Below are 72,089 nucleotides of genomic sequence, written 5' to 3' on the forward strand. Positions count from 1 at the left end.
GTCGCCAGAAATTCTTGATATCAAAATGGGGTCCTGATCCAAGAATGGTTGAGAACCAAGTGCACGGTCTAGTCATGACATCACATGACATAACTTAATACTTAAGCCTGCCTGTAACTCAAGTTTTCGACACATTTTTGTATTAAAATATCTAACTTTTATAGATGAAGCATGTCAATGATGTCACATTTTATTGACAGCTCTGATTTATATTGTGATATAAATGACGTTTCATTCAATCAGTTTTTTTATGGCTTCTTCATTTGGATTATCTCACTTTTTTTCCACCTGCACTGGAACTGGTTATATTTGAGATACTATAACTTGTCTAATGGTGACATGGGGGGAAAAGTTTGAATCTCACAACTATTATTTACATCAATGGTTCCAAACCTTTTACAGGTCGTGACCCTGTTTTTATATCACACATTTCTAGCGACCCCAGAGACATTTTTTCTGAAGAATTCGTTTTTTTGTGTTACAAATACAGAATAGCCATGCAGGATTAGTGCACAAAGTGACAAGATGCACCGGCTCAGATATTTTTTATGCTGCATTTTAGCTGAACTACAGTTATATTTGAGAAAGTGAAAGTATAAAACACTTTTGTTCGAGATTGTGTATGGTAAAGGATAATATTTAAATAATAAGAAGAATATAACAATACAATTTTCGTCAGTAATTTTAGACCCTCACAGGGTCACGACCTCAAGGTTGAAAAACACTGATTTACTGTACATGGTTAAAGGTAAAAATACTTCATCCATTCATACTGATATATATATATATATATACATATATGTTTTAAGTTTGGATTTCTTTTTTTTACTTTACTACAATTTTTTGTTCAATATTTTCATTTGTTTTTATTTAGATTTTTGTGTACTTTGTTTATATATTATTTTTACTCATATATCAAAGTGTAATTGTGCATTTTGTCTCATGATTTTAGAAGTGTTTATTTATTAGCCCTTATTCTAAATTGTATGTTTATTGAATTTTGAAATATACAAGCCCTTTGCATGGGCTTTGTTCCCTCCATTGCACCTTTAATGTTGTTTTTTTTTTTATGTGCTAAATAAATAAATGAAATGAATGACCAATAATAAAGAACATTGATATTAAACATACAAATGTGAGTGTTTGGTGTGTTTGTTTTCAAATGACTGTAGTAAGGCCATGAATGTGTGAGTGTGACTCAAACTGAAAAACTGATTTCACCGCTGCTTTTTCATTCATGCTTTGTTGGTTCAGCTCCTGAGAAACACACCCTGAAAGGTTTTTCCAGCCACACAAAGCATGGTCTTTGGTACATGCACGCCACTACATCTGGGCACACACTCCTCTTCCTGATGCAGGAGTCCTGGTTGGACTGGACTGCACCAGACTGGTGGTTAGCCACACCAGTGCTTTTCACCTGCCTCTCTTTAAACAGTCTCTAAACAAGTGGTAACATCAGATCACACTCTCAGCACCAGTGGACAGCGGGAGGTAGGTGTGTGTGTGTGTGTGTGTGTGTGTGTGTGTGTGTGTGTGTGTGTGTGTGTGTGTGTGTGTGTGTGTGTGTGTGTGTGTGTGTGTGTGTGTGTGTGTGTGTGTGTGTGTGTGTGTGTGTGTGTTGCTTAGTTATAGTCTGTTGCTTTGTTTTTCAGGTCATTCTGTGAAAGATTTCTTCTGATGTCTTTAAACACGTCACATACTGTAAATGGTTTTATTTTTTTGCATAGTAATGGTACTTCATACTGTTTAGATTCTTGTTGACATCTGTGGGTGATGTCTTGTATGTATTCTGAATTATATTTAAGGATTGTGTTTCAGATTATAGCATAAATACGGCATGGTCAAGCAACATGATTTTTGTTTTTGTTTTTTTTTTGTTTTTGTTTTTGCTTGTTTTGTTTTTTTAAAGTGGGGCCAGTTATTATGCATTCAGTTTGGAGACTTTTAGAGGCTTCTGTGAGAGGATGGCTGCATTTAAACAGAAAAAGGATTGATGAAAACACAAAAAGCTGAGTGAGTCGTCATAACAGCACTTTACTTTTTACAGTTTTACATTGTAGACTTGGAAGTGGAATACTGCACACACTGCACTGTAAAAAAAAATTAAAACTTTTAGTCATCAAGTTGAAATAAGATAATAATCAATTCACTGCAAACTGATCAAGTTAGCTACAAGAAGGCCTTTGTGGGGGGAAAACCTCTCATTTAACACTTTATATAAAAATAGCATGATATAATATTTTTCTATAAAATATTTAAAGAAAATTGTATATATGTTGTTTTTTTGTTTGAAATGAAAGTTTGATTTATTTTTTATTTTTTATTTTTCTTTCCTTTTTTCTCTTGTCTGCTGTCAAACGTCAACGCTACAAGAAGTGCAGTCTTTTTAAGACAGCGACGCATTATTATTATTTTTCTTTCCTTAACTACCACTAATGTTCTAGACAAAGTCTTAAATGTTGCTAAAGATCCATCTAAATAAAAAGAACATTTGTTTTAAGGTAACCTTTTGTTCTTGGTAATATATTACTTTTTAAATACATTAAAACGAAGGCTATTCAGTTTTGTTTTGCTTTTGTTTTTTGCTAGGAGAATATTTTAGATTTTTTTTTTAAGTGCAGACTGTGTAATAGAACGAAAGAAGTCATGATAAAATCATGGAAACTCTTCTGCTCTCTGCGTAGTTTCAAGCGTGTGTTTTTTGTTCAGGTTCGAGGCTTTTTCTAATAATGTTCATGGGACATGTATGGCGTTATATGCGTTTAAAATTAACCAAACTATGACATTTGAAGTAATTTGAAACTATTTAATTTATTCTTGTTTTTCCATGCGTCTGCTTTGGTTCAAAGGGTTTTTCTTTCTTTCTTTCTTTCTTTCTTTCTTTCTTTCTTTCTTTCTTTCTTTCTTTCTTTCTTTCTTTCTTTCTTTCTTTGTTTTCTGTACATTCTGGCCTACAAGAAATTGCGTTCCAAAATACAGTATCAATATGAAAAATGACCACAGATATTATGTTTTGTTGGTAGAAACTAATTTCTCTTATTTTCGGGTCATTATCATCTTAATATCAGACATTAGAACGAAGAACCTGACAGAATAATGTATTATTATTATTATTATTATTATTATTATTATTATTATTATTATTATTATTATTATTATTATTATTTATTTTTTAAAGTGTAAGACATTTTTGTGCTCTGTTATATTTTTCTTCGATGCACCTAAAATGCAAACTCAATTGCTCTGACTAGTTGTATTACTATTTCGTTTTTCTTGCGCAACAAAGCAGAAGTTACAGTTTAATTTCGATAAATATTTGCACCCGTATCAACGTTTATACAACACTATGAACTCTAAATATTTACCTACGTAATTGAATTTTAGCGGAAACGTGTCGTATTTCTGTATATTGTAGTTATTAAAAATATTTTATGAAGAAGCGGAATCCTTTTCCGTTCTCAGGTTGGCTTTTTGAAGCAATGCTTGATGTGCACGTTTAAAAAAACTGATGAAAAATATTTTTGCACCTAAATGTAAACACTTTAAAACGCGTAAAATGCATGTTTTCAGATATTTTTTGAACGAAAATTGTGCTTATTTGGAAAATGGAGAGAAACCGTAAACTTTCTTTCAGGTTAGAATGCAATACAAATGTTGCAAATAAAGCGGAATCGAGAGGAAATCCTACAACATCCTATTAATAACATCCTGAAAGCTTGATTGTTTTTCAGAAATGGACAAACCGGTAGTGATTTAACCAACACCTCCCTGTATCTCTCTCATAGTTTGTAAAGTTACCCTGGGGGAAGAGATTACTGCTTAAAATGCAAATGAGACGCTTCAATGCACTCGGCGCAAAAACAAAAAAAAAAACAAAAAAAAAAAAATGGCACGTGTCCATGATAAGGTTTTTTGTTTTACAGTGCAAAGTTCCTGCTTAAATGTGCATTACAATATGCAAATTTATGTTTGCTTGCACAGTCACTTTTATATAGAGCAAAGTTTGAATTCTGCACCAACTTGTATGTTTATGAAGGTAGAAATAATACGTAAAAGTGCGTGAAATTGTACATCTCGTGTCTACTTTCTTCGTTTTTGTTTTTTGTTTTTTTTAAAGAAGGGTTTATTCATTTAAAGAACTTCGCAGTTTGTTGTGATCATTTTTGGTCACCCTTGTGAAACACTGTGGTATGTGCAGAATGGACCTGCAGTGAAAAGCCACAGGCCTAAAGAAGGCCCTCCAAACACATCCTCCTCCACTCTAAAGCCAAAACTGTCCCTTTAACTTCTATTTCGGTCCTGTGCATGGGCTATTTTCGGATGCGTAATCTATCTTTAGTGATGTGTTTGGGAAAAACAACAGGATTGCAATGGATTTGGGTTTAATATGCACAGAAACCCCCTCTGGAAAAATCTATATTGTTGGATAATGTCGGTTGTGCATGTTCAGCAGGAGGTACGATATTGAGTAGTTGTAACATTTGTGAGGTTACATGTTGATTATATCAGTTGGGTGGTTTTTCTTAATGAACTTGACTCGGCGTTGTCCAAGAGCTGCAGGTTTGCAAATGAAGAGTGTGTGCGTAATAGCGCATGAGACCGTCCATATCCAATGGATTAGAGAGTGAGGAGCGGGATTATGGTGAGGATAAATAAGAAGGGGCTGGGGTGGAGACCTGGAAGAAATTATTATTAGAGACCTAACCTCGATGCTATTCCTGCAAAGGAAAAGGCAACACCCCCTCCCCCCTCTTTGCCTCCCATCGTCCCCCGCCCCGTGTATACGCAGTCGGTCATTGATGCGCAGTGGCGGGTTGGAGTGCAGCGCGCAGGAAGGAAAAGAAGGGAGACGATAAACCAGAGGCTGGGAGAGAGAGGAGGGAGGAAGAAAGGAGGTGACGGACCTGCTCCACTGGGACTTGGTCGCAGTTTTACAGCTCGATGCCTGTTCAAAACACGGCGCTCCGCTTGGAAAAGGCACCAAAACGCACCAGGCTGCTGCTGTTGCTGCGCGCTGCTGCTGACGCCGTCTCCGAGTGTCTCCGCTGCTCTGTCTGGACTTACTGCGAGGAAACGGGGGAGAGGAATTCATGGAGACACCGCCACGCACTTTTACCCAGCGGATTTTCTGATTTTGGACTTTGGACATTAAGTTTTAAACGCTGCGTTTACGCATCGTGTGATCATCTCGATCCGGCGAGGTGTTTTGTTTTTAGGTAAGCTGATCCCGCCCTGTTGTCTAGATGGTTTACACACAGCGTAGTAAACAGAGCCGGTGAACCGCATGGGGAAAAATCCACTCTTTCTGGAGGGCTGCGTGGTCACGTCGTCGTGTTTGTGACGTTTTGAACATGACAGTGCGTCCTGGTTAACCACAATAACCTTTATTTAGTTTGTGGAGAAATACTAAAGTAACGTGTTTTAAAAACAAAGGTAATCTCGGCCTGCTACAAGTCAGAATATATAGCCTCCCCTTAAATGTATTTTTTAAAAATAAAATACTCAAATTAAGGATTGACAAGGATATTTCACAGAATGTGGTGCAACAAGCTGCGCACAAACGTAAATAATTTGTACAGATCATCTTCCTGAGCTGTTTAGTGCGGCCTGGATTTCCTGTTGCTTCATGAGCTACCCCAACTATATACCTAGTGTATATATATATATATATATATATATATATATATATATATATATATATATATATATATATATATATTATTTGTCATCTTGTTTAGAAAATCTGGACCAAAGTTTTTGTTTCCAGCTGTTTTCCTTCACTTTTACGCACTCTTTGCGCATTTCTCTCTCCTGTCTCGCCCTTCCCTTCCAGCTGCTTCGGTACTTTTCGGAGCTGCTCCGGTCATGGCGGACCAAGAGGGGACATTTGTCCGCCAAAACTCTCCAGGTGGTTCGGATACAAGGGAATTACCAAGCGACAGTAAATCAGAGAAACAAAACGGGACATCGAGCAAATCCCCGTCATCACAGACCACTTACATCCAACAGGTCAGTTTAATGTCTGCATATGGCCTCACTTTCACCAGGCTCACGGTCACTGGCTATCACTGTAATTCACAGCGTTGTTATGACGCTTTAAAACGTGAAAAGATTCTGCTATTTTCATTTAAAATATACAACCTTGAGATTATCTTTAGATATATATTAGGCTATTACATGTTGTGCATAAGTGGGAAAACTAAACACAGTAAAGTTAACAAACTTTTCTGTCCCGTGCTGGAGAGGAATTAATAATTTAAATATTTTATATATATATATATATATATATATATATATATATATATATATATATATATATATATATATATATATATATATATATATAATTCATATTTTGCATGTTTGCTATTGGGTTAAAATTAATATAAAAAAAGAAGATTAATTACATTTATACATGATGCTATAATGACCATGTATTGTGCACCAGTTAATCTATATTTTGGTTCATACACAAATTTTACAATTTACAAAAATACGTGATCAAAAGTTTAAGTTCTATGAAGTTTAGCAAAAAAATACATTTTAAAAATGTATCTGAGATCTTTAACTTTTTTTTTTTTTTTTTTTTTTTGTTTCCCATTAATGCTTTTGCTCACTGTGTGTTCTGAAGGGAATGGAGGGAATTAAAGTTTACCTGCACGAAAGGGAGCTGTGGATGAAGTTTCATGAAGTGGGGACGGAGATGATCATAACCAAAGCTGGACGGTGAGGATTGTTTGATGAACTTAAATTGAAAATTGATAGAACAGAATAGTAAACATCTTTGTTGATTCCCAGAGGGGAAATTCACATTTGTATATGCAACATAAAGAGCAGAGAGTAAGAACAAAAATAAATACTAGCATATGGATTATAGTGCAAAAAGCAGGACATAAATTAGAAAATGATCAAGTCAAATGGAAGTTTGTAATTAGATTTATTTATTTAAAAATGCTGATGGAGAGGTTTGTTGGTGTCTAGAGGTTTGTCATGTTGCATCTCAGTTAGAAGATTTGGATTTGATCCCAGACTTTGATGCTTCTTTTTTTTTTTGCATGTTTAAAAGTGCGTGGGATTTTTTTAAAGGACAAACAAAAATAACATTTGTTTAACTGGAGTCTCGTGCGGTTTTTTATTTATTTATTTATTTTTTAATACGGCCTAGATGAAGTATATTTTGTGCGTGGGCCGAGTAGGAATTTTCCTCTGCTTGGGGAATTTGGGAATATAAGAAAAACCCAGCATCTGGTAGACGGTTCAGCTCCATGCACAGCCTATAGTGCGCAATAATCCAAAGCTCCAACAACACTCCTCTGTGGTGTTTCTCTCTTGTTTCTTTCAATGAAAACACTCAGGAATGCATGTTCTGACATTTTTTTTTTTTTTTTTTTTTTTTGCACCGTTTAAAAATTGCATTCGCATCAACGCACGCACGCATGCATGATTCAGCAAATGGATGCGTCCGTTAACGCGTCTCGCTGATTTGCCCTCAGTTTGTTTCCAGTCAAAACAGCTCACACCAGCTGAGCGTGTGTGTGTGTGCGTCAGTGAGTGTGTGTGTGTGCTGGCTGCTGGTGTGTATCGGTGTCAAATGTCCCTCTGGCTTTTCTGAGTTTGATCATTTAATACACAGCCTGCACGGTTGACGGTAATATCTGCTGCAGGCGGGGGGTCGACTGTTGGTTTTCCCGCAGCTGCACAAAGTCTCCATTATATTCCCGTCGATCAGATCACTCCTGATTTTGGTGATAAGTGATGCAACATCCCTCTTCCATCCCACGTGACACACAAGAATGCTTAAATGTTGCTCAAGTTACGTTTTATTCTGCAGCTGTAAAAAAAAAAAAAAAAAAAAAACGTGTAGCATATAGAAAATTTAAAAGTTAATTTAAATTGATATTATAGTTTGGAAACATTGCATTTGGAAATGAAATATTTACCTAAAATGCAGGAGTTTCTTCAACTTTTATTTGAAATCATTTTATGTATTTTTTTTTTTTTTTTTTTTCTTTCTACAGTTTGACCAACATTTCCCCCGTTTTTTTGTCTCTACAGGAGAATGTTCCCCAGCTTTAAAGTGAAGGTGACGGGTTTAAATCCCAAAACTAAATACATCCTACTAATGGACGTCGTTCCCGCGGATGATCATCGATACAAATTCGCTGACAATAAATGGTAAATACTTGAAAACACCGCTGTCATTTCTTGTGAATAGTTTAGAATAGTTTTGTTTATTTTATGAATGAGGATTTTCAAACATATACATTGGCTTGTCACTGCAGGGACTTTTAGACTTACATTCTGCTTTATTCAGTTGTGACTTTTTGTGCCAAACTGTATTTATAACATATTTATTAGTGAACGAATTAAAAGTTTATTCAAATGTTTAAAAAAAAAAAAAAAAGAACCTCAATTTTATTTTAAACATTTCAGAGGTTGAGAATAATGGATTATTGCGGGTGAGTTTTAAATATAGGTTTTCGGCCAGGAATGTTACAGAAATAATTTAAAATTGTAGTTGTAAAAAATCGCTGCATTTTTAAAATTTAGATTTCGTTTCTGAATTATCATTATCACTATTATTATCATTATTTATTTATTTATTTTGAATCTTTAAAAGTGTAAGACATTTTTATTCTCTGTAATATTTTCTTAACTTTGTAGACCCACATTTTTTATTTATTTTTTTTAGCTTTAATCCCTCAAACAGTCAAAAAGTGAAAAATGAAGTTTTGTCCATTTATTGATTTTCTGGTAGGACCTATATTTATCATAGTATTATTATAGAAATATGAAGTTATAATAGTGGAACTTTTTTCAGTGTTTGTCGTGATTCTGATTAATTTTCCCATTGCACAGTCTAATCTGTTGCAACTTCTCCTTCCTATTTGTTCCCAACGTGGTCAGATGGTTTGGTTTTTAGCTTCTTGTCTTGCTGATCTCCGACCTGGGGCCGGAGTGTGGGCTGGGTGGGTCAGTGGCTTCAAACACTAGAATAATTACCAAAGAAAGTATGTGTGCTGGACGGATATTTCTCTCAATGCAACAAAAACCACAAAGACAAAAACATCAATTTATTTATTTATTTATAAAATAATACAAATATTTTGTTTTCATTCTTAAATCTACATTTTCTGCTGTGATTTATTTGGTTTCCGGCGTTTTCCTGTCTTTGACCTCCTGTACACGGTTCTGTAGTCCAGGTTTTTTACAGTAACATTGTTAACATGTGGTGCTGTTACTGTGTCAGGTCTGTGACCGGGAAGGCCGAGCCCGCCATGCCCGGGAGGCTCTACGTCCACCCGGACTCTCCGGCCACCGGTGCGCACTGGATGCGGCAACTGGTTTCATTCCAGAAGCTGAAGCTGACCAACAACCACCTGGACCCGTTCGGACACGTAGGTGCCTGTAGGTGTGTGTGTGTGTGTGTGTGTGTGTGTGTGTGTGTGTGTGTGTGTGTGTGTGTGTGTGTGTGTGTGTGTGTGTGTGTGTGTGTGTTTGTACACCGAAATTATTAATAATAGTAATGATTATAATTGTATTGATTATATTTTTTGCTATTTTCATTGTAAAAAAAAAAAAAAAATCATACACGTGAATATATTTCTGCATGAAACAATGCTGATCTGAACTTTTTCTAATGTTTATATATACATGCATGCATGTGAATATGTTTTGGTGTTTTCCCCATCAGTTTTTAGTTCATGCTTTTACACTGCAACTTAAATGTAATAGAAACACACAAGAAGTAGAGCCAATATATTCATATTTATGTGAGATATTTATGCCTTTAGTCATTTTATGCATCTGTTTTGCAAACATTATCATAGTTTTTGTCAACCATGCTTTTTAATGATCTGAAATCGGACTAAGTCAAATAAAGGCAGGATGACTAAAACTACATATTAAACTGATTTTTTTTTTTTTTTTTTTTTTTTAAAGGGACAGAAATGGATTTAAACTAATGATGAAATATTTAGAAGTAGATTTTGTTCAATCAGTGGCTAAATTTAGGAGGAGCAGCTTGGTAAGAAAGGGCGGGACATGTATGCTGATCAAAAGTTATCTCTCTGGGAAGTTAGACATTGTTGATTTCTGTTGGTGGCACGAGGATAATATCATTAAATAACAATTAAACTTACAATTTTACTCGTCTAAATCTACTACATATCGAGTTCAGTTAAAATATTGTGAATTTATAGTCAACTAAAGCTATTCTGTTTTAGTTTTTTTTTTTTTTAATTAAATAAAGATTATTATTATTATACTAAATTTAAGATAAAACACTGAATGCAATAAAAAAGTCAAACTTCTGATTATTTCTTTTCACTAGTAGTATTTTAAAGCAAGATTGTTGTTTGAAATATATTTATTTTTCAAAATAAAGGCAATAGGTTTGGTACCTATACTCAAACTACAGAAATTAAACAGTTGAAATAATTTTCCATCTCAGTTTTCTAATAGAAAATGTTTGCTAAAGAAGTGTCTCAAACCCTGGTTGAGGATCTCAATGCGTGTTTTAATTGTAGACCTGGAAGTCATCAGCAAAGAGGAAGAAACCACTGATGGTACCCATTTCCTTAGCTGCAGCTCCTCATTATTCCATTTTCGGTGTCGGGTCTGAAACCTTTTTGGGTTCGTGTCTTTAACCAAAGCAGGAACATAGCGTATACTTTTACAACATATGTGGTTTTGTTGGTTTGTAGTTCTTTTTTCATAGTTACTGACCCACGTAGACCTAATTATCTAACCTTAGTAAATGTTCACATGCAACTATAGCCTGTGAACTATATAAACCCACCTGTTGATTGGGACATTTTGGTTTTTTACAATGGAAAGCTGAACATTTGAAACCAAAACATTTTAAAATGCTTACTAAAGTCGACATTTTTTGATTCTCTGTCAAGATGAAAGCGTCCTTTGAGGTATACATTAAAGCAGGGGTTCTCAATCTTAGGGACAGGACCCTATTTGGGCTCATGAGACACTGGGAGGGTGGTTGCAGATGCCTTCAAGAAATTAACTAAAATATTTCTTGAACAATTTGAGCCCATATTTGCTTATTTTTACCCTTTTTTTTTTGAGACTCCACCAAACTTGCCATATTTTTAACCCATTTCTGACACTTCTCCATCAGATTTCAATACCTTTTCTGCACATTTGTTCCACTTACAAGACATTTTTGGCACTTATAAACCCTTTCCACCACTTTTACCACTTAATGTCGCATATGCTGAGTCAACATGTATCAAATCAATTTGAATCGAATTGGTCTGTAATAACAATTATATTAAAAAAGCATAACGTTTTTGAATGGAATCGTAATCTGAGTATGCATATCGAGCCGTTTATCACAGAGAAATGTGCAACCCTAATGTTGACCCATTATTGTCACTTTTTACCTCTTTTCACCATAATTCATGCTTATTTTTGCCAATTCAACCACAGTCACGATTTGTCATGCCCATTATTTACCAGTTTAAATGAATTGTTCCTACTTTTTAAACTGCATTATACCCCAAACCCCCCTCCTCCTCCTTTCTGGCACTTTTAAGCCGATATTGACACTTTGAACCCTTTTTAAACACTTTTTCTGTCCATTTTTGGACACTCTAATGTGAAACTTTTAACCAATTTTTTCTGTGGAATTTAAAATCCCAATTCACCACTATTTCCACCAAATTTGGTCGCTTTTAATCCATTTTGTTTTTGGTTAAAACTTTAATATTACACTTCCTGGATAACAGTGGATATTATTCAGATAACTAAATAAATGAATGAATGAATCACATAATTCATAGAACAATGGACAATGTCTGTGTTCAACCACCTTCAGGTACAGTGGAGGTCCCCGGTCTCTGGTCCCTTTATTTTGGGGGTTGCGGGCTGAAAAGGTTGAGAACCACGTATACAAGCAGTTATACCTTTGTAACATTTAGGTGTAAATACATGCTTGTCATTAGACTTTGGTCCACTCCAGTGGATCCAGTATAATCACTGAGAGCAAAGCTAACATGCCTCAGTGCTCCTGTTAGTCATGTGTACCCACATGGCACCTATAGGGATTGTTCCTTTGCCAACGTTGGTGAAGTTGAAACTGGAGGAATGTGAGCAACGTTGTAAATTTCTGAGCTTTTTTGTGATTGGTTGAAGTGGTTCCTGGCTCGGCCTCTCGCATGCTGGAGAGACAGCAGCAGCATGGGATTCATAAATGAAACCCATGCCAGAAAATTCCCTCCATCGGCTTGTTGGTCCAGCTGGTAGAAATAAGCTGCAGATGATTTATAATTACCAGCATTGAGACATGAGACCAAAACATATTGCTGATGTCGATTATAGACCAACTCAGGATGGACTTGATTTTTCCCAGAAATGTCTGGAAAATGAGGTTTAGTGCAGAGCAGGGCTGAGCTCAGGACTCTTGTAAAAGAGTTTAAGAGGAAACAAGGAAGGCTTAAGCTCCAGGGGGCTTCTGTGTTTTTACACAGTTAATCAAGTTGCTTTCCAACTTTGGCTGTTTTCTGATTTTTCTAAAGTGTTATTAATTGAATTTGCAACAGCACGGAACACAACAAACTATAAACTGTGATAAGGGTGTAAGAAATAACCGATTTGGCGATTTATTGTGATAATTCACTGCACGATTAACGTATCGATCCAATAAATGTCCATGTTGTTTTTTTTAATCATGTTTTTTTAACAAAAAAAACCCCCAAACATTTAATTGCATATGCATAGCACGTAAACTCCCTGTCACTAGGTGTCAGTGAACCACATCAGACCTCAATGCATTTGAGCTTGGAAGTTGCATGATCGCACCTTATTTTTATAAAACATACTGGGCACTTTTATAGATGTATGTGTCTATTTTTTTTTTCAAGAACTTAACAAAAATCAGAATCTGTTGTAGAAGCAAAAGTTGAACTTTTTTGAAAAATGTAATTTGACAGTTGTTTTTGGAATTGGAATTACAGTTAAGTAAGTAAGTAAGTAAGTATTTATTTATAAAGTGCTTTTCGCAGATAAAATCACAAAGTGCTGTACACAGAAACAATAAACATACATTTACATCACATGTGTAGCATCATAAAAGGGCAGTAAAAATTAAAAATAAAATCTTGTTAACTAAAAGCTTTTTTGAAAAGCGAAGTCTTCAAATGTTTTTTAAAAGTTAATTGCCATTTACTTGTTCTCATATGTTTAAAAAAAATTAAATAAATTGTATTTCATACCATTTTGTATTTGTAAAAATTAAATTTGTAATTATTGATATCATGATATATCGCAATGTTTATCACATATAGTATTGGGATATATCGGGTTAAATCGTATCGTATTGTCAGATTCATGGCAATGTACACCCCTATAAACTTCTAACAATTCCACCACATTCCTGTTAGTGTGGCATTTGTAATATTTAAATCTACCTCAATAATTAAAAAACATATTTTACTTGTTGATCTACAACATAGTTTATTCCAATTTGAACTGTAAATGTAAATGCATTTTTTTTTATGTTGAATCCAGTGTTGTTCACTACATTAAACGTGTTTTGTAACTATAACATTCTTTGCTGCAGGAATGTTTTTGAACTTTTCACTTTTGACACTGTTTTTAACCCTGTTTAGTTCCCACGAGATTGACATTACTATAAGCAGCTTAATGTAATCTAATCTGTTATTTTCATTCAATCATCGAACATCATCAAAACACATCTTTTAAATAAGATTTCTGTTCACATCTGGGATAATCACATGTTTAAAGCTCCACAGGCATATTTTAATACCAGTTCATAAAGTCTTCTTGTTTTTTAATATATGTTAAGGTTCTGTTCATTCAGACATGTTTTTTTCAGGAAATTTTATCTCCTGACATGTGAGAGAACTCGTAGGGATACATCTCAAAGCATTCACCTCTGAGGAAGACTGGCAGTTGACAGTCGAAACATGTCAGGAGACAACATTTCCTGAAAAAAACTTGTCTGAATAAACAAAACCTTAACATATATTTTAATACCTTTGCATTGTTGTTATTTTTACTCTATATATTTATGTAATTATTGGTTTATTTAACAGGGACAGTTTACATTAATATCCATATAGAAAATGGACCAGAATTAGCCAGAAGGCTATTTTTCATCTGTAGTCCTTGGACAGAATGTTCAAATGTCACCCTTTTACAAATGAAAGGAAATATACAATAAAATATACAGTGAAAAATGTAGCTACATAATAACATATCACATTTATGTTTACATATTGTTAGAAAATAAAACTAAATAAATAAATAAAAACAGTACATATGCTGCACCTTTTTGATTCAATTCATGCAACTTACTTCACCATCTTAACATTCTTATTGAAGTATTTATTCTGCAATGTACTTTTTAATGACAGACTTGAGTTTAGAATTTCAGTGTCTGCTTTAGCGCTGAAATAACATGTTTTATTTTGAGTTTTTAAGAGTTGCCGGTTTTAGCTTTGATTTCAAATCCTGAAACATTTTTTATTTTTTTGCATTATTTTGTTCCTCAGCTCACTCCCTCCCCTCCCACCCTCCCATCTCCCTTTCTTCCCACACACAGTTTTTGGGTGAGGAGGGTGGAGTGTGAAGATTGCTGTGTTTACATCCAAGTGGCAGCGTGCGATGAGCAATAGACGGTGGTGTACAAAGCCTGCTAATCCCCAGGCCTCAGGGAAACTCTCTGATGTGGTGGAAGTTGAAAGCAGAGGGCAGCGGCGTGAGCCCCATGGTGATCCCTCACTATCACTGAATACTATCACTGGTGAGGCTCCTGGGAGCTCAGATACAGGGAACCAAGCATAGGCACAGATTGAAGCTCATGGAGGCACGGCGTGTGCTGGGCTCCCAGTGGGTGGTCTGCAGATTCAGACCCTTACAACCAAACTGTGAGAGAGTAACGGATTACAAGTACTCACGTTACTGTAATTGAGTTGCTTTTATGTGTACTTGTACTTGTATATTTCTAAATCAGTCATTTTATTTGTGCTTAAGTACGTTTTAAAAGAATTCAAGTAATTTGTTAGATTTCTACATCGAACCGTTACTGAGTAAATTATAGTTTTTTTGTTTTAAAATGATTAAAGGACATTGCGAAAGTACAAAAATTAAAGAAAGTGTCTATTTATACGGTTGCCATATGGACAACCCCTGGTGCTCGTGGTACGATTCTTAGGGTTAAGGTTAGGTTTAGGTTTAGGTTTAGGTTGGGTTAGGGTTAGGGTAAGGTTTAGTCTTCGTCACGGGAACTAAACTAACCAATGACTGACTTATCAAGTGACCTAAACTGGCCAAATAGGGGCGCTGCGTACGGATAGAACGTCGGTTTACTGATACGCCAACCGTACGGATAGCCACTGCCAAAATTAAATGATAAGACAACAATCAAATGCATCACATCATAGCCGACCAATCAGAATAAACGTAATGCATGGCGTCAAAACAGCATTATAGATGTATGGGGTTACTTTTTTGTTTTTGTTTTTTTTTTACATAATTTAAGGACTTAAACTTAACTTGTTTTTGATATTGCTACGTGAAAAACAGTTACCATTTACTTGTTCTCGCAAGTTTAAAAAAAAAAAAATGTCTATTTCATACCATTTTGTACTTGTAAAGATGAAATTTGTAATTATTAATCACATTGTATTGGGATATATCGGGATAAATTGTATCGTGACATGTGAATCATATTGTATCGTCAGATTTATGGCAATGCACACCCCTATAAACTTATAACATTTTTTATGTTTTTGAATGGAATTCGTTGGTGTTATTTTGGTTTTTTTTAAAGAATTGTACATTTAGACAAACCTTTTATTTTACACAGATGCCTTTGTGGAAAATAAATTCAGTTCCAATTGTGGAAGATTTGGTCTCTTCCTTTTTAAGTTTATACATTAATTGTTTACTGTATGCAAGGGAACCGTGGCAATATTTATTACCAAAAATAAACGTAGTGGGTGAAAGTAACCAATAACTTTTACTTTGAGTATTATGTAATTGAGCTATTTTTTACTTGTACTTCAGTGTTTTATGTATGACTTACTTGTACTTGAGTACAGTTTCAATCAAGTAACAGTACTTCTACTTGAGTAGGATATATCAGTACTATCTACACCTCTGGGAAACCCACACTCAGTGGTTGTTTCTTCTGTTGGCAGAATATTGTAGTTTTTAAATCCACGCTGTGGGCTTAATGAAATGATTGTAATGATGAACACCAAATATCCTCTTTGCCAGATATTTGTTATCTGGATCATTGATTGGGTAAATTTTGTGCAATAATTTGATGAAAATTGCAATATTTTGGGAAAAATAGGGTTCCTTCAACAATTTACATGAATGCGATCATACAAATATTGTGGAGTTTAAGGGAGTTTGTGTAATTGGCGGGGCTAGATATCTACACCCAGGGATGCCCAGAAGCGTAGGCGGCAGGCGGAATCGCCTGCTACTCTCTGTCTGACCACCTTCTACTTGTAAACATGTTCATCAATGATTCATTACCTCTTTAGCACAGAAAGAATATCTGTATTATTATTACGTGAAAATCTGTCAAAGTCACATTTTTCTTTTAGCTGTGTCTGCTAGCGTGTTGCATTCCTTCTTCACTGCACAGAATAGCTGCATCCTAACCGAACACTGGGTTACCAGCGCCCTCTGCTGGTCGAAACAAATATCTGGCGGCTGCAACTGAAGAAAAACAATCATTCTCTTTAAACATTACCCCAATAATACAATACATTTTAACATTCACAACATTATTGAATTCAACTAAATTAAATAAACATTATCTCTACATCACCTCAACAAAGAAAATAGTTGCTGGTGAGAATAATTCACAGACCAAATTCGAAAAAAGTTGATTTTTAAGGGGTTTTTAATTTTTCTCTATGGAATTGAATATGTATTTTAAAAAAAAAAAAAAAACATTCATGATCATGAATTAAAAGTCGTGTGTCCAGGGTACTGGGTTATACGAAAATCATAAATGTAAAGGTATATGTAAGATATATTATGAATATTAATGTGCATTGATACAACTAAATATATTACCAAAACCAACTACAAGCAAACCACACAAAAATGATGTTAATCATTCAGATATGTTACAGTGCTAGCCAACATTCTACAGAGGACTACTAAGAGACCAAGCGTCCGTACTACAGGTATACTATAAGTTGGTACATTTTCAACTGGAAAGAGGTAAAATGATAATGATGCTCAATTATTTGTCATCATTATTATGGATACCAGATTTCCACTTGTACATGCATCATGCAAACAAAAACTAGGTGAGAAAATACATCATGCTAAGAAAAGTGCGACAAAATAGACAGAAGAAAAGCCTCAATTACACTAATATAATGCATCAAAAGCCACCATATAGCATAAGTTTTGCAAAATTTAGAGTTTTAGCTTTCTACTTTTCTTTTAAGAATCCTATTTTTTTTTTTTTCCTGGACATCTCTGTACACCTGAATTAGTTGGTAATTTAAACAATTTTTCATACATTCTGTCATTATTATTTTCTCGTGAGAACTGAATGGGATGCTCTAAAGGCCCCCGGGCCTTGAGTTTGATACTTTGTGTACTTTAAAGACTGGGATGAAATTTCTACCCCCATTCACTATATATATATATATATATATATATATATATATATATATATATATATACATATACACACACAGTTGGTCCAAATGTTTGGGCGCCACTATTTTTTGGAAAAATCGTGATGAAATACGCAATCCAGAACCAATCTGGTTGAAACTCTTAGGAATAATTGAGGAACAAACATTGACATAATAAAGTGAAGTTTAATAAAGATCGGTTAATTACGAACCAAGATATGAATTGTTGAAATTTCACCACTGTTTAGAGATAGGAGTCCTTTGATTTTTTAAACTGATCCAGAATCAGTATATTGATTCGGATACCCTCCAAAATCTAATGGAAGGTCTATCTTAGGTTAAAACTTCATCAAAATCCGTCTGCTAACATACAAACAAACAAGCAAAGAAATAAACAAATGCCTTCTTGGCGGCGGTAATAGTCGACACATTATGCCAAATCCCAACATGTGTTTTTCCACATTCGGTCAGTAACTTCTATTAAATCATTTGCATCTACAAGATGGATAACAGTCTACAAAAACACATTATACCAACTTCCTGCCCATTACAGAAACCTATTGCACCATGAAATGAGATCAAGTTCAACTGAGTATTGACAATGATGACCATTGTATGGTCTATGTAGGTCTCTATGGTTCAGTCGGCGCTGAGAAAAGACCTTGGGTTATGGCCGTGTAGCACTGCAAAAAGCCCCTACAGGTACTGGGTGTCGGGGCAATCCCTTGTCTGTTCTCATGATGGCAGTGAAAGGTACAAAAACAATCCTCAAGATAACAGATATAAGGAGGAATGCCTCTGGGGCTGCAAAAAGCTGCAGAAAATGCTTTATATCTGACGGTCACGACTCCTTGATCCGTCAAGACAATTAGATTTAAGATCCACGGATGAGAGGGTTTTTAAAGAGGGGTTCAAGGCTCAAGTTCAGCTACGTCTTGTTGTCGCCAACATGGCCAATGTTAGCCGTCATCACTTAGCATTAAGTATGTTTGGCAGGATGAGGGGCATAAAGAGAGAGAAAGTCCAGGAACAAGTTAATGTCAGTTTATTACTCCAAAATAACTGTGATATGGCAAGGAATTAACAATGTGCTAAGTGGATGGTCATTAAATGTGGCGTGCAATAATGTCATTCCAATTTTGTATTCAAATATTCACACAACTTCATTGCAGTTGTTTTATTATTATTATTATTATTTTTGGTTGGCGCTAAATAATCCCAATGTGTTTTTTTTCTTTCCAAAAAGATCATTTCTCACATATTTTAGTTTCCGCATGCGAACAAAAAATAGAGTGGTATTGAAAAAAAAGTGGATAAAATTGATTCCAGTCCATTTTATTAACAAAATGTATTTGAACATTGAGTTACCTCAGTTTTGATAAATATGTTGGAACATTTTTATCGTATCTTTGACACAAAGGCTGTGAAACATTCAGCCTGCAGGCCAAAACTCTCACATGGGACCTATTTGGCCAAAAAAATGACTGACTGGACATAGAAAAGTAAAACACCAGATCTCCTCTATAATACTTTTTTGGTTCATAAAATCACTTAATCTCAAAGTTAGCGTAATTGACTTTAACCCAAAAATGTGAAGTATATTTTTTTCAATAGAACAAACTATTATTTTTACATCTGTCATTAAAGATGGTTGTTTTTATTTTTATTTTTTTCTGTTGTGGTAAGATTAAGATTACGCGTTTGACAAGTGTGCTGAAAACATTTTAAAACTTTGTTAAAATAGATTATTTATTTATTTATTGCCTCATGACAACTTTTAAATGTTGTTAAATACATGACTTTGTTTAAAAAATATCACATTAATATCACTTTAATTAAAACCATGAAACACGACCCATTTTTTTTTGTTGTTGCTCTAAATATGACAACCATCAGTATTATCCATAATGATATTACGCATCTGGGCACGGTGACGTGTAAATCGCAATCAACCAATCACATTTAGGGCTGATAGAAGTAATTTGTTATAGAGGAGCTTGTTTTTGTTGAATTTTCAGATGCTTAATTTTCCTTTTTTTATTCGCTTATACCTCGGTCACGTGCGCGTCCAGTTTGTTGCAGAGGTGTTTGTGGTTTAATCCCGTTTTGCCCTCAGTGTGAATGTCGGGTATGTTTTCTGTTGTTTTTGGATGTAAACGAATAATACAAAAACAAAAGAAGAAGACAACAAACACGTAATGCGACGAAAAAATAACACTTTTTGTACCAGATTTATTTTGTGTTTTTGGCATACTTTTTATTTACTATTATTTTGTTCTTTGTTTATTTTTGATCTAAGTTATTTATGAAATTATTACATCAATGAGACCTCTGTGTTCACCCGTCAACATTTTTGGCACATTGAAAAGTTGTTTAGACACTATCAACACTGTTTAGACAACAGTGAAATAACAAATGATAAATACGGTTTAACATTTTATCCTTTGTGGCTAAAACTCAATGACAAAATAAAATAGAAATGAGAAACCTTTTTAGCTAAAACATTATTCATTATAAGTATAATAATATTTGAAACCTTTATGACTAAAACGTGAATAAAACATCTTTTTTTTTCATTTTATTTATAGTTTTATGCTGGCGAAGCATGAGTGGAATGACACAAAACGTGTTACTGCATCAATATTAAAAAAAAAAAAGGATTTGCTCAGAAAATAATAATAATAAAAATATCACTTTAAATTGCGGCCCAAATCTGAGTGGCCTTCGACAAAGTTTTAAGCTAAACAAATGGTTGTATTTTTAGGTTATGCATAAGTTCCAGGTATAATTTTAATTTTAAAGAAGCACATACAAATAATATTAATATATTAGACGATATAATAGATCCATTTAATTTAAGTGTCCGACACACACAAAAAAGCTGTTTTGTTTTTTTTTTGTTTTTTTTTTTAAAGAGTTGGACTATAGGTTTTTTGGAAGAAACACGTTTTAAACAACGAAATATCGTTGATAAATATTTGATTAAGAGTTTTAACTTTAATCAAAATGCTACAAATACAGGGGGAGAAAAAAAAAGAAAAAAAGTCAAAGTTGGCCAGCATTAGTCCGCCAATGTCCCGGTTCTGCTCCATTTCATTTCATTGCTATTCTGTTAAACTGATATCAATCAAACACTGGAACTGTTGGCTTTAACGCTCGGATTTTATTTATTTTTTCAAAGTGTAACTAAACACAAATGTGTCGTGTTTCTGTGTTAAGCCGAAATAAGGTTTATTACTCTGAACTTTGCGGAGGAGTCATGGATGGGCCTCATTTTTGCATGAATGTGACGTCATCACTAAAACATAATAAAACTTCTACTTCTTGTTTTTTTTCTGTCATACAATTCTTTTCAGGTGGATTTAATTAGTTTTTGCTTTACATTGTTAAATAAAACGGCTTCTTTCTTCCCGTTTATTTTTCTTTTAAAATTAAACTTTGGAGGAAATAAATAGTCTTTTATTCCACAGAGTTTCTTTTCACAGATGTCGATGTCCTTTCTTCTTTATTTTAGATCATCTTAAATTCGATGCACAAGTATCAGCCGAGGATTCACATCGTGAAGGCGGATGAAAATAACGGCTTCGGCTCCAAAAACACGGCCTTCTGCACCCATGTGTTCCCTGAGACGGCCTTCATAGCGGTCACATCCTACCAGAACCACAAGGTAAGACTTCCAGAATTCATGGGTTTAGTTGTGTTTTCATTTTGAATATCTGAATATTCATATTCATAATCCCCCATCCTTGCGTTTAGAAAATAATAAAATAATAATAATTGTTTTTACTCTTTCCTAAAGTTTAAAAAATGTGTCTCATTGCAAAACAAGATTTTAAAATTCCATTTTTAAACTTAATCCCACACATTTAAGGCCTCTGTTGAGCTCCATTCCTCTTGCTTTTTGCAGCATCTTTTCAAACAGTGACAGAGTTTGAGGCTAATTCTCTTTTTTTTTTCGGTCAGTGACAGCAGAAAAAGCGCTGATATCTCGTTGACTCATACATTGACAGACAAGGGTTAAAAAAAAAAAAAAGCTGAGATAGAAAAACAGACGCTGTCTGACCTCAAGCGACTTGTTTCCAATTTTACAGAAACACAAAAACTTTGTAGAGCAAAAAAAAAACAAGCGACGATGCTTTTACCAAGACGTCAGCACATCAAAAGCAGCAATGTTTACAAAAAACAAGATAATAATAATAATAATAATAATAATAATAATAATAATAATAATAATAATATTTTTTTGTTTTATTGATTTTCTTTGTTATTGTTAGCATAATCGTTTTATTTGTTTAATGTTTATCCCATTTATTGTTGTAATAATAATAATAATAATAATAATAATAATAATAAATAAATAAATAAATAAATAAATAAATAAATAAATAAATAAATAAATAAATAAAAATAAGAATACTAGAGAAGTCCCGGAATTATTTTCTGTTTTAAGACCAGTTGATATCAAAATGACTAAAAATGCAATTTAAACTATAATATTAATAATAATAATAATAATTTTGAATTAGAAATAAAAACGAAAGTGTACCCCTCATTTATGCACTAAAGAGCAACAAGTTATATAGTAAAAAAAAAACAAGGTTCAAGCAGTTGTTTTGCAGATAATAAAAAGCAATACATGGGATAAAAAAAACATAAAGTAAAAACATTAAACATAAAAATAATCATGCTAATAATAACATATACAAAATCAATAGTATCAAAAATTAAAAATAAATATTTGTTATTATTATTATTATTATTATTAATATTATTATTATTGATAAATTCAACTTTATTTATATGTCACTAAATGCAACAAGTCATGGCACTCATTACCAAATATAAAGTCATAGGCCTAATGATTATACTATTATTATTATTATGAAAAAAGATGTGTAATATTTATTTTATTTCATATTTCATTGTTATTGTATAATTAAACATACTCCAACATATTTGTTTTATGTTTGTTTGTTTGTTTGTGTTATGTTTCTGTTAAACTTGAATTTAATCAGAAAAGTTCCTTCAGCAGCTGTTCCCAATTTAGCTTTAAATACATAACACTCACAATGTTCTCTTTGTTTTTGCATTTTATGGAAAAAAAATGTTTTAGAGGTATTTAACTATTTAGATTTTATTGAATCTTTTGTTTTGCAGACTTTTTTGGGGCTTGTAAATAAACAGAGTCTGGTTAATATCGTTGGTAACATGTCGGCCTGTATGTTTTGAGTTTAGGGACAACAAGAGAAAAGGGGCGAAAGCTCATAATGATTTTTTTTTTTTTTTTTTAGCCAATCAGAGGTCCCACTGTTTCTGGGAACAGGAAGCCCATATGAGCAGCATTCTGTAGAAACCATTCATTATTTCCCAACTTGTTCTTGGGGCCTGAGATCGTAACCCTGGGCTAATTATTATTTGGCCTTTCCAGACCTGCTGAAAAAAAACAAGCATTTCTGATTTCCTGGCACTTTACCACAACTGTCTCATTTAAACAGTTTGACATCTGCTAAAGTAATATAAGCCACAGGCATGTGTCCAATTCACCTGTTGGACTCTCGGCTAATGAAACTGCCCAAAGGCTCTCATTTCTATACTATTTCCTGTCTCCACAGCATTTAAAACATTTCTACAAATTCTTGGACTTTTTTTTTTCTAACAATTTGGTCCTGTGGAAAAATACAAAAAAGAAACTTGTGGTATTCGATTCTCATTCCATGGACTTTGTCTTCTTAACGTTAACCATTCAAAATCCCAAATAATGTATGTGTATGTGCACACAGTATATGACCATAAATAGCGTTATAGACTTTGAAGAGTTTTGGAAATTTAGGAACTCATCAAACCACAGATATTGAGGCTGCTAAAGATACATCAAAGAAGGTCAATAAAATGTGACCAAATGTGACACTACTAGAGCACAAGTCTTAATGAAAACGTCAGGCATAAGAGAAAGAGTTTTTCTAGAGTTTTGATCTCAGGAGTTGAAGAACTGAACAGATATGGTCGACTATTTACCCGCATTATTTTAAGGTGGCTACTAAAACACATTCAGAACATATTTAATAAAATATCATACAAAGATTTATAGGTAAAACATTAGATTACATCGTATAGTTCCCAAAAAAGACATGAAACAGACATTAATGCAACGGATGTGACGGTAATGATGATAACTGAACAACAGTCGAAGCAACTTGTGCTAAACTGTGGTTTAGAAGTTTATATTTATCTTTAAACCGAAAAAAAAAAAAATTGTGTTCACAATCATGCAATATCATAATTAACTATTGTCTTTCATGTTTCTTATTCTTTCTTGTACATTGCCATCGTTGAACACTTCAATTTTCGCTGGTTAAAAAAATGCTAAAATTCATTCTATTTATTCTAAGTGCAACTGTTTCTATTCTTGAAACTTATCTGTTAGTTGTAATTTAAAAGCAACCCAAAGTACTTCAAGTGTTTGTTACTAATGCAAGCCTGTTTTCTCTTGCAGATAACACAGTTGAAGATAGAGAACAACCCATTTGCTAAAGGTTTCCGTGGAAGTGATGATATGGAATTGCACCGGATGTCCAGAATGCAAAGGTATAGCTTTGGGAAATGTGTTTCTATCCTTAAATCCAGTAAGAGTTACTAAAATATCCCGGTCCAATGTCTTGAACATTTAAGTTTTGCAGGATGTTTTCAGTGTTGGTTATTTTCAGTGATGTAAGTGTAGGTGTTGGTGGTAGTCCAGATTTCATGCTTGACTTTAATAGTTGATCTGGCAGAACCTTTTAAACATGACTGTAACAATTCTCTTTCTGGGGGGATGTTCCAGCTGCCTATATACAGTACAGTATGTGTATATATGTGTGTACGGGATTCATGGTGGTATCACCAAGGCAGTGCATGACCACATCGTGCCTGTTATTCAGTCCAGATGACAGCTATAGAGCACAAGTCCAACCTGCACCGAAAACACATTTTCAAAGGAGAAAATCTGGTTTTAAAATCCAACTCCACCCACTGCCTTTTGTGGACAGCGCCTATAGCCACTTTTTATTGTCAAACCTTCTTCTTCTTCTTCTTCTTCATCACCAATCATCACAACATCCTCCTTAATTACAAGCAGCAAACCTTCACTCTCAGTTCCCTTTCTGAATGGCAGCTCCATCTGCTGTTGGAGGAACTTTTATTTCCTCCACCTTTTTATATTTATTTGTTTTGCCTGTCAGCAGGATAACTTTAAAAGTACTTAACAGTGATTACAACCAAAGAAAGTCTTTACACCATGGAAGATTACATGACATTTTGGAGGTTATCCGGATCAATATACTGATAATCTCTATCTTTCATCATTGGCGAAATTTCAAAAATTCATATCTCGGTTCGTAATTGGCCGATCTTTCAGATTTTTGACCCAGTTATGTAGGGATGGTTCTTCAATTACCCTAATTAGTTGTATCGATTGCACATTCAAATTGCAATTTTTTGGGAAAAAAAAAATTAAAATGTGGGTGCTCATACAGTAAATTTGAACATAGGGTCATTCCATGATATTTCGACAAATGGCCGACTTACTTGTCTGAAAAAAATGACATTTTTACCAATTTTTCAATAAGCACACTGTACATTTTTAGTTTGATCTGATTAATGCTTTTTGAGATATAGCCAATTTAGTAATTTTTGCACGTTCTCATTTGTCTTCCAATATCTCAGGAACTACACCATGTAGGAAACTGACGTTTGGTATATTAATACAGCTCCACCTACTCTCTCAGGATATACACAAATATCTGCTATACATCCTATGGTGGACATGCCAGCCCCTCGAAATTGGGAAAAAGTTTGTCGGACATGTTTGGGTCTTCAGTAAACAACTTTGCATATGTCTCAGAAAAATAAGGACGTGTGAAAATCGACACACAGCACCCTCACAAATTGACCATATCTCAAAAAGTATTCATCCCATCAAACTAAAAATATACAGTGTGCCTATTGAATAATCAAGGAACAGACCAAAGTGCTTGGAATGTCCTGAAAATTTGTTGAAATGACATGAGATGACCCCATGCTGTATGGTTATTAATGGGGATAGAAATTTGTTTCAAGCCTTTAAAGTGTGAATGATCAATGTACTATAATCAGGATCACTGATACAGATATCTGGGAAATAGGAGATCTGTTGCTTTTGCTATTTTCTTGCATATGTCCACATACCTTAATCTGACTTTACTGACTTAATCTGACTTTACTCAAAATTAGAGCAATTTCAGAAATAAGGATGCCAAACTACTTCAATGATTTTCACTGTTAGAAGACAGAAGCTATAATAGTAATAGTGATAAGTTAAAAGCAGTTATGTGGAGGACTGCAGGGTTTCGTTATATAGAAATCAGACCAGGCCAACATTGAAAAGCTGCTGGACTTTTCCATGCCATCTTCAGACTCTGCATCCTTCCCATAACCTTTACCTGGAGCCATACACGGAGATATCTCTTTCTGTGATTGAGCCTTTCAGGTTAACACCATGATTTATGAAGGAGTGCAAATTGCACATCAGCCCCAAGTTTTTTTTTTTACTTTCAAGTAGCTGTTAAAAACAGCAAACCTAACTGAAGAGGACTAATGCAAAGTTAGTTTAAGTAGGTGCGTGCCACAAGATAATACAGCGTTTTGAGTGAAGTGCATTTCAGCAATCTGAGTTTTGCAAATATATTGAGCTTGGTAAGAGTCCAAACCACACTATCAATCTTTAGTGCTTTTGTTCAATCCTGCAAAGCACAGTAAGCAACGTGCGTCTGCTCTTAGTTACACTTTTATAGGGGAGAGCTTATTGAAAAACCAGGTCACTTTTTCAAATGATGGTTTCCCTAAAAATCAAAGAAGAAAAAGTAGCAAAGTGATCCATTGATGGATCCAGTGGATTAATGGGAGAGAGGTTTTCTGCAGAGCAGGGCTTCTAAAAGACTTTTTCTTAAATCCTCCAAAACAGTGTTTCAGTTGTACTCGCTCAGTCAGCCTCATGCAGCAAAAGCATGATGGTTTTACTGGTAAATACTCTATTTGTGTGTCTGTGTCTGTGTTGCAGCACCAAGGAGTACCCTGTGGTGCCTCGGAGCACAGTGCGACAGAGGGTCGGCTCCAGCCAGAGTCCGTACAGCGGAGAGGTCCAGGGAATGGGAACACCCAGTGCCCTGAGCACCCAGTACTCCCAGTGTGAGAATGGAGTCACAAGCACCTCACAGGACCTGCTGCCACAGTCGGGCTCGTATCCTCTTCCACATGAACATGGGGCAGAGTATCACTGCATCAAGAGAAAAGGTAAGACGAATTGGATTCAAACCGAGACCTGAAACGATATTATGTGTGGCCATCATTGCCTGATCTAGTTAGATCTTGGAAGCTAAGCAGATCTGACGTTGTTTGGGAGACCACTGATAATTCCAGGTGCCACAGTGGGGTGGCAGACACCCCAGTGGTATCTGTCAATGTGTCCTTGAGCAAGGCAATTCACCCACATTGCAGCTGTAGCTACAATAGTAGTTTACCTCCACTAAGTGTGGAGTGAAAGAATAATCCCTTAATTCTGTAAAGCGACAATTGATGTATTATTTATTATTGCTATTGAATATTATAAATAGGTTTTTTTTAATGTGCAATTTCACAGTGTGCAAAATAGTAACAATTAAACTTAAAAAAAAAGAAAGTGCTTTAAAGTGTTAAAAGTTCCTAAAACTACTCAGAAATTTGACCCAATAGGCGTACACAAATTAACTTTATAAATGCCAACTGGTGCTGGTGCAGAAAACAGTCCTAAAGCAATTTTTCAATAGAAATCCCTTAAACTGAGAAAACTCCATCAATTTTAAGGTGTTACAGTAATAATCATCAATACGTAATTTATAATTTCTGCTTACATTAAATGTATAAACAAACTCAAACTTGGGGATTATATTTTAACATTTTTTGAAATATTATTCTTTTTCAAATACACAGAAAATTCTCTGGATTAAAAAAAGGGGGGGGGGGGGGGGGTCACAACCCGAAAAAGGTTGGGATCCGATCTGGTTTAAATGTTGTTACTGCATGTAGCGAAAGCCCACAGCAAAACTATGTCGCATGATCTGAAATTTAAAAAAAATTAAAGCACAGCCAAATTATAAAATATTGTCAAGTAAATATAACCGCATGAGACGAAACATGAAACGGCAAATCTGCCTCCAATTGCTACACACATTCCCACTGTAATAAACTGTAATGAATAACAAGTTGACTTTACTTAAAAAATGCAAACTCGTTGCCTTAAAAAAATAATTTATATTGTCTTAGATCAGTTTGATTTGATTAATTTATCAGTTTTTTTAAGGCAATGAGTTTGCTTATAAGTTAAGTCCACTTTTTATTCTTTAAAGTGGACAGTATTTATTTAATCATTGAATATGTAGGTCATGTACAGTGATAATTCTTTAAACATGCTTTGACAAAAAAAATCTGTTTGTAAGAAAAGGACAAGTATATAAATGTTATTGCAAAACTATTGGTTAATATGAACACAGCATTGAATTTCTATGAACTTAAAGTAAAGCTAAAGTGAATGGACTTTCTGGTTTACAAGTGGTTTAATGGAAAGTCAAGGTTGTGTTTGTGTTCAGAGAAGACAACAGGTTGTAATAGTAATAAAAAAAATAAATAGCTTAAATAGCTAGATAGATACTGCACTGCACACTTAGTGGGGGTAAGCTACTATTGTAGCCACAGCTGCCCGAGGGCAGACTGACAGAAGCGAGGTTGCCATAGTACACCATCGGTCCCTCCGACCACCACCAACAATCACGCACACACCACGTTCATACTAGGTAATGTGGGTGAAGTGCCTTGCCTAAGGACACAATGACAGATACCACTGGAGCGTCTGTCCCCCCACTGTGATAATTCCACCTGGAATTATCAGTGGTCTTCCTTCCAAATACTAACCAGGCTCGGCCTTGCTTAGCTTCCGAGATTATATGAAATTGGGCAATGACAGACTGGTATGGCCACGTGTTGTAGTTTTGAGTTTTGATCTAAAAAAAGAAAACAAAAAGGTGACTTTTACAAGTTGTGACTGATATCTGTTGTTTCCTTGCAGTAGAGGACGACTGTCACTCTGGTGATCACAGCTATAAAAAAGCCTATCTGGAGAGCTCGTCCAGTGAGGAGGATCATTACTACCGACCTGTGAGCTACACCCAGAGCTTAAGCCTCACTGGGGGCTCCTACCGCTCTGATTCCAGCCAGCGACAGGCCTGCATGTACGCCAGCACGTCCCAGGGTACGGAGCCCGTCCCCAGCCTGGAAGACATCAGCTGCAACACCTGGGCCAGCGTCTCACCCTACGGCAGCTGTTCCGTCACCACCATGCAGCCCATGGAGCGGCTGCCCTATCAGCACTTCTCTGCTCACTTCACCTCTGGGTCTTTGGTGTCCAGACTGGGCGGGGTCGGAGGTCACGCCTCCCCACAACTGGGCGACGGCCACCACGCAGCCATGTACCAGAGCTCCATGCCCCACGCACGCCAGTGTAGCCCTGCAGCTGGGATCCAATCGCCAACTGGTGGCCTGCAGCCAAACGAGTACCTCTACGCACATGGCATACCACGCACATTGTCCCCACACCAGTACCACTCCGTACATAGTGTGAGCATCATGCCTGAGTGGAGCGAGAACAGCTAAAACATCCTTTTTTATTTTACTCATCTAACAGAAAAACAGGACAAAAAGGGCAGGGTACATCCAGGAAACATTTATATTTATATTTTTGAGGATGTTGCTGTTCATCTGAGAGATCCTGCTGTCACATGAACCTTTAGATGTGACGGCATGTGCACTTACAAACAAACACCATCAACAACAACACGCATTAAAAAGGATCTGGACAAGTAGAAGACCAGAGAGACTTCACATGCTTTCCCAGTGCCACTGTGTTGTTGATGATGGATGTTAGTGAGACCAGTAAATATATATTCATCTTTTCTGAAACATTACAAATCATGGGTTTGTCTTCATGTCCAAAAACTGTAAAAAAAAAAAAAAAAAAAAAAAAAAAAAAGTATTTTGTCTTCTTTCGTTATTGAAGTTCTCATTTAAGATATTTTGTTTTGGGTGAGTTAGGTAATGTAAAAATACTGCCAATTTAAAACGTGAAGCAGATGTAGGCTTTTGTTGAGGCTTTTTGGGGGGAATTTACTTACACACAAAGAAAAAATTGTGAAACGGGTGTTTTTCTGTGCCACAAAATACTAAAATGAAGAAACAAGTTATCGTAAATCCCAGAAAAAACTGGCTTCTTGAACAAGATGCCATTCCTCAGGAAATGAAAAGACTGCAATGCGACAATCAGTTTTTATAAAATGCACTTCAGCGTAAAAACAATAAAACAAAATTTAGGCAGACTTAAAAAAAATGTAATCAAATTAATAAAGTCCTCAGCTAGATATTACTGTACATGTTCAACAAGGGACGTTCCATATTTTCTTTTTTTTCGAAATGCTGTTATTGACCAATACTAAATTTCCGATTTATGGTATTAGCTCAGCTGATACCGATATAAACATTATAAATATAAACATATAAAAATAAGTCACACAATTCTATTATATATCGTCATAGAAATAACAGTATAAGGCCATTTTTAAATTAATGTGTCCTGCTGAATTTATTGCACAAAAAACATCATCTGTGCAAAATAATAAAGAAAAAAATTTGTTTTTAACACACCTCAAACAACAATTTCTGTGGAAAAACCGATACCAATGTCGACAACAATCACATTTTATGGCAAATATCGGCTGATAATATTGCCTTTCTCTCTTATCTCAGGTATCTATGGGTTATAGTTTAGCTACATCCCATTTGTATTACACAAATCTCCTTAAGTTTGTCATACATGCAGGACAAATACATGATCATTTGATAAAGATTTCCTTTTTTGCCTTTCAGCGTGCAGAATGCATTAAATTACAGTTAGAGAAAGAATCATTTTGATTGCCAAAGTTGCATCGACTAAATATCCACCTTGTCTTAGTACACTGCAGGAGAAATTAGTCTATAAAAAACAACTGATTTGATCATAAATCCTTACTGACACTAATGATCAAAAAAGTCAGAAAGAGAAACACGTCAAAGTTGCATCTCTAAAAGTGTCTGAAGTGTAAACAGTAACTAGACTCAAGATAGATTTTGTACTGCAGGAAAGGCTGTGAATGACTCCTATTGACGATGTGTCTTTGGTCAACATGGAACCAGAACCTCAGAAATCCACCAATGTAAACACAAAATCTCTAACATCCAGCTTAACAAATGTCTTGGTGGAATATGATGGAGAATTCTGTTCAGAACAGATTTAACGTTGGAAAATATTTGTTCAAAGCTTTATGAAATGTGTGACTCTTAAACATTTATGGATCACTTTTGAATGTCTGCCTTCAGTCCAGATGGTGCCAAAATACATGATAAGTATATTCCAGTTGATTCAAAAAGCAACACATGCTGCAAAGAAAATCCAAGTATTGCAGATTGTGCCGCACATTTTGTGACGTGAACCGTCCCCTTCTCTCATTAATTGGTCATTCAGGACGGGATTATTAGAGAAATCATCCCGGTGAGGGTCATTTACATCCAACTCAGTGTAATATTGATAAATATGGTTCTTTTGTGTTGCATCCTTTTGAGTTTTGTTATGTAAGCCCTGCAAAATTCTTTGCTGAAATTGTCGTTTTTATGCAGTTTCATGCAGATTCCAGTAAATATGTGTGTGTGTGCTCATCTGTGTTAAAACCTCAAAAAATGGCACTTCTGAGACAGTCAAACATTAAGCAAAAAGCAGTCAGACATGACACAGAATGTAAATATTAAAATCCATACAGATTATTAATTAAGAGTCCATTCCATCATACATGTGTCAGAGGTGCGTTCGCCACTCAGACAAAGGCTGATGGTTTCAAGTTTGTAGTCAATAGAATGTTATTTGTCAATAGTATTTATTTTTTTTTTGGACTGTGTTGCTCCTGCATGCATCAAAAAAATAGATGATCCGTTTTTGTTTTTTATATCCTGCTTTTTATGATTGTATAGGGTTTTTTCTAATCATACTTATGTAGAAAACAAGAGATTACGGTACTATACATGTGACAGAAGACAAGATAAGAGACTCATATGGTGTAAATAAACCTGCACATAACAGAAAATAAGCAATAAATTTCAAAAAGAAAAAAACAATAACCATGTGCTTCTTTGTGTGTTGGTGCAACTACGAGATAAAACATCAGTAGCGAGGATAAAATAAAGAAAATAAAAGGACTGGCAACAGGAACTTACACTACAGTTGTGTCTATCTTCTCTTTATCCAGTAGATAATCCAAGAGATTAAGTGTCAGCAGTCTGGACAACCTCCCAACCTTAAATGCTTAAAGAGCTTCACAGATAAATCTCAGACACACTCTTTCTAGTAAATCAAAGCAACGCGGACTGGAGTCGGCATTTGAATTATGTTGTTTTTCTGGCATCTTTCATTGTTTGTGTATCTTTTGTCCTAACATACATCTACTCTTTACTTTTAATCCATTTCTTCAAATTTTAGTTTTAATAACAGCGGATCAAAATCATGGATTGCGCCATTGCTTTACCGGTTACCTTCAGTGCCAATGCAAACACATGTAGAAAAACACCAACAGGAACACATTTCATCACCTTGAGCCACAATATAAACTCTAATAACCAGACTTTTGGACAGCTACCAGATAAAAACTCAAACAACTCTAGGAACGTTAAGTCAACGTCAAGATTCAAGATTAAAAACCACAACCTTCTGGCTGAGAAACAACGATCCTTTTTCTTATTGCGTGTTGTTGGAAAACAAAGAATTTTCTCTGGTTAAGCTTTTGATTTATATTCATTATAGAATCAACTCTTTGAACATGATAATAAACCAGGTGGTAAAATCTTGAGTAAAATGCCTAAAAACCTTCAGCAGTTGGAATGGCTCTAGCTTGCTTCTCGTTGACAACTGTTGATTTACATAGCAATAACAATAAATATAACAACACAACATAACTAAACAAGTAAAATTGTCCCAACTGATTCTTTTTATTAAAGCGTGTATAGTTTGAATTCCAGTGCCCTTTAATTGTAGTTAGTACATTGACTTGAGGGTCCCAAAGAGCTTCACAATATCAGCCACATTCACATTCCCTCACCAATGGGATAGCCTTGGAATTGAACCCCCAACCTCCTTTTCCACCTGAGCATCAGAGCATCATTAGTCCATGAGCAAGGCCCATATGATACCAGGGCACTAGTCTGTGGCTGCCACTGGTGGTCAGGGTTCATCTAGAGCCTAGGTTATAGATCAAAAATATCATTATGAAATGATAAGGGTTTGCAACTGTGACAAATAAAAACATCTTTCCACAAAGTACTTTAACAGTGAACACTTGTAGTCAATTGTTTTTTTAATGGTTTAGCTGCTTCAATACACTTGAAATGTCTATGTGATACAGTAATAGGGAGACATTTTTATATCTAGTGAAAAAAAACTAAAAAAGATTCATTTTCTAAGTAACTCTAATGCCCTAATTTAAGTGTCAAAAAATGCACAGGATTTACACATGATCTAATCTGTGTTTCCAATTCATAACAGTAAGTTGACCTTCTGGAAGAAGCTTTTTCCAGGTAATGATTAGATACTGAAATAAAAATGGTAAAGATTTTTCTGTGTTATTTCTAGGCTTTCAGGGTCCCTTATCTGTAAATACGGGCTCATTTCACTTTTGTAAACAAGTTTTTGTGAGTGTCACAGCATTTTTCTGTTCCTGGCCACCTAATTAATTTCTATTTATTTATTTTGAGGCATTTAACACAAACATAAAAGCTTTCGTAGTACGTCTACATACATTTTTCCATTTGTCGCCTACGTTGCTAATATACATGATTTGAACATAAACACTGCAGATAAACATAAATACACTACTAAAAAGGTGCTAAAAAGGTGGCATTTTATGAGAAAGCTTTAACCAGACATAGGCAATTGGGGGTCTGGGGGCCACATGTGTCTAAATACACAGAATTACAGAAAAATACAAAAAAGAGCAAAATTACAGATAACTGCACAATAGGCAAAATGGCTACAGAAATACGTAAAATTACTCCAAAAACACACAAGACAATTACGTAACTACAGAAGATATACAAGACAAAACAAACAAAACAACAAAAACACACCAACCATTTGTTCTTTCTTGTTTTAATGATCAGATGGATGGCAGTAATGTGGCCCTTGGATCAGTTTTGTGGCCCCTGCTATGACAAAAGTTTCATATCTGGCTTAAATGCTTCATGAAACCAAGAAAAAGACAAACATTACACCTTTAAGACAATCACTTCTTGACTCTATTTGTCTTTTTTACTGTTTCAACCAATCCTGCTGCCTCTTCATCTCCTACACTCCCTGTGATCCTCTCCCCAACCCCTCCACCTCCCACCCCATGGCCAAACACACTGACCTAGACTCCCTGCCTCCTTTGATGTGAGCGATGTGACCCCTGTGCTCCAGATGCCCCAACACCGCCAGTCTTATCCTCTCCAAGAGTAGAGCCCACAGAAGGGGCCAGTCATTAACCCCAGGCCTCCCATCCACTGCTTATACACAAGATGTATCACAACACCCCTCCACCCTCCCCCTCCAGATTCACCCAAACATGCATGTGTGGGCGAGGGCCGATGACGCAATAGGCTCTTTAAACATTTAAAGAACAGGTCAGCTTTTCAAAGGGAGGACCTGAAACCTTTGGCCACGTCTTCAGTTATCATGGTCAGTGGTTGAAAGTCTGGTGATATGCCAGGAGGAAAATAAATGAATCTCTAATGAATGGAAAGCCCTGGATAATAAATGAAACTTCACACTGGTACATCACTGGTTTATTTGGATTATGAGTGTATATCTTTGTCATACCAGGATGGATAGGATTGAAAAGGATGAAAGGAAGATTGCTTTTATCTGTAACGTGATGAAATGTTGGAAAAATGTGCACAAGTAGAATGTGTTTATCATGATACGGACGCGCGTAGACGAGTACAAGTGCGCTGAAAGAGAGCTGAATTCCTTTTCCAGTATCTTTCATTTGATCCTACATCATTTTGTTACGTCTGCAAAAAAGAAAATTAAAACAAGTCATCTCAGAGTAATGATGAGTCATGGCCTCGGTCCACCCTAAAACTTAAACCTAAACAAATCACAGCCCGGGTGCCCCTTGTGACAACATAGTGGGCCGCCAGAACAAGAGCATTCCTCGCGGGAGAAAAATGAGGAGGGGGTGGCTCATTTTTATTAAGATGTACTGAAACACAGATCAGTGCAGATGGATGAGAACCTCGCACAAAGAGGGGTTTCAGAAGGCTCGAATCCATCACATGAAGGAGGCACAAACATCTGTTTGAGAAGTCAAACTGTTGCAACTTAATGTCTTTTATTAGAAACTGGAAGCCTCTTCTGAAACAACTCAGATAACAAGCTAAGACAGGGGTGTCAAACATGATGTCTGTGGGCAGCAGCCAGGTCACCACAAAGGATCATTTGGCCTCCAGAATGACTTTGTAAAGTTTTAAAAACAATGAAAAATTATTTTTCTTCTTTTGTTCTTGGTCATATTTGTCGTCTTTTTCTTCGTCATCTTTGTCATTTTCTTTGTTGTCTTCTTTGCGGTCTTTGTTGTCTTTTTCTTCTTTGGCGTCATCTTTGTCTTCTTCGTTGTCGTCTTCTTTTTGTTCACCATCGTCTTCTTTTTCTTTGCCGCCATCTTCATCGTCTTTATCTTCTACGTTGTCTTTGTCGTCTTTTTCTTCTTTGTCGTCTTCATCACTTCATCTTTGGTGTCTTCTTCTTCTTCTTCGTCTTTGTTTTCTTCTTCGGAAATCATACTTCCCATGTGCTAACATTCACCAGAATTATGAAAATTCACAACAAAGTAACCAAATGTACTCTTTTAATGTATTCTTTTCTTTGTGGTTTGTATATATGATCTGTTTATAATATGGACTATGAGTGAAATAAATTCCATCTATCTGTCTATTGATCACTTGCTACAGATTTGCAACTTCTGGCAAAAAGTAGCCCCAGTATCAAATAAACCTCTTTCCCCTAAACTTATTGCAAAATATGAAGTCCATCACTCTGTTCATTTTTACTGTAAAACGTATAAAACCCACTTCCTTCTACAGTTTTTGCTCAATTGACACCAAACTTGCTACTGCACATCTTCAGACTGTTCTACACAAACACACCTCACAGATTTCTGATTTATTGAAAATTGAGTGTAAACTGTTGTAAACAGACTTGCAAACTCTTGCTAAATCTATTTTCAATGTTGATTTAAAAAATTACAAAATGTTGGAGTCATGGTATAGATGATGATTGGAAAATATCAGAATTTTATCAAAAAAAAAAAATGATTTATTTTTTTTTTGTTTGTTTTTCACATCATTTTGAATTTGAATTATCTAAATCGGAGTCAATGCAAAAACAGCATTTTTACAAATCAATTTTTTTTTCCACTTATGGACACAATAAATCATTGTTATGTTATCTAGATGCAATTGGTGTATTTTCAGGTTTTTGTCTAAATGACTGAATTTTTGTCAGTCGTTTGAAATCTTGTTTTGCATAAAATTGCCTGGCCTCAGTCATTGCAGAACTGCAGCTTTAATTATCAGTTGATTTCACTGGATATCGTTGAAACTGCACATACGCATTTAATCTACAATATGTTGAAAAAATCCAAACAGTTCCAAAATAAACTTCTTTGTAGTTGTTTTATCACTGCTTTGACCAAATCGATGCCGGAGTAGATCAAGTCATGATGAACGTAGTTTCACACCCCAATCTGAGAAATCAATGTCAGATGGTGCTGAAGGACACAATAAGCAAATAAACTCTCAGTACAATTTTAATAAAGACAGTCCAGTCAATCGACAGAGCATATGGGCGATCCACAAAAGAGGAGAACCATTAATATTGGTCTAGAATACAGTCCTAATAAAATGCAGCACACTTCTCTTGGCTCGCGTCCAGTACAGATGTTCATAGTGGGATGTTTTTTTTTATTTGATGGTAGAGATGATCACCCTGGAACTAAGATTGCCCAGTATCAGAGAACACATTTTCTGGTTCGTGTAAAGATATCCAGTGTATTGGCATGCATTAGCTCAAGGTCAAATTTGTATCCGTGCACAGGGGCGCTTCTTTTTTCCCATCTTTTCTGCTGCAAGTCCTGGGATCAGAGCGATGACATTGAGGAACAGACCTTTCCATCTCCTACTATTCAGTCTTTCAGCACCACAACGGGGAGGGAGGAGGTTTTAGTGGGAGAAGGGAGCATCCACGAAGGGAGGCAGACAGTGTAGGATTTGTGTTGAAAGGCTGAGAAACAGTGTCTCACAGCCAAGGCAGCAGGGTTTTTGCTATTTGAAATTTTTGTGCAAATTCTAATTTTCTATGATACTATACGAGTCAAAAATAATCTTATTTTAAGGAGTAATAACAAGTATCCTAGTTACAATTGGTCTACCTTTTTGGGAAATAAAGTATTTGACAGATATTGTATCACTGCATCAAAAGTTTTAAAGTATTTCTCAAACATAATAAAAATACACTGTTATCTAACAATACGTCGGTGGTATTCTATTAAATGCAATGAATTAGTCGAACACTGGGCATGGTAAAGCTCTTAAAGCCACTGGAAACCCTTTATCATAAAGCCATTAGAGTTAATACTCAAATAATTTATGACTGCAACTTGATGGGATGAAAAGGGTTGAATGGTCACCTCTAACAGCGAGACAGACATGTCTCTGTTTTTACTGCAGGATTTGTTTCACGATAAATGTTAATGTTACTTTCCATACGAGTGTTCATTTTTGGCAAATTTTGATTTAGTTTTAGTCACAGTTTAGGTCCAAATTTAGTCGTCAAAACTATTTCAGTTATAGTCTATAGTTTTAGTCAACTAAATGACAATAAGATGTTAGTCGACTAAATCTGTTACAGATATTGATATGGGATGGTATTGACGTGATCAATGTGGAAGACCACGTGAACGCGAGTTCAGATTGGATTTCGTCCCATATGATTTGACAAAATTATGGTTTCAATTTTGTTTGTCGACGATAATAATTGTCAACATGAAATTAACAAAAAAAAATAAACATTTTCATAGTCTTGTTATTGTCACTTTAAAAAATGTAGTTGACGAAAACTCGTCACATCAACACTAACCAGTGCCCCACCCAAGTGTCATCAATGGCGTGCAGTTCTGCGTGTATCTCGCTAATAGGCTAAACTTTAATGCTTTATCATCTCCAACTCTATCCCTAAGGTTAGGGTTTCTATCCCTACCCAACCCAAAAAATGCCAACATAGCTCCAAAAGTGTCATAATTTAGCAAACAACACTTAATGACAGCCTTCAAGACACCTTATTCATACTAAAGACAGGTATCACGCCCTAATAATGACAGCGTAATGTCAGCCTTAACTTCAAATAAACTGACCCAAAACTCTGATATTTCTAAAATTGTAAGAACATTTTCTAGATGGCCCACATACTCAGGTTTCGTGTAACGTCTTTGCAAAGTCTGCAGAAGAGTCTATAGATGTATACATCGCTATGTGACACAGGTAACGTCAAAACATCCATCCTCCACATGTAGCAAGAAAAGTAAAAGAAATAGAGAGGATGGATGCAGTCACTGTTCAAGTCAAGGGGCAAACACAATGAGATCAGGAGGTGGGAGCAGTCGGTAGCATTTGGCATTAAGAACTATTACTTGGAGTCCTTGTGGAGGAGCCTCCCACACACTGCATGTCTCAGGGTTGTTTTTGATTGACTGAGTTTGTGGCTTAGTGTATTGTTGAGATAAAAGTTAAAAAAAAAAATACTTTCAGAGGTCTACTCTGCACCAACATGAAGCAATGTGAAAATCAGTTCCCACCAATCCGGATCTGCAGCAATGATGTTACAATTGTCCAGATTTTCCGACATTATCTGAAAAAAGTTGGGGGTTCTCTGTGGGTTCAAACCATTTTCACCACAACTGAGAAGCTCTTTGACTGTTTTCTGATTAAATCACAATGATTGTATTTTCTATGCCTTTCATGTGGAGCAGAAACAGTGACTTTCAGAACATTTTTTCCTATGACAAAAATGTAATGTAAAGTTAATATATGGATGTGTGCAGAATCAACTCATAGAAATACACCGAATAGCACAACTTTGTATTAATTGTTAGACAAAAGTAAAGGCTTATGTATGGGACCTATTATTCTGTACCACGCATGATCTCGTGTTTAGAGCAAAGAAAGGATAACTATTCATCAATGCGACTATTCCCGTGATTAAAAAGAGGAGAATCTATTTAATCATAGTGCTCATTTATCAGGTTTTGATCTAAACGCTATGTTTTCATTAAAACATATAACCGTGCACAACAGGAAAAAGCCGTTTTTAATAGAGGCTGCTCTAAGAGAGCAGCTCTCTGTGGAAAATGACCTATAGACTGGGTGAAATAATAGTATTTGCTCCGTAAAGCTATCATATCAGATTTGAGCGAATGCTTAACATCGCAGGATTCCCATCCATCTTTGTCAGCGCGAGACTGGTCAGGGCAGTGTGTAAGTGTTTCATTGTCAAAGCTGGGCCTCGGCAAGAAAATGATCTCCAGCTGTCTCTTCATTAGGGCTGATAAGACATCGGGGCCAGGCTCCCCTCATTCCTCTCTCAGTCTGTGGGAACTGCAGGTAGACACTGTGGGCACTGGTAATTAGAAAAAAGGCATTTCTCTAAACCAGCTGTGCAGCAGCTTCTCCTTACGGAGCACATTTCAACTTTCATGTCTCGCTGGCTTTCGTTAGGCTAAACCTTTGTAAAGATGGGTTTTTTAGTCATAGATTATACTGCGTAACATTGAAACTTAAATAAGGCTGACAAGACAAGAAGAGTTCAAATGTATTCAACTTTCTAAAAAACAATAATAAAAAAGGACAAAATAGAATCTATTATTGTATCGCATTCATTGAATATAGCCAACAATTACATGGGGGAATATCTTATATAAATATACAGATAATTGTTTTGGAAAAAACTCAATAACGTTCCATAGACAGTTTTGAAAAAATTGATAACTCTGTAATGTAGTCAAGTATTAAAATATTGTTTATCACTAACTTTCTGGGCAACCAAAGTCTTCTAAACCAATGGTTCCCAAACTTTTGAAAAACTCTCAGGTACCCCCCCAACATGAAAAGACTTCAAAAATGGGTAAAAAAAAAATTTTTTTTTTTGAAAGATTTGGACTATTCTTCATCAATTCTCATAATTTCCAATCACATATATTCTTACAATAACAAAGCTCATCATTAATAAAGTTAAAAAAAAACATTTTCTATGTTTCAAGCTTAAGGTTTAGCAAGGCCATTCTATTGCCTTTTTATTTTATTTATTTATTTATTTATTTATTTTTACCTGGGTGCCTCCCAGTTTGGGAACCACTGTTCTAAAGGCTTATTACACTGTTATGTGTTTTGGTAAAACATAGAGCATTTCATGGATGCATGACATGGCAACCAATTTTGACAAACTTGGTCAAAGTCATCGATAAACACTTGAATATGAGGGTAAGCAATGGTTGTTCGTCAGCTTTCAATCTTGTCGTTAGAGGTTTTCTGCTTCCACATTTAAAGGGCCCATGTTACCCTAAATCAACTTTTCTGTGATTTAAACATCATAAAAGTGCTATTTGGGCTTCATACACATGCCCAAAGTATTATTTTCATTGATTGCCTCAATCATTAGTTAGAGGATGATTTGCTCCTTTCTTACTGCAGGGTGAGCCCAAACACCTCGCTCCAATTTGATGACGGGTTCCAACTTTGATGACAAATTTGACGCGGCACTGAGCTGGAGAAGCTGCGACGTGATTGACATGCAATCAGACACGCCCACGAAGGTGAACATTTCAGCTCGGCTACGGAGTGGGTGGGAGGAGGGCGGGCCGTCCTCTGGCCCTACGTCACCATACGGGGAGGAGGAAGTCAGTGTCCCGTCTATAGACACGCCCACTCATGAATATGCATAAGTGGGACGCAAATCAGCCCTTTTGTGAAGAGTTGCTCAGAAAGTGACTTTTCAGAGGCTAAAACTCTGGAAAACAGGAGAGTTTGGGAAAACAAACCTCACATACTATGTTTTCGGGGTTCTTAGAACAAATGGAGATGGGTGAAAAATAGCATGACATGGGAAACATTTATGAGCAAAGCCTGTGTGAGCACCGATCACCCCTAATGCGGTAACAGCAGGACACAGTCAGTATGAATAATCTGCTCATACAAAGCAGTCGATTGAGCAGCACGACAACAAGAGTGAACCTCGCCCTTCGTACAATAACTCAGCAGCAGGGCACTTTCTATCTATGGCACACATCATGACTGCAGCCATTTATCTATGGGAATACTCCACGGGGAGCTTTGTAACCACTGAGGGATCAATACCGTGCCTGCATGGACACTGAACCCAAGAGTAGTAAGGCAACAACCTGGCATGACCTCGCTGTGCTTTCATAGAAAGTGTGCCAACACAGCAGGTCAATACGTCGAGAGGCAACAGTGTGGGGCCAGGACAGTACACATGACTCTTCATGCATGCCTGAACCATGGAAAAATTCTTCACTGTAATCTACTGATATGTGTTAGAAGAATAAATACAATCCCTAAAGTCATAACAGCTGTAAAAATTACTACTTTTCGTTTCTGTAACAGCCTATTATCTACTTGTGTGGAATAAAGGTCACTTTTCTAAATGCTATACATGTATACGAGAGAAAGTCTTGGTGGTTTTTATAGCAACAGGCTGCATGGTCTACGAGTACAGGGAATCCTTAGCCTCAATCATTCTGAGATATTTAGTATGATCCTAGATTCCAAATTCTTATTACTTTTTTTAACTTGATCAATTGAGAAATCCTTCAAAGGTGCAACATACAGTATGTTGCAAATGTATGGGCACCCCGATTTTTCGTCATTATACTCGGTGGAGTTATTGAAGAACCAACCCGACATAACTGAGTCAAGTTTCATAAACAAATCAAGATACAAATTTTAGAAATTCCGTCAATGATGAGAGATAAAGATTTTTCGATTGCTGAAACTTTGTCAAAATTCTTAAAGTACTTTTGATGTAATCCTGTTACCAAACAAACAAAAACCAATGAAGTTATTTCCTCCTTGGTGGAGATAATTTGGAAATGTTTCATGGCGTCAGCTAGCTGAAACGTTCTGTATTGTAAGATACAGTATATCAAGCAAAGATTTGTTTCTCAGAACCAGAAGCCAGAATAAAAAAGCCCTGCGTTAAACTTTTGTCTTTCATACTGTTAACAGTGTATTTAATAAATACAGTTGGTGACAGTAAAGCGTTTGATTCTTAAGGGGTTACACCAGTGTGGTTTCTGAAAACTAAAAGGGGAAAATAATATAAGAAAATGCATTGCTTTCACGTAGCACAGGCTGCAAATCAATAAGCCCTGGTCTCCAGTGGCCCTTTTAGCTGCTTGTGCCACAGTATCGACCTCCCTAAATGCAGGTGTCTGCGACTTGCTGACGAGCCCCTGGCCTGTCCCAGTGCCAACATACAGCTTTAACCCCCACCTGCCCCCAATGGCGTCGCCCCGTGCTTTCGCTCCTTGTTTCTTTCTGCCGTCACCCAGGCGAAGCAGCTCACGTAGTGCCTCCGCAGAGGCCGACGTGTGACTTGATTCCATCAATAAAACCATCATCGGAGATGGGCTTCCATCGTGCCCCTGCACAGTTAGTCGGACCCTCTCAGATGAATCACCTTGATACAAGTCCTCCAGGAGGCAAACACTCAATATCCCATCAGAGGGGTTTCTTGGATCTACATCATTGCTTGTTCCCTCTTTTTTTCCTGTATTTAATCTCTTGTGCACCAGGTCTTTGGGGCTCTGGGTTGGTCAGCAACAGCATGGAGCATATGAACACATAGATTGAATAAAAGTAAGGTTTTAAATTGAAAATGAAATGGAAAAGAAGAAGGAGAACTATCTTTAATGTAAGTCCATTACAGATGTAGATTCAATGTGAGCAGTGTTTTGTAAAATGTTGTATTAGGAGCTTCACACGATAACTTAGGGCTGACGATGGCCAAGCTTTGTGTCTGTGAATCAGCTGTTCTGTTTTTATCTTATCAATGACAGGTTGTTTGGTTTCTGTAACAGCCTATTATCTACTTGTGTGGAAAAAAGGTCACACTTTTCTAAATGCTATGTGTGTATACGTGAGAAAGTCTAGGCGAGCATGCTGGAGGTGGTTTTTATAGTAACAGGCTGCATGGTCTAGGAGTACAGGGAATTCTTAGTCTCAATCATTCTGAGATATTTAGTCTAATCCTAGATTACCAAATTCTTATTACTTTTTTTTTAACTTGATCAATTGAGAAATCCTTCAAAGGTGCAACATATGTTAGTCTAATCCTAGATTACCAAATTTGTATGTATTTATTTATTTTTTTAATTGATCAATCGAGAAAACCTTCAAGGGTGCAACATATGGTCCAAATGTATAGGCACCCCATTTTTTCAGTGTTGCAAAAATCTGAATTTTATCCAAATTGAACTCAGTGGTATAATTGACTCCACATAATTGAGTCAAATTTGGTAAAGATTAAAAAATTATGAATCCAGATATGAATTTTAGAAATTTTGTGAATGATGAGAGATAGAGATTTTTCAATTACAAAAACTAATCCAGAGTCAGTATATTAATCTGGATCCCCTTCTATCTTCCATGGCATAAGGTCTATTTGGTTAAAAAATTTTCAAAATTAATTTTAACGTAATCCTGCAAACAGACAGGAGGCAATAATTTGTAAATCAAGCAAGGATTTCTTTCTCACAACCAGAACAAACTTAATTTGCTTTTTTTTTTTTACTACAGTTTTCTGGTTGAAAGCATTGCTCAGTGGCTAACAATGTCAAGCCAACACTTGACAGTAACAGTATGGAAGACACCCCACGGTCCCATATCTCACTGGAGTCTGCTATCAAGATAGATGAGCTCTGAAAGGAAAATAAATGGCTAAACTCAACCATACGACAGCAGCGATATCACCAGATAGAATAAATAGTAGCCTGAAGCACACACAGTACAACAGCAATCTCTAAGAGCCAATTAGATCAAACTTGTTGGTTCTAGGTGACAAAGCGGAGAATTTTAAAAGATGTTTAATTAAGTTTAATACATTCCTGCAGTTTCTTCTGATGTGTTGGGTTTGCTCTTGCTATCAAAGGCTCGGGAATCGTCAAGTTGCAGAAATTGGTTATAGGCTACTGCTTTTTCTTTATTGACTGCTGGTAACCTTCTCTCCAGAGGGAACAGATATAAGAGGCGTTAGCCTGGGACACAGCTGAGATGGATGAGTGTGTGAAAGCACTCTACCTTTACTCACTCTGTTGAAGAATCATACTGAACCAAGCAATGAATGTGTGTGTATGCACGTGTGTGTGCACATGCTGGCTGTATAAACTCACCCAGAGGGACCCCAGGACTGTGGGAGATAAAGACCTCTCCAAAAATGTAAACAGTCTCTGAAGCTGCAAGCGGCGCAGCTGTAGTTGCACTCACACACATTTAGAAAAATGCAATCCCAAGGTCAAGGTTAAGCAGAACACTCTTTTAAGACTCACTTTCCCTCTTGACCTGCTATAGGTGCAGTTTTGGTGCTAAAGCATAGTTCAGCTTTGACAAGAAAAACAATGACAACATGCAGACTGCTACGAGGTTACTGTATTAGTTCTCACATTGGCGGAGCAAAGAGTTTTCATTGGATGGCTAGACGAAGACCATTGACTACACAGAGCTGGCACAGAAACAGCCATCTTGTTTTTAACTTCCAAACAGGCGAGCAGCAATGCAACGAATGAAATGAATTTTACTTGTTGACATTGTACAATCACTACTGCCACCATTAGTTTTGGTCAAGAACTATTAATCTGAGCTGTGCTGTTGGATTGTGCCCTCGTATGAAGACTATCATACTGTTAGGGGGATGGGTGAGGCTTAGCCTTATGATGACCTTGGAAGTTGCCTGGCCCCATCGCTGCTGCTAGCAACTTTATTCCTAGCCCCCATAATCCTTCTCATGATGTTCAATGTATTATTTTTCTGTAAATAAAGCATGAGGGAACGTTACATCCAACAGGCTATGAGACGCTTTTAGTCCCATGTCCAATCAGAAAACAACTTTAGGAACCATAGCTGTTGTTAATGGACATAATGACAAAAAAAAATGTTATTTGACAATTGTAAATCCCTTTAAAGTTTGTGTAAAGCAGAAATAAATGTGTGTTATGAGTTTGTCACAGCACAGACACATTGTCATTGACCACTGAGCCTAAAGTTAAAATAAATAACTAATATAAAATTAGGTCTCAAAATAATGGAAAAACAACCACCTCTCTCTGCTCTAAAACGCAGGGGGCATGTCAGTTAGAGGCGCTGGAACCACGCCCACGCGCCGCCTCCGTGTACTGTGTTTATTGAGAGCAGTGTGAAAGCGACTCCAGCATCAATAGTGCTTCTCCCATTGGTTGTCTAAAGTCCTAAGATCGGGCCAAACGGTCTGCTCCGCTCAAGCTCGAATATGTGCATCTCTCCCGGGTAGAATCAGAACTGCGCCCACTAGAGGCGAAACAGACAATCGCAGTGCAAAAAAAGTTCTCATTTCATTCGAGTTTTATTCCCCCGACTCTGAATATGTGGTTTGTTTTCAGCTAGGGGCGGAATTCCGCCTGCTGGAGGCCGCGAAAGTTTGTTGTGCTTCAGCAGCAGGGTCGGGTTTATACTAATGATGGCTCTGGTACGTAACGCAGCTAGGATTTCTGAGACGCCCATTAAATCCCGAACACAGAAATTTGAAATAGTTTGTGAAGCCTAGCTCCACAATTAAATTATAAATGGCTGAATGGCTTTTTACATGTTTTAAGGAATGCATTTATGACCTATTTAATGTGTTTAGAAGAAAATGGCTGAATTTGCTTTACACGGACATTGAGGTTTTTTTTTCTCTGTTTGCATTTGGTCCCCAAAATGAACAGTACTTGTAAAATGTTTCTACAAATCCAACTTTTTTACCTACATTCAGGTAAGTAAATAAGGAAAACCACCAACACCACACCTCTTTGTAATATGAGTGATGATCTTTTGAGTTACACATTCGATATCTCTCTAGTCATTGGCACAGTCTTAGACAACAGGTGCTAGTTTCTTTGATTGGATTTTTGAAAAAATAAAAATATCAATTTTGGATATTTTTTTTGAAATAGATAAATCTGAAAGAGGAAGCTGTTGGCCCCTATAATAGTGTGGATAGTTTGACAAAAACACCTGCAACTGCTCCCCATACAAATGCCAATCCACTCAATGGTGCTGCAGCCTCTATGTGTTAGCCTATGAACTAATACTGCATGGTTAATATACAAAGACTATACAAGATTTTTGTCTATGGCAGATATAAATGTGTCCCTGAGAAAACAACAGTGAAGAACATTCAGTTTCATGGTGGTAAGGTTTGATCGTGGAAGGGGTGTGGCAACTGGCAACACTGCCTTTCCACATTACCACATTCAGACTGCAGTCTTTACTTGAACTGACAATAAAAGCTATGTATGGAATTGCATGATATAATTCAGCAGATAGAGTTTTTCGAGGCAACCTAGGGCAATTTTTGGTAACCACAATTGCAAAGAACAGCTTCCACACAAAGTGGATTTAAGTTTGTGTTTGTCTTTTTAGTCTCTTTTCTACTTTACATGGATTCACTCCAGTTTTCAGCATGCTGTTTTTTTCTGGCCCTTGTGTGTTCCAGGGGCCACTTGGTAAAGCATTAACTTAGAAGTAGTGAGAGGAGTCTAAGTCACATCATGCCTTTGGATCTGTAACATCTGTGCTCGTATTCACAAAGCTTCTCCACAGAGAGGTCCTAACTTAGCCTAAATATTCCTAGCAAGGAATCATTAGTTTAAAAGTGATTCAGGAAGATACTGAGAGCTAGACTGGAGGTGGACAAATTTAATGATATCTCGAAAGGATAGACCTGACTTTGTGTAGGACCCATTGAAATGTATGTATGCTTTTGTGGAATATGTCTGTGTGAATCAGGGTTCACGGTTCTCCTTTCTATAAGGGCCGAAAAGGACGCTTTTTTAAGTTGCAAGTTACAACTTTAATTTTTTTTTTTTTTTTATTTATTTTCTTTTAGTCTTTTTTGTCTGCTGATTTTCTTTTCTCTTTTTGTAAGTATTATTTTTTAATACAAGTATGGACATTGTATAGGACACTGCGTTTGGAAGAAATGTGCTTGTATTGTAGCGGAATGTTTGTCGTACTTTCCTGAAAACATTATAAAATACTAATTTTTAAAAAAGGAAGTTTCTGAGAGCAACCCTAAGCAAGGTGTTGACAGAATTTTTTATCTTAGTGAGGAGGTGATTGACCCCGTTGCTATGTATGATGCTATGATGCAGTCTGCTAAAAGCTGTGATTGGTTGTTAGAGAAAGGGAAAAATAAAAAAGCACTCTGTGCTCCTAGTAATGAAAATCAACAGATCATATTTCTGACTGCATTAAGAAATGTATAATAATGAAATTAATTTAATTCAGCAAAATGTAATTAATTTGTACACAGTTAAAAATGTTTGAACCTCATTTACATGCCGGTTAGGTTATTATATTGATTTACTTATTGTAGTTAACTGTCCACGTTTGTAGTTTTACCGCTTTATGTATTTGATAATGAAACTCAGTAATCTCAGTAATTACTGTGATTGCTGAATTTTGTGATCCAAATACTAGCATATTCCAATTACAGACTTAATGGTAGGCTACTCGAGTACTTCGATTACTGAGTATTTTTAATGTATACGTTTAATATGTACTTATGTTAAAGTAAAAATATTATTTTAAAAACCTGTATAGCTGTCAAAGTTCTTTGAGATTTACATTTAATGGGCTACTATCATTGTTATGTTTTAAGTTAAAAAGATTTCATTTGCATTGTTATACAGTTAGCTGATAAGTCAACAAACCACCACCATGAAAAAACTACAACAACATTATTATGCTGTTAAATTGAAATAACAAGCTTTCTTTCCTTGACAACATTTATCATTTTTTTCTTCTTTTTCTTCATTGTTGTTGCTTTTCATCAGGTCCCTAACCCTGGACATTTTGCTTTTAAACCTGATGGATGATGTGAACGGGTTCAAATGAACACCACTTACATATCTGAAACACAACAGATATTAGTGCGGCACAGGGTGGAGACAAGCAGAAACATTAGCCGGTTGTCAGAGCAACAAGGTGAGAAATTGCAGCTCACAGTTGACAGTAGAGTTCCACTCTGCTGAGCTATTGATTTTGTACCGGCTTTTTTCCTGGCTCCGGACACTTTGCGGTCTTCGGTGGCACTTTTCATTCTCCTCTGGGACGCGTGATAAAAGGACACCATCGCACAAACAAGAACCTCAAATGTGTAGCTAATGATTGAAGGAAACGGCTCCATACTGTAGATGCCTGTCGTTGCTCGAGTGAGACAATAGTCGTGTATGTTCCTGGATTTATAAGCTGCTGAGGGCTGCGCAAAGTTAGAAAGTATCGTTATTTACAATGTAGCAAAAATGAAGTTGATGCAAAGACCTCAGGAAGAGTCAGATTGAATAAGAAGATGAAAAGAGGAACAGACATGAGTAAGTGGTTTTAGAACTCAATAAAAATTAAAAAGTATGTAAAAATTGTTCAAAAATATATAATTTCCCACAATTGCTATGTCTGCGGTACACAGATACCAAAATCCTCTTCTGTTTACAACCAACAACTTTCACTCTGATTCCTTTGCACTTTTAAAAGCAGACCAATCTGTCAATTTCTCTCCAAAACAAGCATCGGCAAGAATAATGCCAAAATATACAGTATGTGCTACACTGACTTACTGTATGTTTAATCATTTATTGTTTCCAGCATTTTCCAACCACTTTTCACTTAAAATCTGCAAAGTACTGTTGAGAAGTGGCCAAGTCATTTTTACTGCCTCAAGATTAGCTACAAATATCTGAGGTAAAATTAGCGTCGTACCTGAAACAAAAGCACAGAGAATGCAAAGCTGATCCAAGCACAAAATATCTTCTTTGCCAGATATTGACAGTTATCTGGATCAGTGATCCTGATCATGGTACCATGATCATTCACATTTAAAGGCTTGGAAGACATTTTTATCCCCATTAATACCGATATAGTAGGTCCACATTTTTTCAAAAATATAGTGATGAAATGCACAATCTGGATCTGATCCAGATGAAACTCGGTGGGGTCATTGAGGAACCATCTCAACATAACTGAGTACATTCTTTAAAAGACCAATTAATTACAATTTAAGATATGTTTTTAAATTTCACCAATGATGAGAGATAGGGATTTTTTATTTTTAAAAATGGATCCAGAATCAGTATATTGATCCAGATTCCCTCCAAAATGTAATGGAATCTTTCATTGCGCAAAGTTTATTTTTAGTTACATTTTGTCAAGATCCATTTCGTAATATTGACGTAATCCTGCTAACAGACAAACATATTAATAAAAGCTGGTGAAAATGTGACCTTCTCGGCGGAGGTGATGATTGACGCGAATCCGCGCAAGAGACTAAGACTTTAAAGGGAATTTCCCACCTACTTAAATAAAAAAGTTAAATATCTAGGGGATACATGCTCTAGTGCAGCCACTTAAACCTGTGATAAATTATATCTTACATGAGTAATGGCTAAATTGGATTATTTTAGACTTTTAGGCTGGGCTACCAGACTCAAAACGCCACTCACTTTGTTCCTCCTCTTCTTCTTCTTGTTCTTCTTGTTGTTGTGTACACTAGTTAAAATCGCTACTCCTCTGTTAATCGTGAATGGATCGGGCTAAAATTTGGTAGCTATAATCTATGGATGTGTACGCATCGACGCTTGGAGCCTGATTTTTGATTTGTGGCCCAGGGGTCCCAAGGGGCCCCAAATGAAAAAAACAACGAAAGTCGATTTCTCATGTATTTGCGAGTCAAATATGACGATGGTTGGTGGTACCAAATCATTGGCACATACCAATATATAAATGGGGCCCATTACCTCGTACGTGTCACAGGGGTGCCTGGGGGCCCCATTTTTCAAATTACTACTCCTCCGTTAGTTCTCGTTAGATCGGAATGCAGTTTGGTAGGAATACTTTATGAAATAATATGATGAAAAGCTCAGAAACCCCCATTTCCAGTCATTTCCAAATTTATGGGAACATAGTCCTGTGATACAGTATATCATTTCAAAAGTAATTTAACGTAGATTACGATTATGCTTCTAACAACTCGATTAGGCCCCTTTTTTGGCAATTTCTATTTAAGTCATTTTCTTTTTTATTTGTGAGTCAAATATTGCGACAAATATTTGGTGGTACCAAATCATTGACACATAGCAATATATGAATGGGCCCATTACTCCGTATGCGCCATGGGGGCGCCAGGGGGCCCATTGACTGAATTCTCAGGAACATGGTACATGCTATTCGGCGCGGAGACGTTCCTCGGGCTCGGCCATAATTCATCCAAACTTGAAGCAATGAAGCTGATCAGTAAAAATTACTATTTGGCAACAACGTATCCAGCATAATATTTGCCAATGATTTATTTCTATTCTATTCTGTTGGGTTTTCTACATGGTTTTGCCCACATGAGAAGCAGTTTTCAGAGCTCTTGATTGCACCATGTAGCAAGTTTGACAAAGTTTGAGTGTTGCAAAATAATATATTTGGTATTTGACACGTTATCCACTCTTGAATTGGTCTAAGGCTTGTTCTGAGCTAAAACGTATATAGAAAAAATAAGTCATCACATGTAGGGAAAACATGATCAACAGCTTGTACGGGATGCATTGAAATGTTTTCCAAAAAAGGAGCACGAGTATTGAGGGCATTAAGAGAGAGGGCAGGCAGACGGGCAGGCGACAGATAAAGGGAGCTCTATTAGTCTCAGCTCATTGTGCCACTCTGATTTCTTTCCACTTCCTAATTGGCTGGCTTCTGGAGGCTTGGCGGCCATATTTCAGTTTAAAGGGGAAAGCTCCGTGGGTCACGGGAATAAAGAGGCCTGTTTGACAGGTCAGCAGGCTGATGTCTACAGCGGAGTCTTAGGTCAACGGTCAAACTAACATCAAGATAGTCTGTGGCAGTGTGGGTCAGCTCCAACGCTGAAGAGACCAAAAAACCTAAGTCGGCAGACTCAAAGGAATGCTGTAACCTAGTATTTAAGACATCTAAGACAATGTGGTTATTCATTTTAATCATTTGTAGAAGACTAAAAAAAAGGTTAGCCCTGGTTGTAGAAAAATTACCAAAACTTTTTGAGGCAACTATGACCAGAATAAACCCTCAAATTGGTGAATTGAATCCATCTTTTATAAATAGTAGAGTAAATAAGTTTTTTCCTCCTTTTCCGCACATCATTAGAGTAGAATAAAACAAAACTAACTAAAGTAATCCAATTAAGGGTAATCCATGAATTGCTGTTGTCACGGGGCTTAAGTAACTGACAACAGCCTTCAGGGGGGATGTGGTGTGTGCAACAGATCACAGTGGAATCAGGAGCCTCCTAACTCAATTAGCATTAAAGTTCTCCTGGACTAGATGAGTCGTCCTTAAACGTGAAATTCATCATGCCCGTTTGCACGCAAACACGCACCCACACACACATACACACACACACACACACTCGCAAGCAGGACAGTCTGCTTGGCACCAGACAGCAAAGCACAGCCAAATGAGATGTGTGAGAGCCCCCTGCTGCCAAGAGGCGGACGGAGAGAAGAAACAAACCCGTTTCTAATGGAGACATGACATGCTCATCAGGGCGGAAACTCAAACAAACGATTAATGGGCCATGGAGCCTTTGGTACTCTACCCCTCCCCTTCTGCACTCCATTGCTCTCTTTCTGTCCCGTGTTGACCAAGGGGGTTTGACATTTCAGGACCCAGGCCTCTATTGCAAGGCGACATAATTCTGCCACCGCTTTACCCCAATTCTACGGGGAGCGCTGAATTGATGAGAGTAGACAACACAAAATAAATATTGTGAACATCTCACAACAGTGGAGTGCACCGTAACAGTAACTTGACCATAAGACACACAAACGCTTGTGCTCGTGTTCCCTGAATCGCTGCCCGTTCCCGTATGTTGGTTTGACAGGGAGGCTTTTTGAGTCTCGTACAGCTAAAAATAGGCAGAGATTTCCAACTTATCTGAGCAGGAGTGACAGGCTATTTCAGGAAGCAACAGATCAGTGTGTCTCCTGACAACACAAGAGTGGTGGGATCATCCTCTTTCAAATGGGGGTTTGTGTGATTGTGCCTTTGCACAAAGCTGGGAGAAGACAGAAGAGGAATTCCCATCGAAAACTATTGAAAATAGATAAACTCTTTAAATTCAATTGAGCTCCAAGAATGTGCATGATATGGCATATGGGAGAGAATCGGGACAACATTTCTCAGCTGCTGATGATGCCACAGTAACCAAATTAGTCGAAGAATCATGGTGTCTATTTTCAAAGGGCAATGAAAGTCTATTCAGTCCTGTTGCCAATTTATTTTCTCCCTTTTTTTCTTCATCGCTTCCAAAGCTCCGCAGGTCCTGGAAAAGTTGCATAAAACGAGACAAAGACAAGAAGCCCTTATGTTCATGTGTTTTGATTAGCAGGTAATGATCTTTGATCTAATGCGCTGACTGGGAAAGTGCGGCGTCCATTGAAATCCGGTGGATGCTTGGCCGACCTGGAGCCAGTGTCACTTCTCGTTAGGGCTTGCGGCTCCCTGACCCCCTCACTGCCCGTCCCAGCCCCCTGCTCGCAGCGTGAGCACCCTGCGTAATGATATCAATAGCAGCAGGGGTGCGATGAATACAAATCCGCGTGCAGAATGTTTGGACAAGAATTCGTTCCCAGCTCTCCATCCTCCTGCTACTCTGCTCACCAACGTTCAACCTCGACCTCCCTCCCACCCCACCCCTGCAAGAAAGGCCAGCTTAGGCTACAACCTGGATGGTTGATTTCACTCTAAATAATTGATCACTAGAAATAAAACACATGCCCCCTACAGGTTTGTTACAAGTCTTGATGATTCTCAAAGAGTGGAACCCTTCTTATGATCATAACAATCAGTGTGTAGGAATGTGGCATTGCACATTAAGTAGTGTGACCATACGTCTGGTTTTACCCGGACAAGTCCCCTTCTCATGTTTTGTCCAGACCGTTCGGCTGGATTGAATGCATCTCGGGAACATGTTCATTTAAATGACCACAACTCCGCTAATATTTGCTCCATCGAAGAAATTCCACCAGTTTCTGAAAGCCAATGAGTTTCTCTTTACAGCCAGTATCATCATCATTATAGAAGTTTTACTCACACATGACGGAATCACTAAAGATGCCGCTTTGTTTTGACGAAATCATCACACACAAGGAAAAAAGTGAAACTAAAGTCCAAGATGGATTGAAACGGCTTCTTCAGCCAACAGCTTACAGGACAAAAAGCTCCTAACAGTCAAACAATTTACAAAATAAATAAAATGCAGCACGTGTAACATCTTCAAAAATCAATGAGTAATGACAAGAACATGTCACAAACATCTCAAAGACTTATTGCAGTCACTTCTACATTAGTGGCAGGTTTTTCTTGATGTCCACTGCCATAAACTCCATCATTTTCCTCATAGTTGCATTGCTCTCTTCACGGCTCACAAGAACTAACAGCGGGCCACTGACTCTTTGCTCCCTCTAGCTTTAGCTTTAGCATTAGTTTGATTGTTAGCTTCAAATGCCGCATACTCAGCGATGTGGTGGTTTCTTGAATGGCGAATGAGGTAGCATTTTGTTTGTAGCCCCACCACAACTTATTTTTGCGTTACACGAATTACAAATTGCGATCCTTTGCTCTCTGTTCACCTGACATGACCTGGTAGGCGGACCTGTCAGTCATTTCACAGCAGAGGGGGACAGTGGGTAATTTTAAGACCTATGCGCAGGTGGATAAGATCGGTGGAAATTATCGGTTACATGTGTAAGAATCAGCTGATCGCGATGCCCCAAAAACAGAATTTCCTTCTTCACTTGCATTAAATAAGTCACTTTACAAAATAGTGGAAAAAACATTTTGGCTACGCGACAGTGTTGTACTGTATGTAAGGTGCATTTTATTAGTGCAACATAGAACCTATAACTTACACTTTAGAGGGCTAACAAATGAGCTACATCCAGCGCAAAGGGAAATTTTATTGCATTATTATTCAATAATAAAATAAACACCCAACGTCTTTGGAGAAAGAGAAAAAAAAAAACACTATAAGACTTCAACTCACAGCACATAGAAAAATACTCTGTGCAGTGTTGGGACCCGACATGGCAGCCTCTACGTTTCCGTCTCTGTTTTTGACACAGCCATGTCCACCTATGCCCGTAACAAAGGTATGTTCATGGAGTCGGCTAACGAAAAAGAACCAAAAGCACTTCTTTTCTCAATTAACGTGGCTGGAAAAGCTATAAAATCTCTGCTATGAGACCTGTTTATTATCAATTACTGCCGCACAATGCAGCCATACTGTGAACATGCATGGATGTGTTGCAGCCATGTGCCTCCCTGCATCGTTTGCATGCCATGCGCGCACGCGCACACGCGCACACACACACACACACACACACACACGCACACACACACACACACACACACACACAGCTTTCTCTTCGTACTGGCCTGGTTCATTACTGCTGTGTGGACACACCTCTGCTGCACCTTGTAAGGCTCTGAATCAAAAGCTTTAATGTTTATTGTGCAGCAAATGATGAAAAACACATTTAAGTGCGAATTTCAATTTTCAATATAAAGCTGAGAGTCATAAATATTTTATTTGATGAAGACATTGTGTAAGCCTTTAATAATAGATAAAACGAATATGATTTGCTCTAAAAAAAATTAAAAAAATAAAAAAACAGTTGAAATTGCTGCTGTGATTTCTTGTTTAACCGCAAAAACTCTGCCAAAGTGACTTCTCAACACATTCCTGGTGTTTTCACTGACTGAAAGTCTACATCTGATTAAAAAAAGTGTCCAACAGCTTTAAGAATGTCCTGTACATTGAGGTTTTTTTTTTTTTTTTAATCATAGTTTAACTAAGTACTGTCATACAACAGAAAACAAAAGCCTCTTGTCTCTTCATTTTAATACTTGATTATTTGTATCTTAAATAATATAAATTCATTTTATTTAGAAAATGGAATGGAAGTGGGTAAAAAGAGAAGTGTTGTAGGTTCAACTCCCATCCTTAAGCAGGGCTCATAAACCACCATCTGCTGCCTGAGAACTATTCACTGCTTTTCAGAGATAAGTTCAATACAAAGAACCAATTTTGTGAATGTATGTATCTGTGTATGATGATAAAGTTTCTCCTTTTTTTTCTTGAAACTAAATCAACTTTCGCACATTCAATAGACACTACGCATTGGAAAATGTTGACAGTGTCAAATCATGTTGACGGCCTCTGTATGCTTTTTTATTACTATTAAAGGGATTGTTTATTTATTTACAATATTCCTTCCTTTGGAATAAAATACATTTGAGATATTTAGCTATAATCTCAGTATCTCCTATAAACTTGTTTCTTACAGCAGACCTTTGGGTCACTCACTGCAAACACTCTTAAAATCTGCTAATTTCAAAAATGCATGTTAAAACTCTACATCAGAGATTATTTAAGGATTTTTTTTTCTGTTTTTCATCGTTGGCCGTCCTATGTTTTTACTTCAGAGGTTTATGAAAGATCCACTATTCAGATGCCAGAAGGGACGAAGATGGCGTAAAACCATCAGCTGTGGGCTGTGCTGAATAATTTATGATGGAATGTACAGTCACTTAAGAAATGACATTTACACCGGTGTGAGGATTCCCATCTCCTCTGTTTTAACACTCAGGGAGGCTTTATCGCAAAAGCTTTTTATACACTTACATCTCAAATGCATTAGCGTTAATGTGACGACAGGAAATGAAATCACCTGTTTGTGTGCGTTTAGAAGTTCATGAATCCCATATCTTTTGTCAGCCAATGTCTGGATTGTTCATTTTGATGAATTCTATATAGAGATTAGGCTTGTGAATATTACTGCGGTAACACTTTGTGTTGTAGCTTTTATTCATTAAAGGAAATTACAGATCGGTATTGATTCTAACTCCTTCCTCCTATAGACCCCTATACAAATGGAAACGAGCGCCGAGTGCACCCAGCCAATAGGCTTCGACTTCCTGTTTTTGAGACTGTCAATCAAAGTGAATGCGGAACCGTGCACGGAAACAAGGCCAGGTATCACAACAGCAAACAGGTAAATATGATTTTGTCAATTACCTGACCCATAGACCTATATCAATACGACCCGATGCGACCTTGTTATATTCCGTGATGCGCGTGCAGAAAAGTAGAGGCGTGGCTTCTGGTAAATTGCAGAGGCAATGGGAGGAAGTGAGGATGCTTAGTGCGGGACATCGAGACGTTTCTCAGAAACTCCGGATATCAGCTTTAATTGCAAAACGTACAAAACAACACAGTAGGATTACGGCGGACTAGTAACAATTTGCATTTCCATGAAAATCCAAGTGGGAGCGTGAAGATTTAATAACTTTATGTCAAACATTCTTGTCATGTGTTCAATAAAAAGTATAACACAAGGTTTTGGTATTGGATAAAATACTGGAGGGCTCCAACGTTAAACTTTGGTGGTGGACAAATGTCAAAGTATCAACAAAGTTACAGAGGCTAACGCTAAATGGGAGCTATAAAGTGGCATCTATTAATGTGAAGAAAGATCTTGAACTGAAGCAGGAAAATGGAGCAGCTTCAGGGGACTCAGCTTATCATTTACCGACGAAGAAGACAAAAGCGCTCTGTATGTGGTGCTAACATGTGACCGTTGTACCTCTGGAGGCGTAATGCTGCGTTCACACCGGATGCGTCACAAAATGTTCATGCGTCCAGAATACATACAAAGTCAATGGATAGACTTTCCGATCCACGCTTCATGAGCGTTGGCCTTGCTAGCGCGCTCCCGATTTTTCGTCATATTCGCACGAGTTTGTCGTTTACAAGATGCAGTTAATATTTTTGTTATCTTATGCGATGGTGTCAATACTCAACACACCCTGATTATTTTCTAATAACGTGTCCTCTAATGCTTGATAATGTAATGAAAAGAGAAATGAGGTCCAACTACAGTTAGACAGAATATGAGGAAAGATGAAGATAAATAGCTACATCTGGCTCTCACTTGAAACTCTAAAGGAAGCGAAGATAACCAAGAGGGTCTGGTTATTCATCACCATCCAGACATGTGCCCGAGTGCAACAGTAACAGCTTGGAAAAACAGACACGGACAGAGACTCACCAGTCACATGAGCTCCAAACAGCACCTGACTATGGACCATGTGTTTAAAAGAAACACATTTTCAGAGTTTTATTGTTGTGGAGCAGAAAGGAGAGCCATGAATTGACAGCTGGAGCAGAGAGCACCTGGATAATGTCACATATCATCTTGGGGCCTTTTTGCCCCACACATCTACTTGCATCCCTCTCTCTTTTTCTTTCCATTCTTTTTTCTCAGGGGAGCAACTTTTCCTCCAGATCTTGATTGACATAAACCCCAGAGCTTTAAACTCCACGGCTGCTGGTCTGCAGTCTGCTTCATCCATCTTTTTCCTGCGTGAGCTCCATCCCTCCATCCCCTTTACTTGCGTCTCTCTTTGTTCTTGCAGTCGATCGATGCAACATAACTCAACCTATCTCTAGCGTTTGATGTCTGTGCTCTGGATATCATTTCAACCATTTATGTTCAACCAGCAAACCTCTCTGATAATAACAAGTCTAATGAGAACAGACGGGCAAAAAAAACGTACACATATACAGATTAAAGCACAATATCCATACGCTGGATAATCAGGATTCAATTAGTTAGAGGTTTTTACCTGATGAATTTGCCACAAAACTGCGGCAAACGGCATTAAATAGAAAATAAATATTCACTACAAGTATGCACCATTTATTTAATCCTATAGAAAAAAGGCACTATAGAGTTAGCGTATGATTAATAGGAAGATGGATAAACTGAATAATGCAGAGGTTTTTGGGTCATTACTCCGTTTTCATATCACAAATTTCTGGCGACCCCAGAGACATTTTTTTTCGATAAGTCGTTTTTGATGATGTTTGTTATATTGTATTACAAATACAGAGCAGCCAGGATTAGTGACAAAATGTGCCCACTAATATGTTTTTATACTGAATGTTATGTGCACTATAGGTTTATATTTAAGAAAAGTTAAAGAATAGAGTTGTTTAAGATCGTTTAAAAAGAAAAAAAGACTAATTTAAGAAAAATTCTATATATTTTCAATCAGAAGATTTTTCTCTGTATCAATACTACACATTATAGGTGACCCCATTTGAATTCGAGGTGACCCCAAATGGGGTCACAACGTCAAGGTTGAAAAACACCGGAATACTGTCAGGACTTTGCTACAGTGTTGAAAACTATTTATTTTTTTAGAACGTTAGTTTTTTTTTTTTTTTTTTTAATTAAAAAACTGTTTGATTTGTACCTCAAAGAAGAAAATACGTTTGATGACCTAAAAATACATAAACTCAAGACCAGCCTATGTGGACACACACTACGTAAATGTGGGATTTTAAGGGTTAGAATCGAATAGAAAATGTTTGTATTTGTTTATTTCTAACAGCAAAATTACAGGTCATAGTGAAGCGGTGACATTAGGAAGCACAATACCGCACTACCGATCAACCTCAACTGTTGTCCCTAGCATGAATGCTCGAAAGGTGCTGTCTGCAATAATTGCAAGCTAGCATGATTTGAGATAGCAAGATCTCATTGAAGCTCCACCCCCCCATCCCAAACAAATAACGAGCAACCTCCGCAGCCTTTTTCAGGCCTTTCAGATGCCTTACTTGTGCTCGATATTTCCAGGCACGTGACGAACAGGCAAGCAAGTCATGGGAGGGACGGAAAACAGGATGGGAGTGCAGGATGAGACATGAAGTCATCTGATTGGTTCTTTCATTCGGACTGAATGGCAGGGATTGGTCAGGTTTTCCAGAATCAAATCAAGTACCTTTAAAACGTTTGTGATGACAATCTTGAAAGGCAAGTACATTTGCGCATTCATTGTATTCTTCCAACCTGGCAACACGGTCATGTGGTGCTTAGACTTTAGCGACTAAAGTTGCCTAAGTTGCGCTTATTGTTCTCTTTATTGCTTCATTTACCAAGTGACGTGGGGAGAAAAACATATTGCCATTTGGATGTCGCGCCACAGCATCACTCGAAGTCCCTTGAAAAGTTCAAAATTTTCAAGTTTGAGCGACTTCCAGCGACTGAATTGCACGAGTCATGTTGCTTGAAGGGAGTATACTAAGTCGCGTCATTTACATTGATTTTGAATGTAATTTAGTCGCTAGAGTCGCTGAAGTTGTTTTCGGTGTGAACGCATCTTAAAAATGATGGTTTGCTCAACGTGACGCTTCTGTATCTGAACCTCATTGATAAAATCAGAGATAATTTACTATCTGAAAAAGTTCTTAGCAGAGCTGGTACAAACAAAAACAGGATCATCATCAATGGAAATTGTATATATAATAAGTTAAGGTTTCATTTATTCATTAGTAGTCTGAGGAAGACTGACAGCTGGCAGTCGAAACATTTCAGGAGATCAAAGTACATTTCAAAGTAAATTTCCTGAAAAGAGTTGTCTGAATAAATGAAAACCTAACATATTATTTCAAAAAGAAGACAAAATGAACTTGGTGGAATTATTACGTAGAAATAGTATGTTTTCAGATGTGGCGAAGAAATGTAAACCAGTGTTATTTCACTTCATTGGCCAAACTTCACGTATAATCAGTTTCCTCCAAAAGTCTAAAAAGAAATCCCTGCTTCCGCTGCTTTGTTGAATTTGGCAAAAAAAAAAAAATCTGATCCGATCCTTCACGTCATTATCGAGGGTGGAGTTCAGGTGCATTGAACTGGGAGGGAGTGCAGTTGTCATGTTCTCTAACGTGTAACGGGATGTATTACTGGCAGAAACAGCAGGAGAGATACAGAGTGTCTCCTAAACACTCAGAGCCTCATGAAAAAATAATGCTTGATTACCTGCAGGAGATGAGCTGCATCCAGTCACTGCAAAAATCCAACAGGAAACAAGGGAAGAGACGAGGGTGGGGGGTGGGGGGGGGGGATGTTTCACTACCTCAATGTGATTAACAGTAGGGGGTTTATTTTTCTGTAAGACAAAACATGAGTGTTTTGCACACCAAATCTTATTAATATCTACCTGGAATACTATTTTAACGTCACATTGTGATGTGTTATATAGGCTAAAAGACAGACATGCACAAACTTGTCACATCCTGGCCATCTTATATGTTGTGGTAATTAATAAATCCTCTAATAACGCATATTACATCTTTAACATCTGTTACCACTCTTAGCTCACATTTGCTTTCTCAGTTTGAAAACACAGTCCCCCCCCCTTGAGTTTTTTTTTTGTCAGATTTGACTGTCAGTCCCTTATTTTGTGTCACAGCTCGACCATTTTTTTGGGAAGAACAAGATCCAGATGGCTCGAGGGCCTCGACAGTTTCCCTCCACCAGCCACTCCGCTTATCGACAAGTTCACTTCACTTCAAGGAACCACTGACAGCCCTGGTAATTAGCACCTTCGCTCAGTTTGCTCCCCCAAACGTGTACAACATGCAGATATTTAAATGTCGAAAACACGCCTTTTCTTTTTGTCACGTCTTTGACCTGTTTTCAGGTGTGATCGTGATTTTAACTAACGTGAAGAATGTTCAGATGATGTTCTGAATTGTTCTATTTGACTGATTTATCTTATGATCCTAACGCCACTTACAAAAATGTTTACCGTCATTGGTAATACAGTGTAATATAAATTACATTTTCATTATTATTAGGAATTAAATGTAACAGTTCTGAAGTTTTGGTTTAGAAATAATAAGAATAATCACAATAAAATGAATTGTATTAACATGGATTGTGAAGTAAGTCTGCCTTTAGTAAGATTTGTTAAGCTGTAGGAATAATATTCATGTTGGAGCTTTTCAGAATAAACTCGATGGATAGGAGAGTTTTTAACTTTAAATATGTAAAAAAAAAAAAAAAAAAAACTTTAAATATGTATTTAACCCAGGGATTTTCGATGAAATGATAAAAATGCAGAGGATTACTGATTATAAATACATTTTTGAAAGTTTTAATAATTTTTCATTTTCAAATTAAAACAATCTTAAACAACTGTATTTAAAGCTTTTATTTTGTTAAATATAAATGTAGTTAATAATATTATAATAAAATAATATAAAATAAAATAATTAAAAAAAAATATTAAAAAAAAAAATGTATTTAGGGTCACCAGAAATTTTTTATATCAAAATGGGGTCACGATCCAAAAAAGGTTGGAAACTGCCGATAAAACCCCTTCCCTCCCCAGACCGCAGCTTAAAAGCACTTGATTTAAAATTAAAAGAAAAATAACAGTTGCAGCTCATTCTATACAAAAATACAGCAGGAGTTTCCATTTCTGTTAATTATATAATTTCCTAAAAATCAGCATTTAGATACAATATGTGTATTATTAGGCCAACTATATCTATATTCTCTTTATTTATTTTGTTTCTTTTGTGTTCTTATCTGGTTTCATAAGCAAGATGCGACAAAAAAAAATGTAATGACACACAAGAAAGAAATTGTTAATGTAAATGTATGTTGTAAAATGACAACACAAAAATCTCTTATATTCTAATGCGTACAATTTCCCTGTTGGGTATGAACTAAAAGTTTCAAATCAATACATTAAAATGCCAAAAGACTGATTTTAGAATGGATCATTTTTTTGCAAAAACATAACTAATCACTTTTACTGATAATGTTGAAGTAGCGTATAACTACACAAATGCAGCAGTTGTCAAATAATAGCTTGGAAAAATAATCCAAACTCAAACCAGTGTTAATTTTGACAGCCAATATAGTCATTTGAGTCAAATGTAAATTATTATATGTCCAAATTTGGTTGTCAGGACTTTTAGGTTTTAGTCTAAACTAAACTAAACGACATTAAGATTTTAGTCGACTAAATCTGTTACAGGTTGTCGAATAAAATATACAAGTTAAGAGTTTAAAAAGATTGAATTATCAACTTGATATTGGATGCTATTTATATTTGTAAATGCACAGACAGATTTGATATGATCATAGTTTGAGACCAAACGATCACATAAGTTCTGATTGGATTTCGTCCCATGTGACAAAATTACACTTTAGTTTTTATTAGGTGACGAAAATATCAATATATTTTGACACAGTTTTCATCCACTTTTTTCGATTAGTCATGGTATAGTTATTGTCACTTTAAAAAATGGGTAGTCAACAAAAACTATGACACATACTTTTAGCCAACAAAATGAGCACTGTCTCCAACCACTGCTTCATTAGAAAATGAAAACCATTATATTGAGCTGGCAGCTCCGTGATATCAGCGTAGGGTCACTTTGGGCCCTTGGCCTCTACCCTCAGCGGAACTGAGATCCTGACCTGCTGGTCATTTGTCCAAAGTGCATGTTAGAGCCTGGACAGCTACACAGAGGAGGACCATCGGCCCCTGGCTTTGATCTGCATTTATCGTGGATTTGGGGGAGTAATGAACACCCCAAGGTAAATTACAGTGGAGTTCACACAACTAATAAATAATCCAGGGCTAATCACGAACCACGGGTGAGGGTTACATTACGACTGTAGCCGTTGCCGAAGCTGAAAACCTTATTTGTAACGTTTTTATAGATGACAGTTGACCACTTATGAGCCCATTGTGACCTATAAATATGAATTAGTCATCTGTATAAAAGTTGATAATAAAAAAAACACCAGGACACTATATAGTTTAATCCACTGGTGTGTTTGAAGTGGTTCACCGAGGGCGGGCAATTGGGCCCTGATTGATAGTCCCTCAGCCAATAAGGCTGGCCGAGCTTCCTCCAGAAGGTCACGTCCTGTCTGGCCTCTGTCCACTACACACTTCCACAACATATCCGGGGTCTTGGCCCTTTAAACGGACTTACACACACACACACACATACACACACACACAGCACTGTACCCCTTGGCGCCATGCTACGGCGGTGGTCAGGGGCTTTGCGTGCCATCCGTGGTGTTCTCTGAAAGAGAGGGGAAGTAAGCGGGGGGGGGGAGAAATGGGGAAAACAGTCTCGAACCAATCAGAAGCCTTCGTTCTCCTTATGGAAAAGGTTACGGCAACTCTCCTCATTCCCTCTGCAGTCACTGCAATAACCCTGCTGTGGCATTCCTGTCTTTACATTTAGGTTTAGGTCACCTAACACGCCACATGTGGGCCGTATAAAGGCCTGGGCCGTGCACCTGGCTGCATGGGAGAATTGATTAGCATTCAGGGGACTCCAAAAGTCAGCCAGGCTTGGATAAATGAGTAGCTGCAGCGTTTCCAATAATGCCAATAATGCTATACATGGTTTAGATATTCAGTTATTGTCAAAATATGAAACTAAATACAAGTTTTACACATGCGGAATGTTTGGTAGTGTTCTGTTAGCCAAGTCAACAAACAATAGGGACGCAAAAGTAATTTAAAGGTCAAGTAAAGCTCTCTGTCCAAGGATTATAGCTCCATCTTTTGGTCACTTAAGGAAGAGCATGGAGATGTGAACATATGGTTGAAACCTGTGGTTTCCAACCTTTTTTGTGGGTCGTGATTCAATTTTTATATCACAAATTTCTGGCGACACCAGAGACTATTTTTCCCTCAAAAAACCATTTTTTCATCATATTGTTTATACTGTGTTACCAATACAGAGTAGTAAGGATTAGTGCACAATGTGACAATATATCAAATATATTTGAGAAAGTGAAAGTATAGAATACAGTTATTTGAGAATGTGTGCTGTGTTTAATTTGAAAAAAGAATAACTATTTAAGCTCTTCCTGCACTGTATGTCTATTTCTGTCATATTATGTATTGCTTTTTAATTAATTGTGCAAAACAGATAAATAAAAACGGATAAATAAAAATTTTAAAATAAAATTTAGAAAACAATCTTATTTAGTAATTTATTTGTATTATTACTAGACATTGCAGGTGACCCCATTTTATTTTCAGTTGACCCCACATGGGGTCGCAACCCCAAGGTTGAAAATCCTGATTTAATAAAATTTTAAAATGGGGTTTTGAATGAAGGAAACTAATATTTTAAAACAGATTTAAATAAGGTTTTTACAGTTTTAGTTGATTACTGGTTTTCATCTATATATGTAATGTATGTATGTATGTATGTATGTATGGGACTTTAAAATAAAACAAATATTGCTTGAATGTGCTTTCACACTGACTTTTCATCCATTATTTATGAATTTACGGAAAAAAAAAATGTAATTGTTCGCTGTAGTATAATTTCCTTTAAACACCAAAACATTCACCAAACTCCATTATAACTTATATTATAAATACAAAATTGAACATTTATGAAGAAAAAAAGGAAAAAAAAAGAGGGGGAACAATGTAAAAAAAAAAAAGAAAATTAAATAAATTAAAAAAAAAAAAAAGATTTTAGAAGTTTGCCATACGCACAGCACTGCTGAGCAATGAAAATCTTACAAACAACAAACAAGTGGAAGGAAAATGAAATAGAATAAAATAAAACAGAATGCAAAGATCCAAACTTACAAATGTATAAGGGTCGATGATGTGACACCTAAATATTCCGTACAACTGCATTTCTTTTAGTTAAAAAAAGGTTTAAATGCATAAAAAGATACAAAATGTGTATATATTCATGAAAACCTTGCCCGATGATGCCCATTTCATAAAATACCAAGCAGTGAAATCCTTTATGTCACTGATCCATAAATGTAGTCACAATCAGCCATTCATTCAGTGCAAATATGTCATTATGTAGGTATATTAATGTATCCGTTAGACAAATATATCACAAAATGTAGTTTGAAGCTTGTTTTGATGTTCAATAGTATAAATCATTTAATAATAATCAACTGATCTTAAGTACTGTTTATATAGGCTACTTAATGTAAATAACATAGCGTTTGTAACGCACTGGTTGGATAAAAGCTTCCTACGCTTCTGAGTGAGCATCTCATCTTTCTCCAGATCATCTCGACTCTTGTCATCTTGTTATCCAGCGTTGGTCTTTGGAGTCTTTCTACTTTAACCTTCACTGATTATTTTGATTTCCAGCGTTTCTCTGATCCTTGGTAAGACAAATGAAGTGTGTAACCACAGCGAGACAGACAGCTCACTGAGGGCGAAGAGAGAGTCTGGGAAAACATTCCTCAGACAAGGAAAGAAGAGATGGGTGAATGGGGAGGTGGGGGCGGAAAGATGTGGTAATGGTATCCTTTAATATGTGCTTCGGATACAGAAACGTATGCTGTAGCAAAGCATTCAATAGCAGCTAGATGTTTCTATTATTTAAATCTACAATCCTAATATGTGAGTCCTATTAAAAACAACTTTTTCACTGCCGTGTTACAGTAAAATCCCATTAACCTCCAGGTGTTGACATCTAGTTCAAGCTAAACACACTTCTGCTTAGCTCTTCATTAATAATGCAAAGCTTGGTTTGATGGATGCTTTGGAAAGGCGTAGGGCAGTGGTTCTCAAACAGGGGTACATGTACATGTCATGTGTACCCTAGGGCTGTACGATATGGACAAAACCTCATTACTTGATATTTCTTCGCAAAATGGCAATATACAGTATGATATAAATCTCAATATTTTTTTTTAACTCAAACTCTTCTCAAAAAGATAATTCTAGGTTCAAATTTGATGATGAAAAATGCCACATAGGCATATTTATTAACAAACAGCTGCACAATTTGTCACACTTTTGTCATTTTCACCTCTAAGACAGTGGTTCCCAAACAGGGGTATGTGTACCTCTGGGGGTACAGGAACACATTGCAGGGGGTACTCAGAAAGAATGAACAATTAATTAAAAAAAACTAAAAAAATAAGGAAATGTTCCTGTTCTTTTTTACTAACAGTACTATTGCCAACAATAAAAAACTATATTTTCTTGTAATTTATTGAAACAAGATTATTTTATGGTGTCGAGGCCAGTTTTATCACACTTCTGACAATAGGAGACAATAATTAGCTACATTTTATAAAGGAGATTGTATTTACGTACTATTGAAGTAAACACATAAAAGTAGTAATTTACCTAAATTCCACTCGTTGTTTTAAATTTGTAGATTATTAAGCCTTAATATTATTATTAATATTTTACATCAAGTACATATAGTGCTTTTCTAGGTACTCAAAGACAATTTACAATAAAGGGAGCAGTGTTGGGGTTCATTGCCTTGCTCAAGGGCATCTTATAGGGAACCAACGCTCAAGACACATTAAGGGGTTTCCACAAATGAAAAGGCATATGAAATTATGGAGAGGGTACTTATGATATGAGGAGGGGGTACACTAGGCGTGGGCAATATATCGAGATTCAAGATAAATTGAGTTTTCAATATTTAGCGATATAGAAAATGACAATACTGCTTATATCAATATGTTTTTATTTTATAGCTTATTTTGTATTAAAATAGTCAGTCACTGCTTCTACAATTAGATGGATTACAGAGTATACGTCCTTTCCCCTAAACATCAACACTACAGAAGTCACTCACACGTGCTGTCTCATAGAGCAGTGGTTCCAAATCTTTTTTGTCCCGTGTACCCCCTTCGCATTTTTGTCAAATCATAAGTACCCTCTCCATAATTTCTAATGCGTTTTCATTTGTGGAAGAGTGGGCTCTCTTCTAAACCCCTAAATGGACACGTTTACGTGAGCGCTTTAATTCCTCTTTATTTCAGAATAAAACCTTAATTAATAAAACAATTAATTTCGAATTAATTTCGAATTAAACAAATCCGAATTAGGTGGTTAGTTTATTCCTTTTTTAATTCCTTATTAAATGTGTCTTGAACATTGGTTCCCTAACGCTTAATCTACAAATTTTAAACAATGAGTGGAATTAAAAGTGGAATTTAGTTCAACTTCTACTTTTATCTATTTACTTCATTAATAAATACAGTCTCCTTTGTAAAATGTAGCTAATTATTGTCTCCTATTGTCAGAAGTGTGATAAAACTGGCCTCTACAGCATAAATAATCCTTTTTCAATGAATTATAAGAAAATATAGTAATATAGTTTGTTGTAAATTTGTTAAAAAAAAAAGAAAAAAAAAAAGAAAGAAGCAACTAAGAACATTTTATTATTTTTTCATTAATTGTTGAATCTTTCCAAGTACCTCCTGCAATGTGCTCCAGTACCCCCAGGGGTACACATACCCCTGTTTGGGAACCACTGTCTTAGAAGTGAAAAAGACAAAAATGGGACACACAGTGTTGTGCATGTGCCGCAGTTTGTTAATAAATATGTCTGTGTGGCATTTTTCATCAGCACATGTGAACCTAGAATGATCTTCCTGGTAAGACCTAATTAAGTTAAAAATATCAAGATTTATATCATATATCGCAATTTTGCGAAGAAATATCAAGTAATGAGGTTGTGTCCATATCGTACACCCATGTCATTTAAAGATAGTGTCATAAAAGATTACCATGGAGACACTTAAGGAATCATCTGATGCAGGGGAGGGAGTGGTGGAAGAGGTGTTGACTAGAGTCAAACGACTCGTCTCCGTCGAGGAGCTTCAGTCGGACTGATAACAAACCCACTTTCACCCATGCACACACACAGAGGAGCTCTTTATAAGGGCCTCCAATGGAACCTGAACATCCCCCCAAAAATAACCCTCTCTGAGTCCTAGTCCAATGGTCCAATGGGACGTGGCTCCATGCCATACTCATTTGTGACGAGGCCTTTTTTCTCTCTTTGAAGGTGAATCCAGATTTACAACTTTGAACGTAGCATGAGAAACATTCTGACAATGGAATACTGGCTTACAGTATATTTACAACATACAGTAGATCGTCTGTATTCCATTACATTTTTAAATCCCTAAACGTCATCACAGTGACACTGACACACACACATAACTGTTCCAAGACTTCGGTAATCCATAGATTCACTCATTCAAACCTTTTCTATGTTCATTACGTCATCAGAGAATGTGTCGTTATCCAAGACAGAAACATCACAGCGACATTTAAAAACAAATTATTGGTTGAAACAGAAATTATTGAATGTATTGACTGTTCGTTTGTGCTCAATGATTGATCGTGTTGTAACAGGTGAGATAATTAACAGGCTTTCCTGTTTTACATTTTTGGTTTTTTTTTTATCAGAATCAAAAAATATTTTATGGTTTTCACAAAACAATGAATGTGTTTTGGGGGTTGGAGCAAAAACAGCTACATTAGAATAATAATAAGAAGAATAAATGAAAATAAATGATTGACGGCAAAAAAAAAAAAAAAATAGGCGGAGAGAATGAAGAAAAAAGACAAAGGAATAATATGAACATACGTATATACATGTAGTGCAGATAATGTGTTGCCATACATGTTCATAAATGATTCCTTACCCCTTCAGCACCGAAAGAATATCTGTAATAGTACGTGAATATCTGTAAAAGTCACGTTAGCTCTGTCTGCTAGCATAGCAGCTCTTCTTCACTGCTAGAATAGCTGCATACCAACCGACCACTGGGTTACCAGCGCCCTCTGCTGGTCGACACAAATACCTGATGTAAATACAGTACACTGACTAAAATGGAAGATCTATTATGAAATAACTAATAGTTTTCACATTTTTCATGTTGTAGGTTTGTCAATCACTAAAGTGTCTGAGTTTCCTGGTTTTACCCCTCGGCCATGATTGCACTTTTTTATTTATCTTAATTTATTTTACTTTTAAATGTGACCAGCAATAGCTTGTTTTAAGGTTCCCTATATTTAACTTTAGTGAAAACAACTGATATTATTTTTAATTGTATTTTTTTTTGTGTTTGTTGACACCATATTTCAAGATTGTGCCTATTTTTTTAAGACTACATTTGCAAATATAGTTAATAAATGGCTCATAAAAACACAATAGTCATAATTTCAAAATTCCTGTCAACTTTTGACATTTTTTTTTTTTTTTTCAAAAACACGGTGGGCCGCCGGGTGGGCTTCTCTACCACCACTGGGGTTTGTCTATGTATGCTTTTTGTTCAGTACTTACATTTAGAGTGTTTACCTGCATTCTCTGTTTGCTTTACTTGAATTGAAAAGAACTTTACTATTTTACTTGACTTTTGTCACGTAATGATTGCATGTTACAAAAAATAAAAGCAGGAATTGCAGGTTTGGAATCATCTAGTGTAAGTTTCAATCAACAGGAATGACCAATAAGATATAGGTGTATACACACCAAAATGTTTTTATTCAGTATATGGGGCCCATAGTCCATGTGCACTATGGGCCCCATATACTGATTTTGCTTAGGGCCCCCAAATGCCCTGAGCCGGCCCTGCCAATCAGTAACACACATGTTCTAATGGTTCATTCATTCTCCAGTTGGCCTAAAATAAATGCTCTTTGCAATGTGAGGAAATTAACCTGATTTGGTCATATCTCCTGTAGCATCATTTTGATTAATATTCTAACACCAATATTCAATTAAAATGACATTTAAGTCTCTATAATGGCTGCAGCCGGGTAACATTTTCTGTCCCAGCATAGGCCCAGTGCCTGTGGATCTTCTACAATACAATATGTATAAACAGTGCAGTTAAAGGTATTAGTAAATCTGTGAGTTATCCAAAAGAAAAAAAACTGCGGAGGCCAGAGCGGATAATGTCAGCCATGTTGGCTCCTGTCATTCTTCAAGTGGCCTTTTGGCTTTGGAAGAGATAGCCTGAGAAAGGGCAGGAATCTTATCATCAGAGGGTGAACAGCACCCAGAGGAGAGACAGAGGGAACGACTGCTCGGGAAAAACAACCAAACAGACACAACACACTCACATGTACTGTATCTGCAACAACATCAGTGCTTTGATAATGCAGGGAGATTAAAAAAAACTCAACATGTTGCCCATCAACTTGGACCAATAGCTTTCAAAATGTATTACTAGACTATTTACTATTTTAATAACAATAGTTGCAGTTATTTCTGTGATAATGTTGTGTTTTAGTGTGCTCATATTATCAACAAATGTTTTTGCTTTTGTACATATTGTGAAAAAGTCAAACTTAATTTTGTGCTTTTCTTGACGTGTTAACTGGAATTCACTCAAAGAACCAGACCTTCATTTTATTCAGAATCAGATATATTTTATTTATCTAATGGGGAAATAGCTTTTTTTTTTCTTTTTTTTTTAAATTAAAGCTAAAACAGCATGGGCTCAAATTGACCCCAGAGGACCCCCAATGTGTGCAATATATATTCAGCTGAGTGAAAAAAATATTATCAGGATGATTTTATGCTCAATCAATTGTGCAGTGTCTGCACATTTCTTGTCTATTCTGCACACCCTGAGTGATCTTACTGAATGCCAAATGTAACAAGTAAATTTCTCCATTGTGAGATCAATAAAGGATTATCTTATCAAATTTATAAAATTCATGAAATATAAAGCAAAACAAAAAAAAAGTCAACTATTATTTTTCAAATGATGAACATGGAATGCGGTCACATTGACCCGAAAGACAATAGGAGGGTTTAGTAATGTAGATGATTTCTAAAGTACTATTTAAACTACTTTTTAACTACACAGTTAACATGATACCTGAAACAAGCATAATAAATATTTCAATTCAACAAGTAGATCAAACCCATATAAACATTCCTTGAATTGCCTGTTAAACAATAAAAGATTTGCCAACTTTGAAAAAAAAAAAAATCCATCAGTGTCAAACCACGGTCTGGGGGCCAAATCCGCCCATTTAGAGCATCTAATTTGGCCCGCAGAAAAAACATGTAGCAATGTGTAAATAATTCACTTGTAAATATCTCAGACCCTCCAAATAAACATGGATACACATTTACAAATTTCCCATGTTTATATCACATAGTTGTTTAAAATCTCAAATTGATGAAAAAATAATAATAATTTGAAATCCTGCAAATGTTCTCAAATTATTCTACTAAATTAAAAAACAATTGTTCATAATATTAAGGAAATAAAAGTGAATTTAAGATTAAGGTCATTCAATGCTTGGATATTGTCAGTCTCGTATATACTTTATATGTAATTTACACAAGGAAGTGCAAACTAGGGCACAATAATTTTGAAATGACTTATTTTCCTGTATAAAATCTGCAGCCCACTTATTAAAGTGGTCTGTATTTGGCTCCTGAACTACAATGAGTTTGACACCCCTGACATAAAGGAACAAGAAATGCATTCAGCTAAAGTTCCCGCGCTAAACAATGTTACGTCCAAGTTTCCCTGATTACTTTGGAATTAACTGTGCAAGCAACAGAAGTTTATATGAAACCCGTGGCTCCACATGGTGCTTACCAGTCATTGCTCCCAGTTCACCCACAGTGACAAGTTAGTGTCGTTAGAATCTGGTGTGCACACTCACAAGTGGGAGGGGCTTCCACCTGGCACAAACTACTCAAAAGACATACGCCGTTACAAAAAGAATCGTACAAAAGAACGCAAAAAAATACACTAAATAACCCCAAGAAACATAACAGAAACCAAAATTAAACAACACGAGAACAAAAATGACAACAGAAATACACAAAATGACTTCATTGACAAAAACAAAACACACGAAATGAGAGAAAATCATACAAAATTACAACAAAATTTAAAAAACAGACTAAACCCTTTATTGTTGACTGTATTAATCATCAGATTGGTCATTATTCTTAATGCTGAGATGATATCAGCATTAAGACAATCACTGTTTTTTAATGTTTATTCTTTCATACTATTATTATTTTACTCTATTCATCTTTAAGAGCTTGACAGGGAACCTGGGGACGTTATTTCGTTATGCACACGTTCAAGCACATAATGACAAAAAAATCCTTGCATTATCTTGATTTTTTTAATGGTGCAAAAATAATAAATAAATAAAACATTTTAAAAGATTAAAAATATGAAAAATGGAATCTTAATCAGTCATTTTTGAGATTTTATTATTACTAGACATTTCAGGCGACCCCAGGTTGAAAAACCCTGCATTATGGGGAGAACAAGG

At 36.4% G+C, this 72,089-nt stretch overlaps 1 protein-coding gene across 1 annotated transcript; it reads left to right on the top strand.

The window, feature by feature from the left end:
- The first annotated feature begins 5,118 nt into the window (after positions 1–5,118).
- tbx5a (T-box transcription factor 5a) lies at positions 5,119–29,354 on the top strand. The gene is made up of 9 exons (XM_028463005.1): positions 5,119–5,216; positions 5,834–6,009; positions 6,632–6,726; positions 8,056–8,175; positions 9,251–9,398; positions 21,172–21,324; positions 24,151–24,242; positions 26,731–26,963; positions 28,771–29,354. The coding sequence occupies exons 2-9, from the start codon at positions 5,866–5,868 to the stop codon at positions 29,352–29,354; spliced, it is 1,569 nt and encodes a 522-aa protein (XP_028318806.1). The 5' UTR covers positions 5,119–5,216; positions 5,834–5,865.
- The last annotated feature ends 42,735 nt before the right edge of the window (positions 29,355–72,089 follow it).

The sequence above is a fragment of the Gouania willdenowi genome, chromosome 12 (assembly GCF_900634775.1).
Source record: "Gouania willdenowi chromosome 12, fGouWil2.1, whole genome shotgun sequence".
Taxonomy (NCBI): Eukaryota; Metazoa; Chordata; class Actinopteri; order Blenniiformes; family Gobiesocidae; genus Gouania; species Gouania willdenowi.

Bases quoted from the DNA above. Each gene is read 5' to 3' on its own strand.
- tbx5a (XM_028463005.1), top strand. From the start codon at position 5,866: ATGGCGGACCAAGAGGGGACATTTGTCCGCCAAAACTCTCCAGGTGGT. The intron at 6,010-6,631 runs GTCAGTTTAATG...TGTGTTCTGAAG, and splicing joins AGACCACTTACATCCAACAG to GGAATGGAGGGAATTAAAGT. The intron at 21,325-24,150 runs GTAAGACTTCCA...TTTCTCTTGCAG, and splicing joins CATCCTACCAGAACCACAAG to ATAACACAGTTGAAGATAGA.